This window comes from Acartia tonsa, chromosome 10 (assembly GCF_053477335.1).
Source record: "Acartia tonsa isolate MP-2025a chromosome 10, ASM5347733v1, whole genome shotgun sequence".
Classification (NCBI taxonomy): Eukaryota; Metazoa; Arthropoda; class Copepoda; order Calanoida; family Acartiidae; genus Acartia; species Acartia tonsa.
Window position 1 is genome coordinate 2,765,793 of NC_137269.1, and position 58,773 is coordinate 2,824,565.

General features: G+C 34.4%; 2 protein-coding genes across 2 annotated transcripts; both read right to left on the reverse strand.

Moving 5' to 3' along the window:
* Window positions 1-726: 726 nt before the first annotated feature.
* On the reverse strand, window positions 727-36,132 carry Syngr (synaptogyrin). The gene is made up of 9 exons (XM_080173207.1): window positions 35,639-36,132; window positions 29,593-29,664; window positions 28,163-28,242; window positions 27,861-27,946; window positions 20,470-20,547; window positions 17,140-17,201; window positions 16,213-16,375; window positions 1,532-1,595; window positions 727-877 (listed from the first exon to the last, which is right to left on the reverse strand). The coding sequence occupies exons 1-8, from the start codon at window positions 35,741-35,743 to the stop codon at window positions 1,561-1,563; spliced, it is 681 nt and encodes a 226-aa protein (XP_080029333.1). The 5' UTR covers window positions 35,744-36,132; the 3' UTR covers window positions 727-877; window positions 1,532-1,560.
* A 6,324-nt stretch (window positions 36,133-42,456) lies between these two features.
* Window positions 42,457-54,298, reverse strand: LOC145329174 (transmembrane protein 70 homolog, mitochondrial). Its single transcript, XM_080173208.1, has 9 exons — window positions 54,207-54,298; window positions 53,770-53,837; window positions 53,260-53,352; window positions 52,954-53,052; window positions 45,566-45,642; window positions 44,432-44,485; window positions 43,875-43,938; window positions 43,344-43,395; window positions 42,457-43,012 (listed from the first exon to the last, which is right to left on the reverse strand). Exons 1-9 carry the CDS (start codon window positions 54,279-54,281, stop codon window positions 42,836-42,838), a joined length of 759 nt encoding a protein of 252 aa, XP_080029334.1. The 5' UTR covers window positions 54,282-54,298; the 3' UTR covers window positions 42,457-42,835.
* Window positions 54,299-58,773: the final 4,475 nt, after the last annotated feature.

A 58,773-nucleotide genomic window follows, 5' to 3' on the forward strand; every position in this document is an offset into this window, starting at 1 on the left:
TGTTAAGCAACTTTCAGCAGTGATTTTCTTGGTAAAAAAAATTTAATTTTATTAAACTGAAAGATTAAAATTAATTATCTTGAAAATAAAACTATTTTAATTGTAGAACGAGTTTCGATTATGAATCATTAGATTTAATGACAATTTGTCTAAACATTTAGAAGTTTTCTCTCATAAAACCATAGAAAAAAATAAAGGGGGAGGTAGGTTTTCTAAAATTCCGTAAATGTGTGAGTTTTAGGGTTTAAAAACAGTAGTAGAACGATAATATTCACTCGGTAAATATGTGTATTCCTTATTGAAAAGAACTATAGAAATTTTGTTTATCAAAGTTAACATGAATTTTATCATTCTAATACTGTTTTCAAGCCTTGAAACTCACACCTTTACGGAAGTTTAGTTTAAGTTGCATTTATGAATCATTGGATTTAATGACAATTTGTCTAAACTTTTAAAAGTATTTGCACCAAAAAAAATTTCTAACTTCATTGCTGGAAAGTGCTTAACATCCCTTAAATTAGGGTTGGGCCGGACATCTGGCCAACGATCGATATCCGTCAATTTACCGGATATCCGGCCGGATAACCGGATATCAGGCATAAAAAATCAGCCGGATATCATGTGACCGGATATTTTAATATCCGGTATCCGGCCGGATATTGAAAATGGCCGGATATCCGGCCAGACCAGATATCCGGCCAGACCAGATATCCGGCCCAACCCTACCTTGAATGTATGTATATGTACAACACCCTTATTATTTTTTAATTATTATCTTTTAAATGATGTTAAAATGTATTTTATTTTTTTCCGCAGACTATTTGTTGACTTATTTGTATTGTTTTCCTTCTTATTAGATCTCATCTCAGTGTTCAATCTAAAAACAAATAATAAATTAACAAGGATTACAACAACTATAAGTAACGAAGCACAAAAAAATCACGGATGGGAGTACGGACAAATATCTAAATCATTTGTTAAAATCAAGAATCACGAAACCTTTCTCACGTATTTTTATGTTTTTTACTATTTATATTTTGTAGCATGAATCTTGAATAACAGTTTTCCGCGGATATTAAAATGTAAATTTATAAGATTCAATCCAGTTTGGTTGACTCCAAGAGGTCAAAGGCCTGGGATAACAAAACTGGTATTATTTTTTTTATTTTTATTTCAATAGTCATGGCAAATTGTCTATAATACGATGTTACAAATGTTTTTTCAGTATGACTGAGGACTGGTTTTAATCCAGCGAATAATAATCAGTTTGGAAGCCATACTGGAATGAATAATATACTCACTAGGGTTGGGCCGGATATCCGGCCATTTTCAATATCCGTCCGGATACCGGATATTTTAACTATCCAGAATCCGGATATCCGGCTGATTTTTAATTCCGGATATCCTATAATCCGATCGGATATCCGGTAATTTGCCGGAAATCGAACATTGGCCAAATATTCGGCATTAAAAATCAGCTGGATATCCGGTATCCGGCCTAAAAAGTATCCGGGCCAACCCTAATACTTACCCTAGTTTGGAGCGCAGCTTGTTCACTACTTAGTACTGAACGGTATCATAACCCCCAGCTCCACCTAATTAAAAATAAGAGCAGTTGTAAAAGGTATATTAGGGCCAGTCCGTCCATAACGGATAGCTCTTATCATTAAATTAGGCAAGTTAGAATTGTCCTATTATTCTCAAACTTGGCGTGGTGATAATTTAAATGATAAAATTGTAATATTTCCTTGATTTTTGGGATACTGATTCTAATAATAGATTACATGCACTTTATAGGCTGCTAGCGGCCAAACGGCTGAATGTATGTAATAAATATGCACGTTAAATGATATTAAATGGTAAAGCATTGGAAAGGTTTTTTGTCTTTAGTTAAAGATTTCAATAAATTTAGACTGGTCGAGTTCACCTTTTTAATGAATCTTCACATAGGTCCTGAAATGGTTTTAGGCTATTTCCCCCCCCCCCCCCCTCTTACTTTCCCTTTTGAATAGACAGCCCTTAGATGCCCGCTATTATTGATATAAAATATAAATGAGGTTTGAAGAAAAGGGGGGGGGGGGGTTAATGTAACCATCTCGTAATCAATGTATAAATGGCACTTTGAATTCGAATTTCGATCTATAATTCTGCATGAGTAATCCTTGGTAGGTCTATTTTCCCTAAATCGAACAAAAAGTTGGAAAAATAACGGCTAACAGCTGGCGGCTTAGCAGTTTAGCCATTTTTTGGGCTATTTTCAATGCAAATGATCACGAAACCTATCTCCACATAATACTATTTTCGGGTATAGTCCTTTCCATGACATCGCTCCATATGGGGCGATGATTTTAATTGATCGCCTCTTATGACATGGGGCGATGTAATGGCTCCTTGAAAGGGGCGATTTAATAGCCCCATATAACAAGAGGCGATGTTATGACTCCTTGAAAGGAGCGATTTAATAGCCCCTTGCCCTAAGAGGCGATTAAATGATCCTTTATCGCTCCTTTATCGCCCCTTCTAAAGAGGAGATGATATGTCCTCTTATCCCAAGGGGCTATTTAATTAAATATCGCCTCTTCATGGCCCCTTCACTATTATATATATCTTAGTCCCTTGATGGCCCCTACATCGCTCCTACATCGCCCCTTCATCGCTCCTCCATCGCTCCTTCTCCAAATTTATATTACATTGTACTTTGATGGCCCCTACATAGCCCCTCCATCGCTCCTACATCGCCCCTTCATCGCTCCTTCTTCAAATTTATATTACATTGTACTTTGATGGCCCCTACATCGCTCCTACATCGCCCCTCCATCGCTCCTACATCGCTCCTACATCGCCCCTTCATCGCTCCTTCTTCAAATTTATTACATTGTACTGTGATGGCCCCTACATCGCTCCTACATCGCTCCTTCATCGCTCCTACATCGCCCCTTCATCGCTCCTCCTCCAAATTTATATTACATTGCAACTTGATGGCCCCTACATTGCTGCTACATCGCTCCTTCATCGCTCCTACATCGCTCCTTCTACAAATTTATATTACATTGCAACTTGATGGCCCCTACATCGCTGCTACATCGCTCCTTCATCGCTCCTACATCGCTCCTACATCGCCCCTTCATCGCTCCTTCTCCAAATTTATATTAAATTGTACTGTGATGGCCCCTACATCGCTCCTACATCGCCCCTACATCGCTCCTACATCGCCCCTTCATCGCTCCTTCTACAAATTTATATTACATTGCAACTTGATGGCCCCTACATCGCTCCTTCATCGCTCCTACATCGCCCCTTCATCGCTCCTTCTCCAAATTTATATTAAATTGTACTGTGATGGCCCCTACATCGCTCCTACATCGCCCCTACATCGCTCCTACATCGCCCCTTCATGCTCCTTCTACAAATTTATATTACATTGCAACTTGATGGCCCCTACATCGCTGCTACATCGCTCCTTCATCGCTCCTACATCGCCCCTTCATCGCTCCTTCTCCAAATTTATATTAAATTGTACTGTGATGGCCCCTACATCGCTCCTACAACGCTCCTTCATCGCTCCTACATCGCCCCTTCATCGCTCCTTCTCCAAATTTATATTACATTGCAACTTGATGGCCCCTACATCGCTCCTACATCGCTCCTACATCGCTCCTCCATCGCCCCTTCATCGCTCCTTCTCCAAATTTATATTACATTGCAACTTGATGGCCCCTACATCGCTCCTACATCGCTCCTCCATCGCCCCATCGCCCCTTAATAGCCCCTTACCCTTATTTATATAAAAAAGCCCCTACATAGCCTCTCCATCGCCCCTTAATAGCTCCTTACCTTAATTTATATAACATAGCCTCTACATAGCCTCTCCATCGCCCCTTAATAGCCCCTTACCTTAATTTATATAACATAGCCCTACATAGCCTCTCCATCGCCCCTTAATAGCCCCTTACCTTAATTTATATAAAAAAAGCCCCTACATAGCCTCTCCATCGCCCCTTAATAGCTCCTTACCTTAATTTATATAACATAGCCCCTACATAGCCTCTCCATCGCCCCTTAATAGCCCCTTACCTTAATTTATATAACAAAGCCCCTACATAGCCTCTCCATCGCCCCTAATAGCCCCTTACCTTTATTTATATAACAAAGCTCCTACATAGCCTCTCCATCGCCCCTTAATAGTCCCTTACCTTAATTTATATAACATAGCCCCTACATAGCCTCTCCATCGCCCCTTAAAAGCCCATTACCTTAATTTATATAACATAGCCCCTACATAGCCTCTCCATTGCCCCTTACCTTAATTTATATAACATAGCCCCTACATAGCCTCTCCATCGCCCCTTAATAGCTCCTTACCTTAATTTATATAACATAGCCCCTACATAGCCTCTCCATCGCCCCTTAATAGCCCCTTACCTTAATTTATATAACATAGCCTCTACATAGCCTCTCCATCGCCCCTTAATAGCCCCTTACCTTAATTTATATAACATAGCCCTACATAGCCTCTCCATCGCCCCTTTATAGCCCCTTACCTTAATTTATATAGCATAGCCCCTACATAGCCTCTCCATCGCCCCTAAATAGCCCCTTACCCTAATTTATATAACATAGCCCCTACATAGCCTCTCCATCGCCCCTTAATAGCCTCTTACCTTAATTTAAATAATCCTTACCTTAATATATATAACATAGCCCCTACATAGCCTCTCCATCGCCCCTAAATAGCCCCTTACCCTAATTTATATAACATAGCCCCTACATAGCCTCTCCATCGCCCCTTAATAGCCTCTTACCTTAATTTATATAACATAGGCCCTACAAAGCATCTCCATCGCCCCTTAATAGCCCCTTACCTTAATTATATAACATAGCCCCTACATAGCCTCTCCATCGCCCCTTAATAGCCTCTTACCTTAATTTATATAACATAGCCCCTTCATAGCCTCTTCATCGCCCCTTACCTTAATTTATATAACATAGGCCCTTTATGGCTCCTGTACAGCCTCTGTAATTGTATTGCCCCTTCATTATAGAAGGTAGGGCATTAAGGTAAGGAAGGAATGTGACCCTCTACAGTTTTAAATTTAAGTTTTAAAAGGATGACAAGGATGACAACATTTATAAAGGCAAAGCTCTGAAACGGTAGAAAAAAGTTTAATGAACATTAATAATGTAGAGTGTCAGAACTGAATAGTCAGAAGTTCTGACTATTCAGAACATAAATTTAAAATTCGAAACAAAATTGTAAGTAAATTTATTGAGAAATTGCTTTCATGCAGGAAAATGCTTAAGGACATACTCACATTTTTTGGACTTGATTATAGATATGATTCGCTTATAACATTCTATTTTGTTGTCCTAGGAATCAGTATCCCAGAAATCAGATTAATCGGATAATTTTGATACATAAAAATTTGTTGTAAGTTAATAATTAGTATGCTTAAAATGGACGTACGGATATTCTGATAATGATTATAGACTTTCTAAATCGTACCTTTCTACTACAGGAATCACATGCCTAAATTAACGAAAATAGCTAACCGTTACGGACGTACGGACTGATCCTTAATATAGAAAAGCTTTGCTTTTAAAAGTTAAAAAGATTTTTTGAGGGGATGGGGTAATATTTTTCTTGGGGTGAATTTTCTGGGAGGGTGGAGATACCCTCCCTCGAAATAATTATAAACCCTCTATGAACTTAAAAGAAGCTTCACTGTAAAGGAGAACCATATAGGTTCAGCGGTTAGCTTTTCTACAGACAAAAAAAGATTACTACTTTATATAATAGGTTATGAAAAAGGAAAAAAAAAGCAAGATAACAAGGATAACAACATTCACAAAAGCAAAGCTCTAAAATCAGGAGGTCAAACATAAATTTTGTTAAAATTAGCGTAAATCTATAATACAAAGAAGAATGATGTCTGTCCATCCGTCTGTCTGTCTGTCTGTCCGTCTGTCAGTCCCTTAAGATCTCGGTAACCACTGAACCGATTATATTCTACTATTCAGGGAATATACCTACTGGTCCTGTGGTGGTTTTAGGCTATTTTCTTGGGGGGTGGGATACCCCCAACCCCCCCAAAAACAAAAAAATCCCCAGCCATTTTTTTTTTGCTGAAGATTTTCTTGGTCCTATTACGAATTTCGCCAAAAAATTTTTTTATCACCTCTTGGGGCAAAGCCCCTAGAGGCTAGGGGCGAATCTGCTAGTATAGAATATAGTAAAAGGGCATAATTTTATTTTTAGTATTTGATTATAATACTAAACCTTGTAAACCTTGTTGTCCTAAGAAACATTATTATACAAAAAAAATGGACGTACATACTTTCTAGTAATGAATATAGTATTGTACCCAACTGTTATAGAAATCATTCTGCAAAGTTTGAAATCGATAGGATATTTATAACATGTCTAAATTAAAGAAAATGTTGTCTAACCGTTTGGACGTACGGACAAACCAATCCTTACTATAGAAAAGTTTCGCATTTAAAAAGGAAAATTATAATGAAAATATAATGAATTAATAAAATAAATATAAATAATATAATAACATAATGAAATAAAGAAAAAAAAATAAACTAAGAGAATGAAATTTTTTAGTTAAATAGAATATTGAATAAGGATCATATAATGGACAAACAGACAAAGTAAGTTATAGAGCAGACTTTAAGAGAATATGCTATTACTCAAAGATTATCACGAAACCTAAGTCTTTTGAAGCATAATTGAGAGACAGACAAAATAATTTATAGACTGGATATACATATGTCATGGGAATATTCACTAAAAATCTCAACAGTCTATCTTTAACAATAGCAGAGAAAACCACATGCTTAACTTAATGAGAAGAGCAATGACGAAAGGACTAACCCTAATTGTAGAAAAGTTTCTCTTTTAACAAAAAAAAGTATTTTTTTTGGTCTGAAGCTTAAAAATTTCATAAACTGACTAAATTCTCCATTTAAGGGAAGCTTCACATAGGTCATGGGATGGTTTTTTGCTTTTTCATTTTCAGATTTAAGCCCCTAATTGGTTTTGGCTATTTTTCTGCCTCCTTACATTAAAAAGGGCGCAGCTGCAAGTGAATAAGAAAAGAGAAATATAAAAGAAGAATACATATTATCCTATTATATAAAGTAGTAAAACATAAACAAACGTTGGAGTGGACAAACCTAGGAATGGGACAATCGTCGGAGTGGACATTGCTTATGTAAAACGCAGGAGTGTCTTTTATTTTATTTATAAGATAAAAATCTTTCAAAACAAAAAAAAAATCTTGAATATCTTTTCTCACAGACTGAAATTTTAAAATCAGTCTGACAGTTTTCCAAAGTAGGTAAGTTCTATCGAAAGGCAAAGGTTTGAAACAGATAGAACATTCAATTAAACTAAAACATATTTTTTTCTCACATTGTTTGCAACTGTCAAATATGTTTTTTTATATGCCTAACCCCTGCAGGGGGCTTATTTGTATATTTATATCTTAACCTAACCTAACCTGTATAGAAATAACTAAACAAATGTTGTTGAAACCTAATTTTTAAGATATTATAGACACTTCTGCGTTTTACTTATATAATGTCCACTCCGACATTTGTCCGAAATATCCTGCGTTTGTCCACGTTAGTAAGGCTTTCTGTTCTGAAACTTAAGATCTCAATAACTACTAAACAGATTGGGCTTTCTATTTCAGGTAAGCTTAATATTTGTCTTGTAATGGCTTTAGGCTATTTTATTTTAAGTCGAGGGATGGTTTTAGGCTATTCTATTTTAAGTCCTGGGAAGGTTTTAGGCTTTTATTCATTCCCCTTTGAATACAGAGCCAATAGATGCTGGGGGCGTAGCCGCTAGTCGATATACAAAGTTTTTTTTGTCTGTAGCAAAGGATCTCGTTTGCTGCTAAACCGATATGATGTATGTCTGTCTGTCTATACCGTAGGATCTTGCTAACCGCTGAGTCCTGAGATGATTTTAAGATAGTTTATTTTTTTTCCTTATAATAAAATAACAGGATATTTGTCCATAAAAAGCGAAGCAATATCTTAATTTTTGTTGTTGGAACTGTTATTCAGTTGATTATACCAAGGATCTAAAGGAATAAGACAATGGCCGATAAATTTTTATCCATCCCTAATAACGATACACAAAATTGCAACACTACAACCAAAATATGACAAAAGTCCCCAAAGTTTTGAGCCAACGAATAAGAAAACTTCATTATAAAACTTTGGAGACTATTGTAAAAATTGCCTAATGTTTCCTTTCTCCCTGAGATTATACAGACTATCCTTAAACTAATATTTACATTAAAGTAACAGGATGTTTATCAGTATCAACTGAACCGATATGCTTCTCCTTTACATTGAAGCTTATTTTACTCGCAGGAAAAGTTTTCATTTTGGGGAGGGGACCAACACTTTCAGCCCCCGGAAGGTATTACTTCCCTTAAATTCTTAACCTTCCCCCTCCCCCCCCCCTCTCCACCACATCTATTCATTAAAGTACTCCTAGGGTCATCTATGGGATTAGCCGTTAGTGACTTAAAAATAATTCAAGTGCAATGATATATTTACCAAATTAATACGATAATTTTGTATACATTTTTTATGAAAAAAAATTATTTTGCCAAAGGCAGCCAAAAAATAAGCAGCAAATATTTCAAAATGCTCTGATAATCAGAGATCTACAGGGATAAGACGATTGTCGATAAAATGATATATATACATATATACAGTGTGTTTTTTTATGAGAACTTTTTTGAAAGCAATTTTACCTTACTTATAGTTATCAGAATTTAATGATAATGGCTTATTCTCTTCTTTTTTTATAACCTTTAATAGAAAAGCAAAAAATATTTCAGTTTTTATTCAAAAAGTACAGTAAATTAAAAAATTTAAAACTTAGGTGTCAACATCTAAAAATGGTTTTAGTGCATTTTTCTTATAATCTACCTTTGCAAGAATGGCTGCAAAACGCTTCAAAGTTGAGATATAGAGCTAAAAATTTATATAGATACTATTTGTGACATGTACTAGAACATTTTGAAATTTGAAGGCCATATCTCAACCAGGGAGGGAATACTGGCCCCCCAATGTACTCCCTCCATTCTTGGAAAGGGTAGAAGATTTGTGGAGATGCGATCCCCAATTTTCAAAATTCTTTGAACGTACGAATAAGACTTTTACAGAAATGCTTCGCATCTTGTCTCTCCACCTATGTTTAATATAAAGTTTACACCATATAAGAGTAGAATCTAAATATTTGATTGACGTGCCCCGGCAATTATCAAGCACAACTCAGGCACGAGACACAATTACTTTAGCTAGCCCCGAGGCACCTTTTGTATACTTTTATGCATTTATTGGCCTATCTTTACCAATATAATACCATATATGGGTAATGCTAGCCTAATCATGGTAAATTGTATGTGATTTATTAATATTTTTGCTTATTAAAACATTATGTTTATTGTTAAAGTAATCATGTAACCATTTAGTTCAAGTATGTATGCCTACAACCATAGTTTGATTTACGTCACAAGTTAACGTACAGACACTTTATTAAACAGACAAACGCTTAGATCCTTATTATTAGTTGATGTTATAGCTTGCACTTCTTAAAATATCTCAGTTATTTATTGACTCTCTAACCATCAAGTTCTTCTGGCTTTAAAGGTAATGACTTAGTTGTTTGGCATGCATTGTAGTTTAAATTTAGGACCCTCAGTACTTAGCATGAATTGAGCTTAGGCCTTATGTTAGAACTCTAACACTTAGCACAATTCAATGCTTAGGACTTGGGGCATTTTTCTGTCCTACACTACTTATGATTATTATCACTTATCCTGTAAATATTTTCATACTTAACTTATTCACTTGTAATGTAAATACACTTTATAAAAACCATCTTCCTTCTTGAGTGCTTAATATACTTATATAATACCGATCGAATATCATAACCAACCATTTATTCTCAGTTTAAAGCAATATAATACCTCGCGTGGGTCTTTTGTTGAGCTACCACCAGCTCAACCAAATTCGTATTATACTTGTGGGAATAGAGGGATAAGCATTCTAAATTGACGAGCCGACGATGAGAATGTCTGTGTGTATTGCAGTAAAAGTAGGATTTTTAGTAGTACTCATAGAAGAGCGATCTCCATACCATAATATTGGACAAGCGCCCCATTCGCACTACCATTTGAGCATAAGAAAAATGCGCTAAAACCATTTCTCGTATTCATTTGAATCCGGTGGATAGGAACCGGTTCTCATCCATATGAAAAAACTATGTCTAGCATCGTATTATATCCAGCTTTCTACGAATATAGATATGTACAATCATAAGATTAAACCCAGTTTCTTTAGCCGGTGCCTTCGGCACCTCGGGGCTAAAAAAACTAGTTTTAATCTCATAATTGTACTTTCTATATCCGCGGAAAGCCGTTTATAATACGATGCGAGAAATAACTATTTTAGATGTTGACACCCATGTTTTGAAATTTTGAATTTACTGTACTTTTTAAATAAAAACTGAAATATTTTTTTGCTTTTCTGTTAATGGTTATAAAAAACGAAGAGAATAAGCCATTAATCATTAAATTCTGATAACTATAAGTAGGGTAAAATTGCTTTCAAAAATGTTCTCATAAAAAAAAACACTGTATATATATGTATGTTTATATATTAATTATTCCCATTGATGATTCACAAAATTACCCCTTCTTTAGTTTAGAATTAGTGGTTGAAACATTTAGACACTCAACTTAATGAACTAAACAATCACAAAACAATAAAAAGTCCCCAAGGTTGTTAATCTAACGAATAAGAAAACGGTATTATAAAACTAGACAGCACTCTTGGATAAGCCAACTTATAACACTTTGGGAACTATCCCAATCCTCCCTGGCGAAATGACAATGAGATTTTTTGGTAAATTTGTGGCAAACTTTATTCTTAATAAATTAGCACTTGCCAAAATTATACTGGAGAGATATTTCATTGAAGAATAAATCTTTTTTTTTGCCCAAACTTTTCGTCAGCCAATAATAACAGATAAGTTAAACATTGTAAAAATAATATAGTAACTTAACTCGAGTTGTCAACGGCAGAAATTAGGTCCTGAGATGGTTTTAGGCCTGGAAAAGTTTATAACAATTTTATCTTTATTTCTTAAAATAAATTAACAGAATCTTTGTCTGTATGTATGAATGTCTGTCTGTACCGAAGGATCTTGCTAACCCCTGAACCAATATGGTTCTCCTTTACAGTGAAGATTCCTATAGGTCCTGAGATCGTTCTCCTTAATAGGGTAGCTTCTCATAGGTCCTGGGGAGGTTAATAACTATTTTATTTTAATCCTTATAATAAAGTAACAGGATCTTTGTCTGTATGTATGTCTGTCTGTACCTTGCTAACCACTAAACCGACATGGTTCTCCTTTACAGTGAAGCTTCCTATGGGTAATGAGATGGCTTTAGGCCATTTTATTTTTAATCCTTATAAAAAGTAACAGGATCATTGTCTGTATGTATCAAAGAAGATCGCTAACTGCAGAACCGATATGGTTCTCCTTTATAGGGTAGCTTCCAATAGATCCTGGGAAGGTGTATAACTGTTTTGAAGGAGGATATAAGGGGCTATTAAGGGGCGATGGAGAGGCTATATAGAGGCTATGTTATATAAATTAAGGTAAGGGGCTTTTAAGTGGCGATGGAGGGCTATTAAGGGGCGATGGAGGGCTATTAAGGGGCGATGGAGAGGCTATGTTATATAAATTAAGGTAAGGAGCTATTAAGGGGCGATGGAAAGGCTATGTAGCGGCTATGTTATATAAATTGGCTATTAAGGGGCGATGGAGAGGCTATATAGGGGCTATTTTATATAAATTAAGGTAAAGGACTATTAAGGGGCGATGGAGAGGCTATGTAGGGGCTATTTTATATAAATTAAGGTAAGGGGCTATTAAGGGGCGATGGAGAGGCTATTTAGGGGCTATGTTATATAAATTAAGGTAAGAGGCTATTATGGGGCGATGGAGAGGCTATGTAGGAGCTTTGTTATATAGATTAAGGTAAGGGGCTATTAAGGGGCGATGGAGAGGCTTTGTAGGGGCTATGTTATATAGATTAGGGTAAGGGGCTATTAAGGGGCGATGGAGAGGCTATATAGGGGCTATGTTATATAAATTAAGGTAAGAGGCTATTAAGGGGCGATTGAGAGGCTATGTAGGGGCTATGTTATATAAATTAAGGTAAGGGGCTATTAAGGGGCGATGGAGAGGCTATATAGGAGCTTTGTTATATAAATTTAGGTAAGGGGCTATTAAGGGGCGATGGAGAGGCTATGTAGGGGCAATGTTATATAATTAAATTAAGTGGCTATTAAGGGGCGATAGAGAGGCCATATAGGAGCTTTGTTATATAAATTAAGGTAAGGGGCTATTAAGGGGCGATGGAGGAGCGATGTAGGGGCCATCAAGTTACAATGTAATATAAATTTGGAGAAGGAGCGATGAAGGGGCGATGTAGGAGCGATGAAGGAGCGATGTAGGAGCGATGTAGGGGCCATCACAGTACAATTTAGGAGCTTTGTTATATAGATTAAGGTAAGGGGCTATTAAGGGGCGATGGAGAGGCTTTGTAGGGGCTATGTTATATAGATTAGGGTAAGGGGCTATTAAGGGGCGATGGAGAGGCTATATAGGGGCTATGTTATATAAATTAAGGTAAGAGGCTATTAAGGGGCGATTGAGAGGCTATGTAGGGGCTATGTTATATAAATTAAGGTAAGGGGCTATTAAGGGGCGATGGAGAGGCTATATAGGAGCTTTGTTATATAAATTTAGGTAAGGGGCTATTAAGGGGCGATGGAGAGGCTATGTAGGGGCAATGTTATATAATTAAATTAAGTGGCTATTAAGGGGCGATAGAGAGGCCATATAGGAGCTTTGTTATATAAATTAAGGTAAGGGGCTATTAAGGGGCGATGGAGGAGCGATGTAGGGGCCATCAAGTTACAATGTAATATAAATTTGGAGAAGGAGCAATGAAGGGGCGATGTAGGAGCGATGAAGGAGCGATGGAGGAGCGATGTTGGAGCGATGTAGGGGCCATCAAGTTGCAATGTAATATAAATTTGGAGAAGGAGCGATGAAGGGGCGATGTAGGAGCGATGAAGGAGCGATGTAGGAGCGATGTAGGGGCCATCACAGTACAATTTAATATAAATTTGGAGAAGGAGCGATGAAGGGGCGATGTAGGAGCGATGAAGGAGCGATGTAGCAGCGATGTAGGGGCCATCACAGTACAATTTAATATAAATTTGGAGAAGGAACAATGAAGGAGCGATGTAGGAGCGATGGAGGGGCGATGTAGGAGCGATGGAGGAGCGATGAAGGGGCCATCAAAGTACAATGTAATATAAATTTGGAGAAGGAGCGATGTAGGGGCCATCACAGTACAATTTAATATAAATTTGGAGAAGGAGCGATGTAGGAGCGATGGAGGGGCGATGTAGGAGCGATGAAGGAGCGATGTAGCAGCGATGTAGGGGCCATCAAGTTGCAATGTAATATAAATTTGGAGAAGGAGCGATGAAGGGGCGATGTAGGAGCGATGAAGGAGCGATGTAGGAGCGATGTAGGGGCCATCACAGTACAATTTAATATAAATTTGGAGAAGGAGCGATGAAGGAGCGATGTAGGAGCGATGGAGGGGCGATGTAGGAGCGATGAAGGAGCGATGTAGGAGCGATGTAGGGGCCATCACAGTACAATATAATATAAATTTGGAGAAAGAGCGATGAAGGAGCGATGTAGGAGCGATGAAGGGGCGATGTAGGAGCGATGTAGGGGCCATCAAAGTACAGTGTAATATAAATTTGGAGAAGGGGCGATGGAGGAGCGATGTAGGGGCCATCAAGTATGTTGTTATATAAATTAAGGTAAGGGACTACGGAGGGGCGATGGAGAGGCTATGAAGGAGCCATCATGGGGCTATAGCATAGCCTCTTATCATAAGAGGCGATATGAACGCCCCTTTAAAGGAGCTATTAAGAGGCCATGAAGGAGCTATAGCATAGCCTCTTATCATAAGGGGCGATATGAACGCTCCTTAAAAGGGGCTTTCACATCGCTCCATATGATGAGAGGCTATGCTATAGCTCCTTGAAGGAGCTATAGAAAATCATCGCTCCATATGGAGCGATGTCATGGAAAGGACTATACCCCTATTTTCTGCTCCAAAATGTTTTCAAACGGTTCTAGCCGGTAGTTGCTGGTACTAGAAATCTGAAAATGTTGTTTTTGTATCATTTCACATGATTTAAAGCAAAAACTTTTTTTTTCTTCAACTTTTTTGTTCGATTTAGGGAAAATAGACCTACCAAGGATTACTCATGCAGAATTTTAGATTAAAATTCGTATCCTAAGTGCCATTTATACATTGATTACGAGATGGTTGCATTAAAACCCCCCCTTATAAATTAGATTCTAATCTAGAAAAAAATCTAATAGAATCAATAAATAATTAAAATCACACAAATGCCCCCTAAGCACAGATAACCCCCCCCCCCCCACCACGCCCTTATTTCTAAAATAAATTAAACATAATGGGGGGAGGATAGTTTATTTTGCCTAGCGATGCAGTAACCCTGCTACCCAGTACTACCACCCCCCCCCCCCTTCATTTCAATTTATTTTAATAATAAAGGAGAAAGGGTATCAATGCTCAACATGGTTGATTGTGTGAAAGCGCCGATTAAACTTTAAGAATCATGCGAAAGTTTCAGAATAAATGTATTAACTTCTCCTACTACCTAATGTAGATCAACTTTAAAAAACGAAAATGAGAAACGAAATAAATTACAAGGGTGTTATATATTCAGCATATCTCCTGCTTTAGGGGGAAGGGGGAAAATGAAAATATGTAAGAGGGTCCTGAAAACATTTTTACCCCTTCTTGGGGGAGAAAAAACAAGAAAAACATGTGAGAGTGGGGGGAAAAAAAGAGAACTACAAAAATAATTTTCCATCTTTTCCCACTCCTAGGGGAAAAACCAGAGGAAAAAATGAAATATTTTGCAGCAGGGAAAAAAATATACCTACCTTTGCACTGAATATACTATACACCCCTGATAAATTAATCATGAACTTGAAAACATATTAGGGTCTAGAATTGTTGAAAATATTTTTCACTTTTGTGTTCTAGATTAAAGTGAATGAAATCTAAAAGGATAGTCTACCATTAGCAATTTATTCAGTGTTTTTAAAAGCGAAATTTTCTATAATTAGGGTAGATCCGTCCGTACGCCCATAACGGTTAGCTCTTTCTGCTGATATAGATGAGTTAGAATTGTCCCATCAATTTCAAATTCAATAATTGTTACATGAAAGTACGTAGGCTAAATCCTATAAATCAAAATATGTCCTTTTACTGTATCCTCAATTTTCGCAATTTTGCAATTTTATGTATAACTTTGTTTAGACTTGCAAATGTTCTACTTATTAAGTTACAAGAGATGTTTTTCGCTTGTCCTTCCTTCTGATTTTAGAGGATGTTATCATCCTTGTTTTTATGTAAGTTATATAATGTATGGCTTAATTTAACCATTTTTAACCTTAAATTACAGGATTTAATCATAATTAACTATCTTTGCTAATTTTCTAGTAAAAATATTTGCGCTTGTCATAAATGCGCCAAAAATAAAGTAGCTATAAAAAATTGGTTTACAATGCACACAACGTCTTAAAATGTGCGTTTTATTTATATGTTAGTTACCCTTTGTTAGTATTGTAGAAGCATAAAACGGCTAGATAGGAACATTTTCCCCTTCTTTTTACAATTAGTTAGGACCACTCGGTATTAATATTTCTGTTTAACCGATGCCTAATATCAATAAACTTGATTAGTTTTAGAAGAAAGAGTGTCATTTTTTTTGCGTAATTTCGTAAATTTGGGTGTTGGGTTGTAGTCAAATGCTCTTATTAGTCTAAGTGTTCTTAATTGTAATCAAATTTGCTGGATGTGTAAGTGCCATAGCTCCCAAAATGTATATATATATAATTGTCCATAATTAATAACAGTTTGACTTAATAAGAGCATTTGACTACAACCCAACACCCAACTTTACAAAATTACCCAGTTAATATTTGTAAATAAATATCATATGAAACTTGATATTTCGCGGAGAAAATTTTTATACCTTGTTGGGAAAATGGCGGTTCCGCCATACCGTCCTGTTGATACGCCTGGTATCCGCCGCCGTTTCCAGCCCCGCCGCCGATTGTGGCCTCGTCAATTCCGCCGCCAAAGGCAGATTCAAAGCCAGCCTTGTAGCGCTGATAGGCCAGAAATGCGAGAATAGCCTAAACAACAAAAGAAACAACATTAGTTTTCATGAAAAATAAAAATGAGTTTTGGGATTTAACTCCCCCCTCCTCAAGTGCCACTAGAGGCCTCTAGGGGGCGAAACCGCTAGTACAAATATAAAAATGTACACAGGGAATGATGAGTTGATGTAAAGTTTGAAAGTTGCTTGTTTGTTCCATCCAACCAAGCTTTAATAATATTACCCAAAGTTTTTAAGCCAATGAATGAAACAATGTGTATATAAAACTTTGGGTACCAGTATAATCAAATTGGACTTGATAAGGGGGCACCGTAGCTCTGTGGTAACGCACTGAGTTACGGTGATGAGAATTCGAGTTCAAACCCACTCGTGTTGCAATCACAACATGTTGTCTCAAATTCTCTAATGTGGATTCACGCAATCTCCCCCAGTTGCGTTGGAAGGGAGATTGTTAGGTAGTTTGGAAGCCTAATAATCATGTGTATAATAGCAACACATCCCTTAATTCCAGGCTCCTCTGAGGAGAGTGTCATTCATTACGGTGACTTAATCTGGAACACCTGCCATACTCAAAAATCGGCGAGGGTGAGGTAATAACGAGGAGCTCTCATGAGACAGCGTGTCAAGTCATACTTGAACGTGGAGCTTGAGCTGGCCCTGGTGGCTATACAAAAGTGTCTCAACATACTCCAGGAGTCTTAGATCCAAACTCTAAGAAACTATGGCTAATCAAAAAAAAAAAAAAAAAAAAAAAAAAAAATTGGACTTGATGAATGTTACCTCTAGAAAGATGGCGATGAATGAGAAGAAAATGGCGGCAACAATGTTGGAATGTCCGTATCCTAAACAAATAATGGATATAAAATACGTGGATATATTGACAGGGGAAAAGGGGGAGGTAGGTTGTGCTAAAATTCCGTAAAGGTGTGAGTTTTTAGGCTGAAAAACAGTAATATAACGATAATATTCATTCAATATGTGTAGGTATTCCTTATTGAATAGAACCAAAGTCAACAATTTTTATATATTTATATTTAGTGAATATCATCGTTCTACTACTGTTTTTAAGCCTTAAACCTCACTTATTAGTTCGTTTATCTAGCAGGAGGGGAGGGGAAGGGGTATCGTTATTGCCAGTTGGGAGTGTCAATTTCTTAGTGTACAAGAAAATCTGGTGCGACATCCAAGTAATAATATATCGATTTAAACAATATAAAGTAATTTTGTTAAAAGCACTTAAAAGCTAGGGGCACAGCCGATAGTCCTATTTTTTTGGCCTCAACTATAGATCTCGGATAAAGCCAGTCCGAATTGAATTAACTTTTCAGGGAAGCTTTATGTATGTGTTGGGGTGGTTTTAGGCTGTTTTCCTGACATCCAACCCTTTCCCTCCCCGTTAGACGCGAGGGACGAAGTAACTAGTAAAAGATCAACAATAAAAAAAAATTGAGGTAAAATAACTTTAAATATTTCAAAATACGTTTTGTAACTTTTTAATATCCGATTAAGACTGTATCAAATTTATAAAAATGTATGTTGAATAAACGTGGATATTATGACAGGGAAATATTGTCGTCACTTTAACATGATAAAATGCAACTCGTTCAATTAATTCGTTCATCCAGTAGGTGGGGTGGGGATGGGGTAAAGGGGTAAGAGGGTGAAATAGTTATTTTAGCCCGCTACAAGTTTTACTTTATTAGAGAACTTGAAAATCTGGCGTAAGATCCAAGCATTAATAAATCTATTTTCATTAAACCAATAATTCGCTGAACTCAGAATATACAAATATTTGTTTATTTATTTAAATTTAAACTTTTAAAACTTAAATAGGGTTTTGCTAAAGTTAAGTTAATGGAATAAATTATTAATTTCTTTGTATACAACAACTTTATTTTTTTTTTAAATATTATTGAAAATGTAATTCTTAAATGAATTGTTTCATAAGAATTTATAATATTTTTATAACTTAAAAGGTTTGTTGTATTTCTATTACATAATACCTATAATGCTTAATATTTTTTAAAAAAGGACAAAAAGCAATTCAAATAGTTTAGAATAACAAAAATCCGCGAGCAGTGACATTATGAAAAAGAATAATAGGAACAGGTTAAATCATTTTATTTTATAGTTTTCATTTTGTGCGCAAATCTAACTTAGGAATGTAATGGGATAAGACAATAGCTGATAAATTTATGTACATCCTCAATGATGAAACATAAAATTACACCTCCTGATGATTATAAGAGGGGGGGGGGGGAGTTTTGACACATTTGCGTAAACAATGAATATAGGCTTTATCTTTGGACTGAGAGGATAGGTTATTAAAGATAAAATCATTCTTATACGATGAATTTCCCCAAGTTTTAAGATTTTTTGGATAGGTCTCCAGGTTTAGGAGCTGCAGGCCTCAAGGTTCAGGAGCTGCAGGCCTCCAGGTTCAGAAGCTGCAGGCCACCAATTGGTCTCTGGACAGGTAAAAATAATTTTTTTTTTTTTGAAGATTTAGAGGTCAACTTATAAAACATAATATCCACTTTTTATTGTTATTTACATGTTTGAAGAAAAAATATGCATATTCTTTTTTATAAGTTGACCTCTATCTCTTGAAAAAAATATTTTAATTCATATTTTTACCTGTCCAGAGACCACCTGGAGGCCTATCCAAAAAATCTTAAAACTTGGGAAAATTCATCATATAAGAATGATTTTTATCTTTAATAGCCTATCCTCTCAGTTCAAAGATAAAGTCTATATTCACTGTTTACGCAAATGTGTCAAAACTTCCCCCCCTCTTAGTTGTTATAACGAATGGACACTCAACTTAATGAGCCAATTAATCAAAATTCATTAAAGTCCCCAATGTTGTTAAGAAAACGTTACTTAAAACATTGGGGGCTAATGTTTCTCTCTCACTAGAAGAAAATATAACTTTTAGGGTTAACATTCAAAAAGGGGGGAAGACAGCTTAAATAATATCTTATAGCTTAGGGATATTGTTAAGTTAACCATTAACCAACACAAAGTTTAATTGTTTACATTTACTTAAGATAATTGTAACAATATACACGTAAACAATGCACTTTTTAGTTAGAAATTAGTTATTTACTAAAATTAATTTTAAGAAGCAGCATACATGCATTCGTTGGCTCTTGTCCTCCTTATGGAGGGCAACATAAGTAAAACCAGGGTTGGCATTTAAAAAACCACTTGGTTTAAACCAAAAAACCAAGCTTAAAAAACCAAAAAACCAAGTTGGGGATGGTTTTTAAAAAAATATTTATACAAAGGCCTATCATTCAAGTTATATCTTTTTAGAATGTAAATAATACAGTAAATAAGTGTCAAAAACCTAAATACCTGATATAAATTCTTTTAATAGTTTAAATCTTGTACTTTGGTGATTATATCTAATAGCATACAACAGTAGACACAGTGAAATAGAGACATACAAATATATAAAATATACAGATAATTAACTTTATACTAAATTAGAATACTATAATTTGGATATTATTAAAAAAATACAAAAAAACTGGTCTAAACCAAAAAAAACAAAGTGGTTTGTTCTTTTTTTTTTTTAAAAACCTGTTTTTTTACCAACCCTGAGTGAAACCCAACTTTTGTCCTCCTTATGAAGAGCCACCCTCCTCTCAAGAAGGGTCCAACCACTAAAAAGGAGGAAAGGGCTACCTAGCGCAACTAAGGAGCTAAAAAAAACTGCATGTATGGTAGCAAGGCTAATCTCTAATTCACTATGTCCGTAACGCTTAGGGGAAATGAGGTTTACTCATCTGCTATAAAACCTAGAACGGTTTATCACGCTCATAATTTTTTTTCCCAGGGTCAACTAAGTTTAGGGATCTTACGGGATAAGACGATGGACGATTTATGACACTGTATTACACTTCTTATTCTACTAACAATTAATCATTAAATCATTAAAATCATTGGTGAACACTACTTGTTAATATCAACCAACCAAGATTTTATGAAAGTTCCCAGAGTTTTTAAGCAAAAATAGGCGATGACGGTATTCATAGAAAACTAGGGGTACCCATAATATTTTTAGTCCAATACCATCTCCCTCCCTGATCTAAAAAACCTCACCTGCTGCTGGCTCGTCTGCTTTAGTCCACTGCGAGGCCATCACACAAAAAGCCAAAAAGTAGAAAAATGCCCATAATCCTAAAAAACAACATTAAAAAGATTCTTATTTGTTTGTACATTGTATTACAAAACAAGGATGACAACAACTATAAAAGCTAAGCTGGTATCGATTATAGAGTTGGTACACTTTTTAAATCGCGCCAACCTGTCACAGGAATCATCTTGCCAAGTTATAAATCGATAGGACAATTCTGACAAAGTCAACGATAAGGCTATTCGTTAGTGACGAACCACCATAATTATTAAAACTAGTGATGGGAATCCGGATCCGGAATCCGAATCCGGAATCCGGAATCTGCCCAATTTTCGGCCAATTTTGGAATCCGAATCCGGAATCCGTTTTTTATAGCGGATTCCGGATTCTAAATTGGTAGGCTAAAATTACCTTCTTGAGTTTTTTCTTACAACTCCCTCTTTTTGAAGGCAAAGATCGGCTATACTCAAAAAACGCCTATCTCAGAAAACGCCTATCTCAGAAAACGCCTATCTCAAAAAACGCCTATCTCAAAAAACGCCCATCTCAAAAAACGCCCATCTCAAAAAACGCCCATCTCAGAAAACGCCTATCTCAAAAAAACGCCTTTTTCATAAAATGCCTACTACATTTTTAAAAATTATCTTGCAGTGAAACATCTCAGTCAAAGAAGGTATTGTGAATATTGTACAATATGTACATTATAAATCTTTTTATTGAAATATCTATCCCTGAAGTATAAAGTCACTCTTTTACATTCCTTAGGCACTTCATTACAACTAAATAACAAAAACTTTTACCTATTAAATTCATGTTTTAAGTTTCTTTATTTCATATATCTACTGCAAACCACCAAGTTTACTTTTCAGTTATTACAATAAGATGAACAACTATGAGCTCTATTAAAACATACTTCTTATTTATTTTCTTTATTATTTGACCTAATATCTTGAATTAACAGAATATCAGGTTAAAATGTTGTAAATATGACTAAACCTAGTAAATTTGTCAAGAGATATTCATAAAGATGTTGTGGAATTTTGGATGAGTGAATTTAAAAATAGGGTTGTGAAATTTGGGTAGGGTGTAAGGAAGGGATAAATAGTTTGGAAAACACAAAATTTTATTCTAGTTTTTATTATGCTTAAAAGAAATTTTAGATTCATGTTATATAATTATTAACATACACAAATAATATACAAAATATTTATTGAGTATGATATGCATTAAACTTATCAGAATTATATAGCTGTTCCTCAAAATAAAAAATTAGTTTAGAATAATTATTATAAATCATAAAGCAATTTAACAACCTACATATTTGATGAACTTTGGGGGAAAAATAGGGTAAGGTTATTTTAATGTCTTATCCCTATATTCCTTCTTATTTTTACCAGATTAAAAAATGATGTACTTTTAAATAAGCTTAAAAAATTAAACCCTTTCCTCCAATGAGTTCTCCCTACAATAATTTTCTCCCACTTATTTAAACTGTCCCTATTCTTTTAATATAGCAGCTACTCTTTAGTTTACCATTTTATCCATCTTTGTACATAGTTTATTAACTGGTTTATTTGGTACCTGTTTATTTGTGTTTTAGATAAGAGATCATAAATGACAAGTATTTTATTATTCTATTGAATACTATTTATAAATTAGGCTTTATTTTTTAAAAATGTAGTGGGCATTTTATGAAAAAGGCGTTTTTTGAGATAGGCGTTTTCTGAGATGGGCGTTTTTTGATATAGGCGTTTTCTGAGATGGGCGTTTTTTGAGATAGGCGTTTTCTGAGATAGGCGTTTTTTGAGATGACCCCAAAGATCACCCCCCCCCCAACACACCACCCCCCCCCCTATTTCTTCCCACATAAACAACGAAGTTGAAATACCAGCTGATAACACAGAGCTCTCATTGTCAAGCCAGGGATCACATGATAAGCTATTCAATTCCAAGACCTCAGATGACATAAAAATATACACACTCCCGTTAGAAAATACCAAGCACATTTTTAGGACATACGTAGCACTAAATTTTTTTTCTACATAACAAATTTTAATAATTACTAATGTGATGTAAATGTTTTAGTTATGCTGGAAGTCAACACTTTAAACAAATCAAGGCTTCAACCAAGTAACATAGTGATATATTAACGAAAAAAGCTATCCCTCTGTGATGGACGGCCTTTTAAAATACTGCTGGAATCCGGAATCCGAATCCGGAATCCGCCAAAAATAAGAATCCGGAATCCGCAAGAATCCGTCACTTTTTTTGACGGATTCCTTCAGAATCCAGAATCCGAATCCGGCCCAAAAATTTGACGGATTCCCATCCCTAATTAAAACACAAATAACATGAAACAAACTATAATATTTTTGGATTTTTATGTTAAAATACAGAAAATTATTCAACATTACACAGATTGTTATGTTTTTAAAGTTCAGTTGATGTTTGATGTTTTTAAAATGATTTTTATTTCATGTAAAAAAAAAATCATTCACAAAATAAGTAAATAAACAAACATTTAACTAATGAGTACAAGTTATTATTATAGTTATAACACAATGGGACAAAATCATGATAAGTTAGAAGAGTTTAAAATGAATAATGTTTATGAGATTATCAGCAACACAATGTTACAACATAATAATATACAGGCAAACTATAATTGTGAGTTTGATCTTGTGTAACATAATATGATAAGGGGGGGGGGAAGTTTGTACAGTTATAGGAAATGAAATTCAGTACCAAATTTTGCTCTGGCCGTTTGGGCTTGTTTTTATAGTTATCAACCTAATTCTTTTTGTAAGCGCTCTTATATGATTGGATCTACCTGTAAAACTTTAAAACTTGAATTTTGGGACTTTCAATTAAAGGGGCTAGTGGAGCAAAAGACCCCCTAACACTAAAATTTTAAGTTCTGAGCCTATTTTTAGAGATATTGTGAGGATTTTTTTTAATGAAAACACTTTTTAACAAAACCGAACTAAGTAGCCAATACATATTTCATTTTGGGACTTTCCTTCTAGGGGCTAGTGGAGCAAAAGGCCCCCCAAACAATAAAATTTTAAGTTCTGAGCCTATTTTCAGAGATATTGAGATGATTTTTTTTATGAAAACTTTTTTCACAAAACCAAACTAAGTAGCCATTACAAATTTCATTTTGTGACTTTCCCTTAAAGGGGCTAGTGGAGCAAAAGACCCCCAAACACTAAAATTTTAAATTCTGAGCCTATTTTCAGAGATATTGAGACGATTTTTTTAATGAAAACACTTTTTAACAAAACCGAACTAAGTAGCCAATACAAATTTCATTTTGGGACTTTCCTTCTAGGGGCTAGTGGAGCAAAAGGCCCCCCAAACACTAAAATTTTAAGTTCTGAGCCTATTTTTAGAGATATTGAGATGATTTTTTAAAATGAAAATATTTTTAACCAAACCGAACTAAGTAGCCAATACAAATTTCATTTTGGGACTTTCCTTCTAGGGGCCAGTGGAGCAAAAGACCCCCAAACACTAAAATTTTAAGTTCTGAGCCTATTTTTTGAGATATGAGATGATTTCTTTAATGAAAACATTTTTAACAAAACCGAATTAAGGAACCATTACAGATTTTATTTTGGGACTTTCCTTCTAGGGACTAGTGGAGCAAAAGGCCCCCCAAACACTGAAATTTTAAGTTCTGAGCCTATTTTTTGAGATATGAGATGATTTTTTTAATGAAAACATTTTTAACAGAACTGAATTAAGGAACCATTACAGATTTTATTTTGGGACTTTCCTTCTAGGGACTAGTGGAGCAAAAGGCCCCCCAAACACTGAAATTTTAAGGTGTGAGCCTATTTTTAGAGATATTGAGACGATTTTTTTTTAATAAAAATATTTTTAAAGAAGCCAAACTAAGTAGCCATTACATATTTCATTTTGGGACTTCCCTTCTAGGGACTAGTGGAGCAAAAGGCCCCCAAACACTAAAATTTTAAGTTCTGAGCCTATTTTTAGAAATATTGAGATTATTTTTTTAAATAAAAATATTTTTAACAAAACCGAACTAAGTAGCCATTGCAAATTTTATTTTTGGACTTTCCTTCTAGGGACTAGTGGAGCAAAAGACCCCCAAACACTAAAATTTTAAGTTCTGAGCTTATTTTTAAAGATATTATGGCTGATTTTTTTAATGAAATTTTTTTTCAAATAACTGAAATACATAATCAGAAGATAAAATTTTAGTGTTTGGGGGTCTTTTGCTCCACTAGCCCCTGGAAGGAAAGTTCCAAAATGAAATTTGTATTGGCTACTTAGTTCGGTTTTGTTAAAAATGTTTTCATTAAAAAAATCATCTCAATATCTCTGAAAGTAGGCTCAGAACTTAAAATTTTAGTGTTTTGGGGTCTTTTGCTCCCCTATTCCCTAGAAGGAAAGTCCCAAAATGAAATTTGTAATGGCGACTTAGTTCGGTTTTGTTAAAAATGCTTTTATTAAAAAAAATCGTCTCAATATCTCTAAAAATAGGCTCAGAACTTAAAATTTCAGTGTTTGGGGGGCCTTTTGCTCCACTAGCCCATAGAAGGAAAGTCCCAAAATGAAATTTGTATTGGCTACTTAGTTCGGTTTTGTTAAAAATGTTTTAATTAAAAAAATCGTCTCAATATCTCTGAAAATAGGCTCAGAACTAAAAATTTTAGTGTTTGGGGGTCTTTTGCTCAACTAGCCCCTAGAAGGAAAGTCCCAAAATGAAATTTGTAATGGCTACTTATTTCGGTTTGGTTAAAAATATTTTCATATTAAAATATCATCTCAATATCTCCGAAAATAGGCTAAGAACTTGAAATTTTAGTGTTTGGGGGTCTTTTGCTCAACTAGCCCCTAGAAGGAAAGTCCCAAAATGAAATCTGTACTGGCTACTTAGTTCGGTTTTGTTAAAAATATTTTCATTTTAAAAAATCGTCACAATATCTCTAAAAATAGGCTCAGAACTTAAAATTTTAGTGTTTGGGGGGCCTTTTGCTCCACTAGCCCCTAGAAGGAAAGTCCCAAAATGAAATTTGTATTGGCTACTTAGTTCGGTTTTGTTAAAAAGTGTTTTCATTAAAAAACTCGTCTCAATATCTCTGAAAATAGGCTCAGAACTTAAAATTTTAGTGTTAGGGGGTCTTTTGCTCCACTAGCCCCTTTAAGGGAAAGTCACAAAATGAAATTTGTAATGGCTACTTAGTTCGGTTTTGTGAAAAAAGTTTTCATAAAAAAAATAATCTCAATATCTCTGAAAATAGGCTCAGAACTTAAAATTTTAGTGTTTGGGGGGCCTTTTGCTCCACTAGCCCCTAGAAGGAAAGTCCCAAAATGAAATTTGTAATTGCTAATTAGTTCGGTTTTGTGAAAAAAGTTTGCATTAAAAATATCGTCTCAATATCTCTGAAAATAGGCTCAGAACTTAAAATTTTAGTGTTTGGGGGGCCTTTTGCTCCACTAGCCCCTAGAAGGAAAGTCCCAAAATGAAATTTGTATTGGCTATTTAGTTCGGTTTTGTTAAAAAGTGTTTTCATTAAAAAAATCGTCTCAATATCTCAGAAAATAGACTAAGAACTTAAAATTTTAGAGTTTGGGGGTCTTTTGCTCCACTAGCCCCTTTAGGGGAAACTCCCAAAATTCAATTTTTAAAGTTTTACAGGTAGATCCAATCATATGAGAGCGATTACAAAAAGAATTAGGTTGATAACTATAAAAACAAGCCCAAACGGCCAGGGCAAAATTTGGTACTGAATTTCATTTCCTATAACTGTACAAACTTCCCCCCCCCCCCCTTAACAGATGATAAAAGTTTTCCTTATTTAGTTTTGTTTAGAAAGATAAATTTAACTATTGTCACTTTTTACACTTTATACATGATCCACATAGACCAATATCAATGCTTCTCTTTTGCTGATTTCTTCCGCAGGATACCATGACTTGAAAGTGTCAAGGATGACCACGAATCGTCGACAGCAAGACGAAAAAGTTTCAATAAAGAAACCCCTTTATCCATGATGGCTGATGCCTGGTATAGATAAGACCATGAGGAGATTCATACTGAAAAATCAGGAGTTATGTCAAGAACAAAATAGTAATCTCCAAGCTAATTTGTTTTAAAGTTCCAAGATTTACCCATGGTGTTTGTAGATTTTGTGGGGGTGCAGTAGTGCATGATATCATATGACACGCTAACCGTTCTAACTGGGTGGAGTTGTCTCTGGTAAAGGAAAGGTGGGGGTGATGGATATGGGGGTAGGGAGAACAAATAATTCCCCTATCTTCTTTAAAGGATTTGGAAAACATATACAATATACACAAAAAAATTGTATATAAATTAAAGCTAGCTTTCACTGAAAGGTTTTAATGTGTGGAAATTTCTTCTTGATGGTATTGATTGTTTTCACTACTCGTTCAATGGGTTCTTACACATTATTTCAACCCATATTAGCTATAAGTTGACTTAATAAGAGAGACTGAAAAAATTCAGTCCCTAACGGGAACTATATAAATTAGGAAGACGTCCACACAGCATCAGAGTTGCGACATAACTGAGAACCACCATAATTATTGATAAGCTTCGCTTATAACAATAAAAAATTATTGTTTATACCATCGAAATTAAAGACAATTCTCCACAGAAAGGTAAATGAAAATTATTCTTGTTTTATTGACAACTATTTTAAATACAATACAATACATGTTATTTCAGTGTGTCTCTCAACAGGTTTTAATCGAGCGGAAGTAAATCGGATTGAGGATAATACTAGAAAAAATCTACTTCAACAACATGAATCTACAGATGCAAAATTTCACAACTTAGAAGCACAATAGTCTTTCTCCTCAAGGAGCAAAATTTCTGTCTCCCTCTACATTATTTTTTTAAGGTGTTAAATAGACTTAAACAAGGCTTTTGACCGTATACAACTAGTATATTTATTTTGTAATTTCTGCTTAATACTGTAATGCTCAGGAATCTAAAGGGATAAGACAATGAACGATAAATTTATGTACATCCCGATCCCCAATGATAATAAACAAAATTACCCCTATATCTGTAGATTACAATTAGTAGGTAGTTGAAATGTTTGGACACTCAACTTAATGAAACAACCAATCAAGATTCATTAAACGTCCCCAAGTTAATAAGCCAATAAGAATACGTTATTACAAAACTTTGGGGACTAGTATAATAAACATCCCAATGTCTCCTCTCTCCCTGTTAATGGTGAATGCTATAATTGTTCTTGCCTTAATCCTCTCTTAAATCACTTAGATTCCCCCTCAAACGTTTGAAACTACTTATTTTATCCTACTTAAAAAAGCTTGGATGCCCTTGGTAAAAGTTTACCTGAAAAGCACATATCAGCCCACAGGAAATGTTTCTTGGATTTAATGCTTGACATCTGATCGTAGAAAAATTCCCAAACAGTAAATCTAAATTTAGAATATTTATACTTATATAAAAACTTTTTGTAACACGACTTCTTGTAAAGACAATTAAGGTAAAAATTTAGGAAAAAAGAGGGGGTGTTCTAATGTATTTAAATTTTTAGGAAGTAAAATTAGGAGTTTATGATAAGTTTGGGGAGGAAACACCCCTCCCCCCACCCTGCCTTGGAATTCTATGACGCTACGCTACTCTGTACCTACCCTATAGCTGCAAGGAAGGCCATGACAGCGACAGTGTTGCCGAGGTTGCAGGCTGTGCTCGAGTCATTCATTATGCACACCTAAATTAGGACAATCATGAGTTTGAATCAAATTATGTAGGTACTAGGTAACCCTGCAGGGATAGAGCACCCTGCAGGGATTTGGCAAAAAAACTGAACTTCCTCCATATATTCATTTTTAAATAAAGGGGATGGTTTGCATTAACTATTGGTATTTTGAGGGAAAATAACAAATTAATTATAATACTAGGGGGAAAATATATAATCCATTTTCTTATCCCTTAAGATCCCTGCAAATATAGCGACATGTTAAATTACCTATAAAAGGACACCCAAGCTTTTATTAAAGGGGGTAAAATAAGAGGTTACAAAAGTTTAAAGGGGGTAATCTAATAAATTATTAAACTTTTGAAGGGGTAAATTGAAGGATTTCAAAGTTTAAGGGAGGGTTAACACCCCTTTACCTCCTCTCCCGGCACCCCTTTTGACGTTTATTAACAGGGACACAGCGTTTCGAATCCGCATTGATTGTATGCGGATCCGGATCCTTGACAATAAAATAAAATCACCGACCAGGGTTATACGAAAAGGGAAGGGGAGATTATATACAATGTGAGAGAGAAGAGTGTGGGAGTGAATCAGCTGATCTTAACAAGGTTACCAGATATTTCAAAATTTGTAAGTGACTATTATATATAAAGGGAGAGGTCATTTTCTAGTAAATCCCGTAAAGGTGTGTGTTATAAGGCCTAAAAATAGTAGTAGAACGATAAGGTGCTCTAGATATATGTATTCCCTATTGAATAGAACAATAGGGAAATTTTTTTTTTTTTTTTGATAACCGTACCTGGATTATCTAAAAAAAATACGAAATTTCTATCAAACGCTTTGTTTGGCTCAAACTGACAAAAATTAAAAAAAAATATAATTATAATAATAATGTTTTCTATAGGTACAAGGTAAAAGTTAAGAACAATCTATACCATTAAACAAAGGAAGAAGTCATTCTTTTCAGGTTGATTTATTATAATTATATTTTTTTTTATTTGTGTCAGTTTGAGCCAAACAAAGCGTTTGATAGAAATTTCAGATATTCCAGGTACGGTTATCAAAAAAAAAAAAAAAAATTTCTTCCCTATCGTTCTATTCAATAGGAAATACAAATATATAGAGCACCTTATCGTTCTACTACTATTTTTAGGCCTTATAACACACACCTTTACGGGATTTACTAGAAAATGACCTCTCCCTTTAGGTAGATTTTTCCATAAATTTATACCCCAGGATCCGGATCCGCATTTTTTTGCGGATCCGGATCCTTGGGACTCAAAAATGCGGATCCTTGCGGATCCGGATCCGCAACACTGCAGGGACATTTTGAATAGCTCCAAATATGGAAAGCATACTTACTTCTTTGGATTGTGTATGATCAAATTGCCATCCCTCACTGGAGATACAGCTAAACACTATGATAGCAGATATCTAAACAACAAATTGTTACGAGTTAGCTAAATGGATTTAGGATATAAGTGGATATATTGACAAAGGGAGAACTTGATTCAATTATTGGTCTGTTCGTCCATTCATCCTGTAGGAGGAGGGGGATTCTTTATTTTAACTGTACAGAAGGGGTCTTGTTAATCATAATGTATTGTCTTATCCCTTAATATCCCTGCTTTCTTGTCTAGCCTAATTCAATGATATACCAGGGATAAGACAACAACTTATAATTTGCCAACTTATAACAACCCTAATTATACATAAAATTCTGTAGATAAAAATTAGTGTTTGAAACGTTTGGACACTCAACTAAATGAACCAACCAATCAAAATTCAATAAAAGTCTCCAAAGTTTAAAGCCAACAAATAAGAAAATGGTATTACAAAACTTTTGGGGACTAGTGTAATAAACATCCCAATGTGCCCTTCCTCCCTGATGACATACCCTCTAGACAGAGATGAATGAATGTAACTTGTTGAGAAATCATGTGAGGAGAGGGACAGAACACATGGTTTTGGCACACTTATACACACATACACACACACACACACAGACACACACACACACACCAGCAAGGAAGGGAACATTGGACTAAAAATTTAATTGATGCCCAAAGTTTTAAACAACTGGCCCAAAATTGGTTTGATTTATTATTCGTTGGTTCTTAGTAGAGTTCAAACTTTTCAGCCAACAATTCAAATCTTCAAAAGGGCTAATTTTGATTAGCATCATTGGGAATGTATAACACTTTATCCTTTATTGCCCTATCCCTTTAGACCCCAACACCCTCACACATACACACACACACACACAAACACAGTCTCACAGACACTTAAACAAACTTTTATTTGAGTAATACAACTGGTGCATTATTTGCCAAATGTACCACTTTTCTGCACTACCTCTCCGATTTTGTTAATACTCTATATTTTGGTCCGTTGGGTCATTCAAGGATGCTGGATGGCCAAAAAAAAGTTTCAGAGTCCCTGGATGTCTAGATATCTAGCTATCTATGAAGGTAGGTAACAAAAATGTAAAAAACACCCATTTTTTCACAATTTTAAAAATTAATTTTTTCATCAATCTTACATCCAATCTATACATTTTATACACCAAAATGATCGTTTATTCATGTAAAAAGCGCACATAATGCTATTTGGGCCAAAACTCTAATCTTACAGGGTGTCCAACAAAAAGTGTATTTTGGATATCTAGCGTAATACCCAAAATACCTGTCCGAAAAAAATCATTTTTTTTGGCTTAAATCCTGTGTTTTATCTGTGTGCATATGTGGTATATAACGGTTTGGACCACCCGGGACTATAAGGTTGTCAAATTTCACTTTGGGACACCCTGTAAATGTGATTTTTGCGTCTGTAGAGCTAAAACTTGGTCCAAATTGGCTATTTTTTTCAAATTACTCTAATATGTGTCTTAGTATGTTTGGCCATAGTGTTTTCTGACCAGATCAATATTTTCATATTTTTTGGACACCCTGTATTTTCAAAAAAAGAGAAAAAAAAATTTTGTTTTTTTTTTAAATTTTTTTTCTATTTTTAAGTTACTTAAAACTGTCATATAGATACAGATTTTGACTAATAACAATAATATTTGCCTATTTTAAAATTTTTTACACTTTTGGGACACTCTGTGCATGTTTTTGAAAAATGATGGTTTTTGCCCATTTTTGGGGGGAAGGAGTCGTTTTAGGGCCATAGACTATTTCTTCATTTTTGTAGAACTTTTCAAGACACATCATATGTTATTTATGCAAAAAACCGCAAAAACCGAACCGTTTTGCCGTTAATCACCGCCAAAGGCAAAATTATTTTACGTTTTTGCCGTTCCGGAGGTTGTAATGGGCATTTGTGGTAAGAAAACGTTGATTTATCAAGATCCCTCTTAAATACTTTTATTTAGGTAATTTAATTTTCTAAATTTCATATTAAGTAAAATTTTTTGAGCAGCTAACCGTTTTTCGTCGAGATGGATTTCAATTGTTAAAACAAGAAAATTAAGTGAATATAACATAAATAATTGCTATAACATAAGTGATAAAAGAAACATAAATCATGTGCATTTGAAATTCCTTTTAACAAAAATCGGTTGGATATACAAAAAAATTTACTTCACATGAAATTTAGTAAATTAAAATGCCTAAATAAAGGTATTTCACAGTTATCTTGATAAATCAACGTCTTCTTACCACAAATGCCCATTAGAACCTCGGGAACGGCAAAAAACGTAAAAAATTCTGCCTTTGGCGGTGATTAACGGCAAAACGGTTCGGTTTTTGCGGTTTTTGCATAAATAACAAATGATGTGTCTTGAAAAGTTCTACAAAAATGAAGAAATAGTCTATGGCCTTAAAACGACTCCTTCCCCCCAAAAATGGGCAAAAACCATCATTTTTCAAAAACATGCACAGGGTGTCCCAAAAGTGTAAAAAATTTTAAAATAGGCAAATATTATTGTTATTAGTCAAAATCTGTATCTATATGACAGTTTTAAGTAACTTAAAAATAGAAAAAAAATAAAAAAAAAACAAAAATTTTTTTTCTCTTTTTTTGAAAATACAGGGTGTCCAAAAAATATGAAAATATTGATCTGGTCAGAAAACACTATGGCCAAACATACTAAGACACATATTAGAGTAATTTGAAAAAAATAGCCAATTTGGACCAAGTTTTAGCTCTACAGACGCAAAAATCACATTTACAGGGTGTCCCAAAGTGAAATTTGACAACCTTATAGTCCCGGGTGGTCCGAACCGTTATATACCACATATGCACACAGATAAAACACAGGATTTAAGCCAAAAAAAATGATTTTTTTCAGACAGGTATTTTGGGTATTACGCTAGATATCCAAAATACACTTTTTGTTGGACACCCTGTAAGATTAGAGTTTTGGCCCAAATAGCATTATGTGCGCTTTTTACATGAATAAACGATCATTTTGGTGTATAAAATGTATAGATTGGATGTAAGATTGATGAAAAAATTAATTTTTAAAATTGTGAAAAAATGGGTGTTTTTTACATTTTTGTTACCTACCTTCATAGATAGCTAGATATCTAGACATCCAGGGACTCTGAAACTTTTTTTTGGCCATCCAGCATCCTTGAATGACCCAACGGACCAAAATATAGAGTATTAACAAAATCGGAGAGGTAGTGCAGAAAAGTGGTACATTTGGCAAATAATGCACCAACTAGGACAACAATTCCCTTAAAGGGGGTAAATTTATACATATTATTGGAGCTTAAAATCATAGTGCTTTATTCAGAGAGAGAGGTGACAATGGGCTGCTTATTACACTAGTCCCCAAAGTTTTAAAGTACCGTTTTCTTATTCGTTTATCTAACAACTTTGGGGGACTTTAGTGAATTTTGATTGGTTGGTTAATTAATTGAGTGTTCAAACGTTTCAAAAACTACCTAATTTTAATCTACAGAAGGGAAATCTTGTGTATTATCATTGGGAATTTATCGGCCATTGTCTTATCCTTTTAGATTCCTTATCTATGTTGGTGATTATAGCTCTTATTATGATCCACAAATCATATTAGTGCCTTGTTATAAGAATACTAATCTCATAATTTTCTGGTGACCCCACAAAACTCACCACCAAAAATGTACAATTTGTACTCGAACAAGGATGACAGCATTCATAAGTAGCGAAGCACAAATAAAATCATGAATGGGAATACGGACAAGGAGATTTAAAAGAGTATTGAATCACGAAACCTTTCTCATGATTTTTTAAATCTTTTTAGCATGACTGAGAGACTGACGGACAAAGTAAATTACAAATTACTGGATGCTCATTGGTATAGGGAATCTGAAAAAGAATCAGCCGTCTATCTTGAATAGCAGAAGAGAAAATCATATACGGCGTTACACTTAACAGATGGAGAGACAAAGTAGATTATAGAGAAGCTTCGCTACTAAAAATCATTGTTCTATCAATAAGCATGGGGGTGGGGGACTAATATTTTTTTTCCGTATACCTAACCCCTGCTTCAAATAAAATATACATCAATATGTCCTAATTTTAGCTTTAGATCGATATTGTAAAGTAAGATTATGTTCACACTTCTGCCGCAGACCATATGATAACAAGGATAACAAAACTCATAAAATCGAAGCTCAAAACATTCCAGTATGGCTTCGAAATTGATTACCTAATATGCGTTATTAATATAAACTATTAAAATTGTTTAATGATTCAGAATAAAAGTACAAAATCTGTATACCATTCTATTTATAGCTCATTTAACAAACTATAGTGTAAACAAACCAACTGTCAAATCTTTTAATTTACCAGTTGGAGCTAAATCAACCCCCCCCCCCCTCAAACACACACAAAGACCCTCTCTCCAAGAAAGTGTTGCTAACATTAAGCGTGTAAATTCTGCCGTTCAATATCCATGGGGGGCTCCACTTACCAAATCTTACATAGCAATGAAATAAACCTACATTTTATAATGGTTGGGTTGGGGACAGGAACGTCCAAGCTTTTTTTTTATTTAAGGGGAATACAAAATCAGGGGTTTCAAAGGTTTGAGTTGGTAAAGTAAACCCCCTTTTACAAACCCCTTTAGGGGGGGGGGATTAATTTGAAGACGAAGGAAATTTAGTAATCCAACTATAATTCCCTATATCTAACTAACTATTCCCTACTTAAGACAGCTCTGTAAATAAACCAATACTTGCCAAAACTCAGGGACCTCAAGGGATAAGATAAAGGGCGAAATATTTATGTACACTACAAATGATGGAGAAAACTAGCCTTTCTGTAGATTAAAACTGAAAAATTATACACTATTAGATTTAAACCAACTAATCACAATTCAATAAAAGTACCCAAAGTTTTCAACCAACAAATGAGATAACTTATAAATCTTAATATAAAGGAATAATTTACAATGCAATGCCCCCTCCCTCCCTGCAAAATATACTTTGACAATACTCTTAATATAATCGATCAGGCTAGGTGACAAATTTTCTAATTTCTAAAACTACTCCCCACAAAATAGTTACAAACCTTCTCAGAACCCATGAGAAGCTTCACTGTCAAGGAGAACTATATCATTCTAGCGTTTAAAGAGATCCTACGGTACAGACACAGATCCTGTTACTTTTATATAAGGATTTTAATCAAAAATAAGAAAAGAAGGTATGAAAATTGTTTCTAGGAACTTGACATTAGTTTTTTATAATGTATGTACAAATCCTTAATATAAAGCTATCAGCTAGATAATATTAAATAATGTGTTGATTTATTGATTCTATAATAACCAGAGGCATCTTGGTATCAGACTTTCAGGTCTTAGGAATTAGTTTAGGAAGCCTTAGAATTAGTTTTAAAGTACGGCTTATATCAATATGAAATAATACGGGTTGTTTGTTTGTCGTGTCCAATGAAATTTAAGTTTAAGATGACATGGATAGAATGTTTCATGTGGGATGCTCTGATTTGGTCCTTAGCAGGTTTTAAACTATTTCGTGATCTATTTTTATTCTTACAGTTACAGTAGTTTAAAACAAGCATTACAATTTCCATCAATAGAGTAAAACACTAGAGGGAGAAAGGGTTAAATAACTGTATCTCCCAATCGCAACCATCTTGTGCAACCTTTCTATTGGGTCATTGAAAATCAACCAATAGTGTCGCTTATATTAACAGGGCCAATTAGCAGAATAGCAGAAGAAGGTCGTTGAAAAAGGAAGGGAGGTAGTTGTCTGTATATACATCTATACTATATATCTGTTCTTACATCTACGATTGTAGAAATGCTACACTTTCTAAATTGTTCCTATCTTTTACTGGAATCATCACAACAATTCTAACATGATTAATTGACGAAAGAATAAGAGCTACCTTCTATCCGTTGCGAACAGGCAAACCGATCCTTACTGTAGAAATTCTTCGCTTTGAAAAAAAAACTTACACAAGAACATATTCTGAGGATAATTGTTGGGCGTTTCACAAACTCCAGAGGGTCTGTGGGGGCTCCGGCCTTCACGGCTCCCAAGCCTAACCCAGCCGTGTCCATCTTTTGTCTTTGATATTTAGCGCGCTTTTTAACCTTCAACTAGATGTTTCCCGCCTTTTCTGTTGTTGATTTTTGGCGCGTTTTTTCTCTCGAACGTTTTGTTTTAACTTTCGCGCCCTTTTCTCTCTTTATCAACTGTTGTAATGAATTAATCTTGAAAGTTGCAGAATATGGCAGAATTATCACGTATTATAAATGGAGAGCTGAATATTGTGAAATAACAATCAGCCTCCGTAATGACTGAGAGTAAAAGTCACACTGGTTCAATCACTGTTATTTGGACTCTTTTTCTATTCCCTCAATTCTTCAACTCACATTTTCTCTTCTCTCTCACTTTCTCTCAGCTGCAAAACGTCCTCTCTGATATAATATTATGTGCCGTATTTTCTGGAAGAAAAATCATGTCTATAGATAATATGCGTTTTGTAGATTAATATTTAACCTAGAACAAAGGTTAATCAATACAGAATAAGAAAAGTTATTTATCGCATAAGACAGCTTTCCGCGGATATTAAAATGAAAAATTATAAGATTAAAACCAGTTTTGTGAATTTTGTTTAAATATTCTTGGAAAATTCTCTGTAATACGATAGATACTATACGTGATTTTCTAGTATGACTGAGAAACGTTTCTGATCCAGCGGATATTAATCTGATTCAAAGTCATACTGAAAAATTCATTATGAACATTGAATTCTACTCTGCTTCACTTTTAAGTATTCCAAGAAACCAAATACCAAGGTACTCAACTTGAGAATTATCAACTTTTTCTGATTTGTATAAAAGTAACAGGATGTTGTATAATTGTAGGTATCTGTCTCTGTGTATGAACCTAAAGATCCTTATAACTACTGGACCGATACAGTTTTACTTTAGTGAAGCTTCTTAAAGGTCACGGAAAGTTTCTTAGATATTTTGAATGGAGGTACATCCAGTCCACACTTCTGAGGTAAATAAAGCCATAGAAAATTTGGATCTACTGCAGTTCACGGTAAAATATTGCTGGTAACGAATATTGCCAAAAATCTATGAATTTTAGAGGCTGCTAGCTGCCAAACGGCTAAACGTACAGATCATACCCGCACACCATTTTAAGCGGTATAAGAAGGCCTACAAATAATCTGGAATAGCCAAGATCCAATGATGCACAGGGAAAGTTTCACTGAAGAAAAAACGCGTAAAATAGGCCTTTTTCACGCATTTCTCTGTACTGCAAGATAATTATGCATTTTTGATTTATGGCTATTACAGATTATTTGTAGGCCTTCTTATGCCGCTTAAAACAGTGTACGGGCATGATCTGTACGTTTAGCCGTTTGGCAGATAGCAGCCTTTAAAATTCATAGATTTTTGGCAATATTCGTTACCAGCAATATTTTACCGTAAACTGCAGTAGATCCGAAATTTTTTTCAAAAAAATAAAAAAAAATTGATAGTCAAGGGGATGTGGGCAATATCACCCCTACCTCATTTAAAGTGTCCCTAGAGGTAATTAGGGGGCAAACTGATAGTATTGAGACTCAACTGTTGATTCACGTGTGTTTAAATCAAAATCTCACATTTATAACATGCTTTATATATCAAAACATACACACTATATCTAAATTTGTGATAAAAACTAAATTTATTAATAGCTGATTTTATCTAAAACTGCATAATATATGTAAACATATGTATAGCCGGCTAAGTTTAGCATAAAAAGCTACATTTAGTTTCATAATCAAGAATTTGGTACCTTATTATAATACTAGCGACTTTGCCCCTAGCCTCTAGGGGCTTTGGCCGAATAGTTATTTTTAAAAAAATTAAGTACTACCAGAGAACCCACAAGAAAATAGCCTAAAACCACCACAGGACCAGTAGGTATATTCCCTGAAGAGTAGAATCCGATCGGTTCAGTGGTTACCGAGAACGGACAGACAGACAGACGGACGGACAGACAGACAGAGATAGACAAGTGTCTGTTTGTTAACTTGGAAAGCTGAATTGACTGTGCTTTCCTATGATGCTCTTTATTAGTCCTATGTAGATTTTGTTCTATACTTTAGAAGGCCCCTTCCTTGGGAGATTTTTATATTAAAACGTGATCGTAGTTTTTTTTATTGTATAACAATTAATGTAAAAGAATATAGGAAGCATGAGCTATATGTAACTCTGCCCAAAGGACGTGGAGCCTGGCCCGATTTTTATCGTGTCTTTGAAATCAGCTAATAGTGTCCGAATAATAAAATCCCTAAAAGAACAGAAATCAATTTGCTAGCAGACAAAAAAGGTCTAAACCACTTGGGCCAGGTAGTTGTTTGGATTATACATCTATACTTATACATTTAATGTATAACAGATCTCCCATGAACGCATGATTATATATTATTGGTAACAAAATTTGAGAAATTTCGAAATAAAAGGAACTTTAATGACATACAGTTGCTTTAATTTATCATAGTAACACTTGTGTATCATTTATTATTTATAAAAGCGAAGCTTTACTATAATTAGGGTCGGTCCGTCCGTCCGTCCGTAAGGGATAGCTTTTTTCGTTAATTTAGGCATGTTAGAATTGTCCTATCGATTTCAAATTTTGCATGGTGATTCCTTTAGTAGTTAGGTACGATTTAGAAAGCGTAGCAACTCTATAATAATTACCAAAATGTCCGTGCGTCCATTTTAAACATGTTGATTTTTTTACTTTTTTAACAACAAATTTTTATGTGATCTAATCTCCCGATTGATCTCATCTTTGGTATATTGATTCCTGGGACAACACGTATACTGTAATACTGACGCAACTCTATAATCAAATCCTAAAAATGTAAGTATGTCTATAAACATTATCCTGTATCAAGCAGTTTTTCAATAAATTTACTTACAATTTTGCTTCGACTCTTGTACATTAATATACTGATTATTCAGTTCTGACACTATGTAAGTGTTAATGTCCGTTTGTCCTACCGTTTCAGTGCTTCGCTTTTGTAGATATTGTCATCCTTGTTTCCTCATATTTTTATACTGTGAGGTGGTAGGCGAATCCCCCCCCCCCACCCCTCGTCAACACACACCTTCCTAATTAAATCGTCCATTATAATGTATTATTTTTAAAAGAAAACAAAGGGGAGGTTGCATTTTTTCAAGGAGCGATTTATTTCTCTTAGGAGGTTTGAGTTTGTACACTCCCCCCAAAATAGTTTAAAACATTTCCTGGACCTAAAAGAAGCTCCATTGTAAAGGGGAACCATATCAATTCAGCAGTTAGCGAGATCCTTTGGTACAGACATCCTGTTACTTCTATATAAGGATTTAAACGTGAATTGCTATGCTTAAGAACATAGCATGTGTTAAATATAAAATATTTAAAAATGGAAAATTAGGTGCGGTTACTAAATATAAACATACTAGCGGCTACGCCCCCTAGAAGCCTCTAGGGGCACTTAAAGTAGGAGGTTGAAAAGTCGACCTCATCCCAATTTAAATTTTAGTTTCAAAAGAGTAAAAAAAAATATTTTTATTTTTTTTGGGGGGGGGGGGAGGCCCGGGAGGGGGTTGAAGACACCCTCCCCAAAAATAGTTTAAAACCTTCCCAGGACCTATAAGAAGCTTCACTGTAAAGGAGAACAATATTGGTTCATCGGTCAGCGAGATCCTTCGGGACAGACAAAAAAAGCTTACTACTTTATAATAAGGGTATGTGTATCGCAGGGATCTTAAGGGATAAGACAATGGATAAAAATTGATATTCCTATCGTAAACCCCTTATGATGATTGACAAAATTAATCCTTCTGTAAAATTAAAGGGGGGGGGGGGGTTAATGCAACCATCTCGTAATCAATGATTAAATGGCACTTAGAATTCGAATTTCAATCTGAAATTTTTAATGAGTAATCCTTTTTGCCGTTTTTTGCCTATTTTCATCATTAATTACGTAAGAATCAACTTTTTAAAACATATTTTTGGTTTAATTCATGTTAAAAGATAGCAATAACCATTTTTTATATTTCTAGTACCAACAGCTACCGGCTATAACTGTTTGATAAGGTTTTTGAGCCACAAAATGTATTATGTGGAAATAGGTTTCGTGACTAATTTGCTTTTAAGATATCCAAAAAATAGCAAAACGGCTGAGCCGCCAGCCGTTACTTTTCCAACTTTTTGTTCGATTTAGGGAAAATAGACCTACCAAGGATTATTCATGCAAAATTTCAGATCGAAATTCGAACTTTATGTGCCATTAAATTATTGATTACGAGATGGTTGCATTAAACCCCTCCCCCCTCATTGGAAAAATTTTTGGAACCAACCAATCCCAATTCAATTACTCTTAGTTTATAAGCCAACGAATGAGATAATATATTCATAAAAATTTTAAGAGTACCAGTATAATTTACATTCCAGTATAGTTCCCCATCCCCCGAAGAAATAAAACAAATAAATGCTAGATATATCTTAGGAATGAAGGAGCAGTAATTGTAAATCCTTAAAAATTAATCTACAAAATGCCAGAGGACAAATTCTGTGTTGTATAAAAATTCGCTAATACTTTGTCCAACGGTGTATCTATCTATCTATCCATCCTTTCGTCCATGGTTCTCTCACAGGGAGGGAGGGGATATTGGGCTGTTTAATAGTTTATTATACTAGTCCACAAAATATTAATGTTTTCTTTTTCGTTGGCTTAACAACTTTGGGGGATTTGATTAAAGTTTATAAAGTTGATTGTCCGAACGTTTCAACCACTAATTGTGACCTTCATAAGGGTTAGGATGTACATAAATTCATAGGCCATTGTCTTATCCCTTTACATGCCTGGTTCTCTCATGTGCTCACAATTCCAATGCAAGGATAAGGGAAAAAGTATTTGTATCATAAAAATCCTTACTGTAAAATTAACAGGATCTGTGTGTCTCGGACTGTCTGAACCGATATGGTTTTCCTATACAATGTAGCTTCTCACAAGACCTGGGAAGGTTTATAACTATTTTGGGGGAACATCCCACCACCCTCCCATGAGTAATGAGGCATCTAGGGGCGTAGCCGCTAGTGTTGGATAATATAATATCTAGGGAGGGGGGGGGGGGGGGACTATGATTACACCCAAATATTTATTATCACGTTTCCTCAGAGGTTAGTTGAAAACTTTTGTTAAATCTTGTCTTTGTCCAAAACATTTCAACCAATCATCTTAATCTATAGAAGAAGTAATTTTGGTTACGATCATTGGAAACGAACACTAATAAATCTTCCATTGTCTTTCCTCTCCTTTATTTATCTTTTTATTCCTGGTCCCCTTATGGTCTATTTGACAAGAAAAAAAAATCAATACTCTGCTGTTACGTAACGACCTCTGAATTTTCATTCAACTTTCTCTCTCATCATAATCATTCCTTAAAAATTCTCTTTTATTATATTCTAACTAGCGGTTACGCCCCTAGAGGCCTCTAGTGGCACTTTAAATGTTTTTTTTTTATTTCAAATATATTATTTGAGAAATAATTGTCTATGTTGCGTTCAGATCTCAACGCAATTTAAAAAAAAAATTTTATTTCTCTTGGGAGGGAAGTAGTACCCTCCCCAAAATAGTCATAAACCTTCCTGGGACCTATGAGAAGCTACCTTGTTAAAGAGAACCCGATCAGTTCAGCGGTTAGCGAGATCCTTTGGTACAAACACACAGACATACATACAGGCAGCCTGGTACTTTATTATAAGGATGGTATAAAAAGTAATATGCTTTATTAACATTTAAACCAGTAGAGGTTGTTTGTCTCAATAAATTGTTCCCAAAGTTTGATAAATCATTATTGATTTGCGTAAAACTTTAGTTGGTGTCCAAACTTTTCAACCAATACATAATTTGATCTACAGAAAGGGCATTTTAATCATTACAGGTCCATTGAATTATCCCCTATGATCCCTGGGAAAACTATCTGTGGTAATAGAAAGATTGAAAGGGTGGAATGTTGTACTGTGGGGGTGGGGGGGGGGGGTATATAAAATGGAGGCCACTTGTTGCTTCCCACACGTGACCAGGAAGTAAGGATTACTCAAGTTGACCAAAAATTGAAAGTTTCAAACACAAGACAAAAGGGGGCGGTAGGTTGTGCTAAAATTCTGTAAAGTTTTGAGGCTTAAAAACAATAGTAGAACGATAATATTCACTAATTATGCATGTATTCCTAAATGAATAGAAAGATAGACAAATATTTATTTATATTTAGTGAATATTATCGTTCTTCTACTGTTTTTAAGCCTTAAAACTCACACCTTTACGGAATTTTAGCACAACCTACCTCCTCTTAGTGCTTTCCCTTAAAGTACCTAACGAACGGTGCTCACATGTACCCAAAAGAACCTGGTCTTTAGCAACAATTCAAACCAGAAAATCTGCCCTCCCCAACCCTTCTTAACAATCAATTCCAAAATAAGAGGTTGGGGCTTCTGTGCTCGACTATGCACTTGGCGGGAAACCACCGGTAAAATTGACAGGTAGAACAGAATGATTCAATGATAATTGAAGAGAAAACAAGGATAATAATTTCAATATAACAGTAAGTCCCGATGGAGAATTGACTCGAAAAAGATATCTCACACCCCAAAATTTATCTTTTTTAAGCAAAAAAAAGAAGGTATGGAAAGGTACTACTCCACCCCCATCTTGGTGGGACGAATCCCCGTAAGACTTAGCGACGCCAATAGTTAGGAACATTTTCATTTTTACAAATCTGAAATTGTAAGTTCTTTTTAAAAAACAAGAGAGGACAAAGAACAAAGTTCTTCTACATTTCATTTATTTCAAATTTATTATCAAATTAGGAAGAAGATTCTTTGTTAAAACAAAAATTAACGAGTTATATACTTTAGAAGATTTGGATTGTGGAAAGAAAACAGTTGCAGGTTTCGTCGTATTTTCACACTAGCATTTGATAGATTATTTTAGGTTAGGTAATTGTTAATTGTCCCGCAGGCTTAGGAAATAGGCCCCGCTGGGGCTAAAATATGAGAAAAGCTTCTGTGAAAATACGACGAAACCCGCTACTTAGTTTTCTTTCCATGATCCGAAAATTTTCTAATAACTAGAAGGTATGAAATCTATTTAAATTTCAATGTTTTGTTTTAGAATCTTCTTTCTTGGTTAAATCATCTGGATTGAGCTCAAAATTTGTTTTGTTGTTATTCTGTTGTTGGTTTGAAATGTCGTCGTTGTATCCCATAATCTTTCCAAAATGAGTTGGGTCTCTGAACTGGTCCATGTCTACAAAGAGGGCATGACCCTTGGCCTGGTGGACACATACACAATTCATTTGCAAAGTCAAGCGGGTGAATGCGGAGGGGGTGGGGGGAGGGGGTGATACCTTAGATACTAGGGATCTAAATGAAGCAAAAAAAACAAGATTCATAAAAGTACCCACGGTTATGCCAACGAATATGGAAACGTTATTATAAGACTTTGGGGACCAGTCTGGGTACGTGAAGCAAATGCAAAACTTGTATAATTAAGGCTAAAGTGTAAAAAAAGAATGTTTTAAAAGGTACTACTAGAGACTACGTCCCTAACATATAGGAGCTCTGCCGCTGAATAAATTATAAATTTATGAGTATGAATTGTGCCTTGAATGTAGTGAACATGCCGGGAATATCGGGAACCTTCACATCTCTCACCCTGTAAATATAAAACGCTATTATTAATCATGTTATGAAACATTCTAGTTATGTTAAAGCGCTGGAAGACACTAAGTTATATTATGCTTTCTCATTAGTTGGCTTAAAATTTAAGGGACTTTAATTTAAACTTGATTGGTTGATTCAAATTAAACTAGCACTGAACAAACTTTAACAAAAATTTAAGTTGTTGGTTGAAAAATTTGAACTCTGCTAGTTGGAACCACCCAATCATGATTTTATAATGCTTTACCATAATTAGACTTGGTTTGTCCGCACGTCCGTACGTCACAAAAAAAGCATTTGTAGTTTATTTGGACTTTAAGAATTGTCCTACCTATTTAAAACTTGACAAGATGTTTCCTGTAAAAGCTAGGTACAATTTAGAAAGCGTAGCAACTCCATAATCATAAATATTAGTTTTTATGACCATCTGATGTTATGGATGAAGTCATCGTTGTAAATTCAAATTTTACTTACTTGAATTCAATCTTTTTTGGCCTAATAAAAATGTTGTAAACAACAGCTGTATATTTGTCTTCAACCTTTCATGATATGCGGTCTTAAATATAAAGGATGGACGAATTAAATATTTTTACAATTTGGGGCATATAAAAGGATTAAATAATTTACATGATTTTTAAAAACAAAACTGGGTTTTTGTTGGGGTCAAAGAACTAATTTTCAACTTTTAAAGTAAAATAAATATCAAAGGAGGGGGGGGGGGGGGGGGGTCAGAACTGGCGATTTTATTATGGCTGTACAGAACTAAAATCAAGTTCCTAACCTGAGTAAAAAATATTCATATATGAATAGTTATTTCTTGCTTTCCGCAAATATAAAAATGTACAATTAAAAGAAGGAACGGACTGAAAAAAATGGTTTTACTCTTATGATTGTACATTTTTATATTTGTAGAAAACTGGATTATATAATACGATGCTAGACATTTTTTGAATATGGTTGAGAACCGGTTCTAATCCACCGGATTTTCATCGGTTTCTAAGCGATACGGGAAATAATGTTAAGACCACATTCCTGGTTGTAATAAAGTTTTGTCACATACTTTTTGCTTATTGAGTGAATCAGTACTATTAGGATCATAAAAATAACATGTTAGGTATTTAATTGAACTAAAAATATCACTAAAATATCCACCTGTGTAATAGAGAATAACCCGCGATCGTTGTTAAACACGTAGCACATTCGCTCGTCGCCAGGGATGTGGTGGTTTCGAATATTGGATCAAAACCACGTCATTACTAAAGACGTTTAAAATGGTTCATACTGCTACTGCTGCTATGTCAAATGTGTAACATTAATAGTTAGAGTAGGGAAAAAATGTCTTGGCCCAAAACAGGCTCAACTCGTTACCATGAACAGTTATGATTTTCGGACAAGGGTCGTGCAATCAAAGAGTTTGTTGTCTGTTACTCCGGGTGTTTGGACAGAAAAAGAGAGATTGGCTCCCCTTAGTTATCCTTTGTTCTTGAACCTGACGTTAAAGTCACTGTAATAAACAGGAAATTAACGAAGTATATTAAAAATATAAATAACAACTATAGGGGACAGGCCAGCTGTCATTGATTTAAAAACGACAGTCAAGTTTGGGTTCGATTTTTAAAATGTAACAAACATGACAAATGTTCCCCAAATATAATACCTAACCTTTTTTATTCTTAAATATCTAGCAGTAGGATTTTGTATAGTATCATAATTAGGGATGGGAATCCGTCGAATTTTTGGGCCGGATTCGGATTCCGGATTCTGAAGGAATCCGTCAAAAAAAGTGACGGATTCTTGCGGATTCCGGATTCGGATTCCGGATTCTAGCAGTATTTTAAAAGGCCGTCCGTCACAGAGGGATAGCTTTTTTCATTAATTTAACACTATGTTACTTGGTTGAAGCCTTGATTTGTTTAAAGTGTTAAAGTGTTAAACATTTACATCACATTAGTAATTATTAAAATTTGTTATGTACAAAAAAATTTAAGAGGGAGTTGTAAGAAAAAACTCAAGACGGTAATTTTAGCCTACCAATTTAGAATCCGGAATCCGCTATAAAAAACGGATTCCGGATCCGGATTCGGATTCCAAAATAGGCCGAAAATTGGGCGGATTCCGGATTCCGGATACGGATTCCTATCACTAATCATAATGTTATTATTTTCCTGGGGTGACAAAGGTAAAGAAGGAGAGAAAAGCTCCAGAGGCGATCATCACACCAAGATTTGTTGATCCAGCATAACTAAGAACAAAAGATATGGTTAATCATTTTTTTTTACAAAATATAGAAGTTATTTGAGATATTATTCAGAGATAGTATGTGGGTTTCCTATAAATAACGATAATAGTTACTCATATACATACATGCAGTACTTTTCAGCTCCTCAGTTCCACTAGGTGGCCCCTCTCCTCCTTATAGAAAAATATCCTCTTATAGGTCTGCATTTAGGTGTTAAAAAAATTTTTTGGCGCTACCCGCCAAAAAATCACTAAAAACAATTTTTGACGCTTCGCGCCATAGTAACACTAATACAATGGTAATTAATTTTTATTAGAATTAGATATTATGCTGAAGACAGTCAAAGAATCCCCTTCTTAACAATCTTAAAGCAATTTTATAGTTTTTTTTGTGAAAAAGAAATATTTACAATTTTTTTTAAAAACTGAATTTTGATCAATTTGATTGGTTAATTAAAATAATTGATATTTTTTACTTATTATTACTTAGGTAGTTATTTTTTAGACTTCAAGAAATATTTTTGTATAATGAATATTAAAGGGGGACGTAACTGAAGCTTTTTTGATGCAGGGGGGGGGGCGGGGGGGGGGGGGGTTCTCAGGAACCACTTGATGAACCGTGTAAATTTTTTGGACTTAAGCTTTTATGGGTATGAACATCTTATGGTTTCAAAGTCTTCTAGTTTTGTAGTTACCCCCCTGCCGCCAACCACTAGGCCTCCCGGGATCAAAAAAAAACCATAAAAATGAACCTAACCTTTATTTTCTCAGAAACCATTTAATCAATAAAGATGATTTCTTAAACTTTAGCTTTTATGCTTATAAACTAACTTTTAGTATAGAAGTCACCCCACCTGCGCCAACCCCTAGCCCTCCGGGGCTCAAAAAACCCTAAAAATTGACCTAACCTTATTTTTTTCAGAAACTATTTAATCAAGAGAGATGATTTCTTAAACTTAAGCTTTTATGCTTATAAACTAACTTATAGTTTAGAAGTCACTCCCCTGCCACAAACCCCTAGCCCTCCGGGGCTCAAATAACCCTACAAATGAACTTCATTTTCTCAGAAACCATTTGATCAATAGAGTTGATTTCTTAAACTTATGCTTTTATGCTTATAACTTACTTTTAGTTTAGAAGTCACCCCCCTGCCGCCAACCCTTAGCCCTCAGGGGCTCAAAAACCCTAAAAATGAACCTAACTTTAATTTTCTCAGAAACTATTTGATCAAAAGAGATGATTTCTTAAACTTAAGCTTTTATGCTTATAAACTACCTTATAGTTTAGAAGTCACCCCACTGCCGCCAACCCCTAGCCCTGCGGGGCTCCAAAAAAACCCTAAAAATAACCTAACCTTAATTTTAAAAATCAGCATGTTTTAAATGGACATTTGGACTTTCTGTTAATGATTATAGAGTAGCTACGTTTTTAAATTGTACCTAAATGCTATACAAATTATCATGCAAAGTTTAAAATCAATAGGACAATTATAATATGTCTAAATTAACGAAAAAAAGCTAACCCTCACAGACCAAACCTTATTAAAGAAAAGCTTTGCTTTAACAAAATTTTTAATTAACAAAATATAGAGTCCCAACTCTTTTTCCCATAACAGCTGAAGTCCAAAATATCTGCATTTAATAATGCGGTTCCTGAGAAAACTGAGGTTAGGTTATTCCTCTGAAAGCCTACTAAAAAAAATTTACTAGAAATTTAAGCTAAAGTATATTTTTTAAGGGGTTTTTGAGCCCAGGGTGGCTATGGGGTGGGTGACTTCTAAAATAAAATTAAGTTCATAACCATATTTCTGCCAAACAAAGTAGTTTATACACATAAAAATTTATCTCTATTGATCAAATGGTTTCTGAGAAATTAAGGTTAGGTTCATTTTTAGGGTTTTTGAGCCCCGGAGGGCTAAGGGTTGGCGGCAGGGGGTAGACTTCTAAACTAAAAGTTAATTTATCAGCATAAAAGCTTAAGTTTAAGAAATCATATCTATTGATCAAATGGTTTCTGAGAAAATTAAGGTTAGGTTCAATTTAGGGTTTTTTGAGCCCTGGAGGGCAGAGATGGGAAAAAACCAGGTTTTTTTTAAAAAGATCAAACCAGTGTGGTTTATTTGGTTTAAACCGGTTTTTATTGGTTTTTATTAATAAAAACCAGGTTTTTTTTGTTTTTTTTAATAATTGTTTTGGTTTTTTTAATAATATCCAAATTAAAGTATTCTAATTTAGTATAAAGGGGTAGTTTCACGAAATGCATTTGAACTTAATTTAGTGAACCGCATATTTTATCCTGGTTAAATGGTTAAACTACATTTATATAGCATATATTTGAAAAAATTTCAATTTTCTACCACATAGTTTTAGAAATATCAAGACTTGAAAATCGTCTTTTTAAATTGCATATATCACAAAAAGACAATTTTCAGGTCTTGATATTTTAAAAACTACGTGGTAGAAAATTGAATTTATTTCAAATATATGCTATTCAAATGTAGATTACCCCATTAACTAAGAAAAAATATGCGGTTCACTAAATTAAGTTCAAATGCATTTCGTGAAACTACAACTTTAGTATAAAGATTTAAACTATTAAAAGAATTTTGAATTAGGTATTTATGTTTTTGACTGTATTTTTTACATTATAAAAAGACTAGCGACTAGGCCCCTAGAGGCCTCTAGGGGCACTTGAGGAGGAGAGAGTTGAATTTAATAATTGAATTTTATATTTTGTATTTTTTTTGGGGGGATGGGTTGTTTCCCCCCCCTCATTTTCAAATTTAGTTAAAAAGTTTTAAAATTTTTTTTTTTCGGAGGGGGGGTTGGGGGTGTCTCACCCCCAAAGAAAATAGTTATAAACCTTCCCGGGACCTATGAGAAGCTACCCTGTTAAGGAGAACCCAATCGGTTCAGCGGTTAGCGAGATCCTTTGGTACAAACATACAAACACACATACAAACATCCTGTTACTTTATTATAAGGATATAACTGGAAAGATAGGCCTTTGTATTAAAAAAACCATTTAAACCATCCCACCTTGGTTTTTTCTGGTTTTTTTAGCTTTTTTTTTTTGGTTTAAACCACTTGATTAAAACCACGTGGTTTTTATTTTGCCATCCCTGCTGGAGGGCTAGGGATTGGCGGCAGGGAGGTGACCAACTAAACTAGAAGTTAATTTATTTGCATTATAGCTTAAGTTTAAGCAATAATCTCTCTTGATTAAATAATTTCCGAAAAAAATAAGGTTAGGTCAATTTTTAGGGTTTTTGAGCCCCAAAGGGCTAGGGGTCGGAGGCAGGCTGGTGACTTCTAAACTATAAGTTAGTTTGTAAGCATAAAAGTTTCAGTTTAAACTTTAAGAAATCTGAGAATCTGAGAAAATAAAGGTTAGGTTCATTTATGGTTTTTTTTGATCCCCGGAGGGCTAGGTGTTGGCGGCAGGGGGGTAGCTTTGCTTTAACAAAATTCTTAATTCACAAAGTATAGAGTCCCAACTCTTTTTTTCCCATAACACCTGAAGTCCAAAATATCTGCACATTTAATAATGCTCTGAAATAAAATTTAGTTTATAACCATATATCTGCCAAACAAAGTAGTTTATACACATAAAAAATCCTCTCCATTGATCAAATCAAAAGGTTAGGTTCATTTTTAGGGTTTTTGAGCCCCGGAGGGCTAAGGGTTGGCGGCAGGGGGGTGACTTCTAAACCAAAAGTTAGTTTATAACCATGAAAGCTTAAGTTTGAAAAATCATCTCTATTGATCAAATGGTTTCTGAGAAAATTAAGGTTAGGTTCATTTTTAGGATTTTTTTGGAGCCCCGCAGGGCTAGGGGTTGGCGGCAGTGGGGTGACTTCTAAACTAGAAGTTAGTTTATTTGCTTTATAGATTAAGTTTAAGCAATTATCTCTATTGATCAAATGGTTTCTGAGAAAATTAAGGTTAGGTTCATTTTTAGGGTTTTTTTTGGAGCCCCGGAGGGCTAGGGGTTGGCAGCAGTGGGGTGACTTCTAAACTAGAAGTTAGTTTATTAGCTTTTTAGATTAAGTTTAAGCAATTATCTCTATTGATCAAATGGCAGGGGTGTATATTCTGCACAAGATTTATTTTTTTTCCCCTGCTACAAAATTTTTTATTTTTCTTCCCCCCCTAGTTTTTTTCTCACCAAGTAGGGGGAAAATGGTAAAATATTTTAAAACTCTATATTTTATTTATTTTATCCCTCCTAAAATGGAAAAAATGTTTTCAGTTTTCTTAATTTTTTCATTTTTTTTCCCTCCAACCACTTATTTTTTATTTCCCCCCCCCCCCCCCTGAGCAGGGGATCCCATGTAGAATATACACCCCTGACAAATGGTTTCTGAGAAAATTAAGGTTAGGTTCAATTTAGGGTTTTTTGAGCCCTGGAGAGCTAGGGGAGTGACCTATAAACTATAAGTTAGTTTATAAGCATAAAAGCTTAAGTTTAAGAAATCATCTCTATTGATCAAATAGTTTCTGAGAAAATAAAGGTTAGGTTCATTTTATAGGTTTTTTTTTGATCCCCGGAGGGCTAGGGGTTGGCGGCAGGGGGGTGACTTCTAGACCAAAATTTAGTTTATAACCATAAAAGCTTAAGTTTAAGAAATCATCTCAATTGGTCGAATGGTTTCTGAGAAAATAAAGGTTAGGTTAATTATTAGGGTTTTTTTAGTCCCTTAGGGCTAGTGGTTGGCGGCATGGGAGTAACTTTTAAACTAGAAGTTAGTTTATAACCATAAGAGCTTAAGTTTAAGAAATCATCTCTATTGGTCAAATGGTTTCTGAGAAAAATAAGGTTAGGTCAATTTCTAGGGTTTTTTGAGCCCCGGAGGGCAAGGGGTTGGCGCAGGTGGGGTGACTTCTATACTAAAAGTTAGTTTATAAGCATAAAAGCTTAAGTTTAAGAAATCATCTCTATTGATTAAATGGTTTCTGAGAAAATAAAGGTTAGGTTCATTTTTATGGGTTTTTTTTGATCCCGGGAGGCCTAGTGGTTGGCGGCAGGGGGGTAACTACAAAACTAGAAGAAGACTTTAAAACCATAAGATGATCATACCCATAAAAGCTTGAGTCCAAAAAATTTACACGGTTCATCAAGTGGTTCCTGAGAACCCCCCCCCCCCCCCCCTGCATCAAAAAAGCTTCAGTTACGTCCCCCTTTTACTCATATTAGCAACTATTGAAGCTTCATGAAGAAATATGTAAAAAAAAAATCGTAAAAAGTTAGCTTTTTTTGTGTAACACAAGAGAGAAAAAATACATGATGTCAAGTTCTTATTTCTGTATACAAACTTTAAATGAAGATAGCTAGACTTTGAATAAAGGTAATAACACAAAATCAAAAGTTTTTTTTGAAAATTAGGTTATTGTTGTTTATATCTGTAAAAAGGGGGGAGGCGGATGTGCTACCTAAAAATACTGAGACTCGAACTGGGCGCACCTGACGCTATATTCTTTAACACAAACTTTGTTTGCATATAAGAAATATTTACATAGACGTTGATTTTGCTAAATTATTCCTATCCTAACTAAAATTATAATAAATTATAGATTTTTTAAAAATAGGGTAGCTTCGCTCCTCCAAAATAGCCAGACGTGCTTACCAAATGCACATTAGAAGTTAACAGAAGCAAATTTAAGTTATTTCCGAGCTTAAGCAAAAAAATACATCATTTCTCCAAATACAAGCCTAGATATTGAAGTTTACTTTTGTCTAAAGGTCGCAATGTGTAGTATAGAGAACTAAAATCAAAGAGGTTGCTCCTCTTTTTTGGAGGTTGGCCCCTCCTTTTTAATGTGGTGGCTCCTCCTTTTCAAGGTTATAACACCTTAAAATAGAACATAATTCTAATTTATAATACAAATTAGAACGATGTCTGTCTGTTTGTTTGTAGAGAAGGATCTCGCTAACCGCTGAACCGATCGGTTATTCCTTTACAGGGTAGCTTCTCATAGGCCCCGGGAAGGTTTATAACTATTTTCTTGGGGCGTAGGACACCCCCACCCCCCCCCCCCAAAAATAGTGGGGTCGACTACCCCCCCCCCCCAAAAAAAAAATTTCCTTTAAATCTAAAATACGAAAAATTAGTTTGATCTAACCGCTTCGGGCAAAGCCTCTAGAGGCTAGGGGCGAAGCCGCTAGTTATTTGATAAAGAATCATAATATAAAGACCTAAAATAAGAGGTTGCTCCTCTTTTTTAGAGGTTGGCCCCTCATTTTAGGGGGGTGGCCCCTCCTTTTTAATGGAGTGGCCCCACCTTTTCAGGGTTAAAACACCTCAAAATAGAACATAATTCTGATTATTTAATAAAGAATCATAATATAAAGAACTAAAATAAGAGGTTGTTCCTCTTTTTTAGAGGTTGGCCCCTCATTTTAGGGGGGTGGCCCCTCCTTTTTATGGGATTGCTCCACCTTTTTAGGGGAGTTGCCCCTCCTTTTTAATGGGGTGGCCCCTCGTTTTCAGGGTTATAACACCTTAAAATAGAACATAATTCTGATTATTTAATTAGGAATCATAAAAAGAACTAAAATAAGAGGTTGCTCCTCTTTTTTAGAGGTTGGGCCCTCATTTTAGGGGGGTGGCCCCTCCTTTTTTGGGGATGGCCCCTCTTTTTTGGGGGGTGGCCCCTCCTTTTTGGGGTTGGCCCCTCCTTTTACTAGGGTGGCCCTTCATAAGGAGGAGAAAAGTTGGGTTCCAGTTGGGTTCCAAGAACCCAACTACTGCATGTATGCTCATATAATATGTGTTTCATAAAATTAAAAAAGTTTTTTCATACAATTGTGATTGGTCCGTAGGTCAGTCCATTAATGATAGCTCTGATCGTCCTATCGATTAATCAATTTGTATGATGATTCCTGAAACAAGTTCGTTAGCAACTCCGTAATCTAAACTAGGCAACAAAAAGTCCATTTTAAAGATATTTTATCATAAAGGGGGGTTGTAGGTTGTGCTAAAATTCCATACAGGTGTGAGTTTTAAGGCTTAAAATTAAAAACAGTAGTAGAACGATAAAATTTATGTAAACTTAAAATTTTTTTGTGTCTAAAGTACTTTTCAATAAGGAATACACATTTAGTGAATATTATCGTTCTACTTCTGTTTTTAAGCCTTAAAACTCAGACCTTTACGAAATTTTAGCACAACCAACCTCCCCCTTTTTAATGTAACTTGGGTAGTTGTCCTAATTAATGTTTATGGAAATAGTGAATATAAGAATGATTAAGCACTCTGCGAAGAACTCAATTAAGGTAAAATACAAATACCTAGGTATTTATTCATTATACTTACTTGTACAACATTGTTTGGCAGGATAACCCAATGACGCTGGTTGTCAGGGAAAATGTTTTCACCAGTTTTATTTGAGTTGATAAAATTCCAGAATAAATCTCCTTTAGTTATTAACAATTCAAATCATAGAAAATAATGTAAGTTGTTTTTTGTATTAAGTAAACCATGAAAACATCGCCCTCATTATCGTTTAAAATCAACATTACTACAAAATATTTTCTCTATTAAAATCATCAATATCTTTAAATCTTTGAGAGCTAAAATATGGCCGAACTGAAATGTTTCTTGAAACTTGAATTTTAAATTTCCTGTTCGTGTTTGTCACTAGAAGCCAGCTTATGGCAGAACCTGGCCACAAATCCTGTTTGATCTGGCACAGCAATACCTCCAGACCACTTGTCCTGGGATTATCCATATAATAAATAGGTATATTGCGATAGAAAGGTGAAAGGTAAAAATGTTATTGTAAACAAGATTAAGTTTAATGAAAACGTATTCATTTGTGAACTAAAAATTTAAATATTTCTGTACTTTCGTCTTCAAACAAACAAACAAACCCAGTTTCCATCCCAAACAAATGAAAATCTGATAAAAATGCGTGAGATAAGCAAATTTTCAAACAGATAGAGAATCCGTTTTCGGATGTAACATGCACATCTATTCAACATGGGAATGTGTATAATGTAGGGAGAGGAGGCAGGCCTTTAATTTAGGTTTCCATGGAGTGTTGACACTCCCCTAGACCCTTTCTGCACGCTTAGGGATGAATCAACTAATATTTTGAGAATTAATTTTCTAATGTTTTATTATATTAATTCCTGTAAAATATTTGTGGTTGGTGCTACTTTTGTTAGGATACTGCTAGGGACATGGCTAGAGGACACCTGAAATAAAGGTTAATATTTAATATTATTTCAAAAATTAGGTTAAGATGCCAAATTCACTTTCTTTCGATTTGACAGAAATAGGTTTACAAAAATTAATGCTTTTTTAAAAATAAAATAAATCATTGAAATCTTTCCGTGTTGGGAAACGAACCCCAACACTTCTAGAAGATTATTTTCTGTTACTGTAATGAGAGACAAAAAGCTAAGATACGCAAATTTCAAATTGGCAGACATACATATACCTACTACTTTGCAATAGAGCAGGAGACTTTTTAAACATTTTGGTGGATTTACGTATAAACTTGTATGATGTCATTATTTTGATAGATCCATAATATGGCAAAATATAGATTTTTAAAAATACACCTGCAATTGATTTAGACAAGATTGTGATAGGAGACTTCCATGTCTAATGTGCCTGAGCAGCAGTGTACCAGCCATATTTCCTGATTTAGAGTCCTCTGAAAATTATAGTCGTTTATATTTAATTAGATACCTATAAAGTTCAAATTAATATCAAGTTAACAGTATGGGGATCTTAAGGGATTAGACAATATATGTATGTTACATACTAGCTAAAAATAGTTGATAGAAGCGAACAAATAATTAAAACTAGCTATACCAAACAACTATGATTTAATAATAGTATCCATACGTTTAAAGAAAGCTGACGAAAGTATATTTAAAACTTTTAAACAATCAGCAGCACATTATACAAATTTGGATTCGAATTCTGCTCGGATTTATGACGAACTTACATTTTTGAAAAGGAATAGTTGCATAAGGCGCATTTCAGAAAAATAATGTTTCAAGCAATGGTTATTAATATACCATGAAACATTAATTTTAAATTTTGTATTACAATAAATAACAAGCAATTAGACATCACTAAATTAGTCGTCATGCTTTTATTGTGGAAAAAAGCAGATATATAAATTAATTAGATATATCACAAAAATACGATTTTACAGTCTTATTATTTTAAAAACTACGTGGTAGAAAATTGACATTCTTTCAAATATATGCCATAAATATGTAGTTTAAACCATTGACCAGGAAAAAATATTCGGTTCACTAAATTAAATTCAAATGCATTTCGTGCAACTACCCCTTTTGAATTAAATAGAAAATAATAGGTAGGTAATAAATGAGCCTTTGAAGTTAATATGATTTTGATTTAATGTAAATAGAAAATATTATATTAAATATTAAAAACGAATTTTAAAACAAGAAATCATTAGAGTTATACAATTGTCGCTTGAAAATTTGACAAATAACTTAAAATAAAATTGATCTCCATTTTTATAAATAGTTGTGTGATGTTTATGTAATTGTATAAAATTTAACGCGGCATTCGCACGAGTTACTTGATACACTTTCTTCTCTTTATTTTTATTCCCTTCTTTATCTAAATTCTAGGGGATAATTCTAATTTTTTCAGGGAGGAAAGTTGGTGCACAAATAGCATTAAACCATCCCAAGCCTTATATGAAACAATTCATAAGTTTTAAACCATCCAAGGACCCAAAAGACAAACAAACGTCATTACTTTTTTTGTGAGATATTTTTTTTTATCTATTTGTATTTTACCATTCAGTTAGATGCTTTACCCTTGTAGACTCGTAAGATAGACGGAAAATAGCTTAAAACCTCCCAGAAGCTTCTTTGTAAAATACAACCCATTTAGATAATCTTTTGTGAGATCTTTAACATCAGTAGAATCCTTACTAGTTTTGATTTTGAGCAATAATTTGATTATTTTGAGGGGAAAATAGTCAACGTAGTTTTAGTTCACTATACAACTTTTATTTCTTTACAGAAGCGTCGCATGAAAAATAAAATACGCACTTAAAATAATTTAATTTAAATGATCTTTTTTGAAGTAAAATTAAGACACGGTATGGTAGGGTTATTTCATAGATGGAAATATTTTTACTTTTCATTTTACAAGTTCCCAAAAGTGTTGTTTTTAAGTTTAAAACAATATATTTTTCAAATTGAAAAGTCATTATTTTTGTTATGGTCTCCTGTTCAAGACATATTTCTTTAATTTCTCAAATAAAAGGTTTTGTGTTTTTAATTCGCTCGTCGTCGAGTCTAAGCCTAGGCCTAGAAGAATAGATAGACGGACAAATTTGGTATAGGACAATCAATTGATTTACATCCTTTATGATGATAAACAAAATTACCATTTTTTATTTGACGCAGCTAGTTTTTACTAAACCAATCATGATTAACCAGAATATTTGCTTTTTTCTTAAATATTTCCTGTAATTGTAGGATATCTTTGTATGTGTCTGTTTATATACGTACTTAAGGATCTATCTTTACAAGGAATTTTGATATAGGCCCTTTGAGGCAGGTTTTAAACTATATTATTGGATAATTGAATGCTTTTTAGATTATTTATGATTGGTCCTTCCGTAATGGATTGTTCTTATCCTTATTTTAGAGTAACAGGATCTGTATCTAGCTGTGTGTTGTGTACCGAAGGATATCACATTAACCGCTGAACAGATATACATGGTTCTCCTTTGAATTGTAGCTTTTCCTAGGTCCTGGGAAGGTTTATAAGTATCTTGGGAGAGGTTACCACCATCATCCTAATAGAAATTAAATCGCACTTAACCCCCTCCCCCCTCCTAATTTTATACTTTTTCTTTTTGAAACTAAAAAAAGGTTCTTAGAAGTTTGTTTGTAATTTATGAATGCTAAACTTGCCCCCACCCCTCTTCCAAAAAAAAGCTTGGATGTCCTGGTTTAATATGTAAAGCTTTGCATATTTATGGATGTTGTCATAAATATCTCTAAATGAAGATATTAACTTCAAACAAAGAATTCCATCACTCCTATATGGATGGTACAATGGTGTGTGTATTTATATTTAGACATCTAAATATTGTCCTATTTGAACATTAATAATACTATTTTAGAGATGTTTAGAAAAATTTTTGTTATGAAAATTCTTTGAATTAAGAAAGCCTACTATAATTTTAAGGTCTTTATCTAAAAAGTAAAAATTAGACAGTTTTTATTTATATATTATTTAAACAAGGCAAGCTTCAGGCTTTAAAATGCGACATCTAGTATTTAAAATTTTCACTGTATTTGTGTAAAATGTAGAATTTAAAAAAAGTTGAGTAAAAACGACAAAACTATGAATCAATAAAATTCACATTATCTTTTTTTTGGCGGATCATTTTAACACCAAAATGCACTAGTAAAGACATTTTTTGGGAGCGAAGCTACAAAAGTTCGTGCCCCTATGTCTTTCTTTGTTATTCTTTAATTTTTAAAAGGCTTTTTTTATTACTGGACATAATTGTTTTTTTAGGTTATTTATTTATAGGACTAAAATGTTATATTGACCGAAATCTTTGAACGTTTTTATTTTCAAATCCTATGATTTAAAGTGATAAGGTTATTATGTCTGAAGGTATGCTAAACATCTCATTAAATATTCAATTGACAATCAGAAACAATTTTAACGCTTTTTTTGTGTTTAAATTATATACAATTTTGTATAACTTTTTGCTCCGCCTAAAAATGTATTCTAGTGACGTGTCTAGACGGCGCTGTTTTTTGTTACTTTACGCTTTTTGTTGTCTATAAATTCTATGGTACACGGCATACACACACAACTCTTTTTAGTATACAAACACACACACACAAATACACACATTTTTATATTAAAGTAACAGGATGTTTGTCTGTGAGTACCGAATGATCTCACTAACCGCTGTACTGATATGATTCTCCATTACAGTGTAGCTTCTCATAGTTCATGGAAAGGTTTAAAACTAATTTTGTGGGAGGATTCCTTCCAACCACCAACCTCCCAAGAAAAAAAATTCCCCCCCCCCCCCCCGATTTTTTATTTTATTTCTTTTTAAAACTAAAATTAAGAATATGGAAGAGACGTTCCCCCCTTCCTCTCCCAGAGAGCCTGTAGGGGCTTAAATAATTTGTTTGTTCATTAAGATCCCGCAAAAACAATGATACAACGCGTGAGTTCTTCATTTTTATGCATGTCCCATTTTTGATAGAGAACTTCCGGCTATAAGTGAGTTAAAGTCATATTTTGCTTCCTTCACCCTTTTTAAAAGCGAAGCTTTTCTATAATTAGGGTCGGTCCGTCCGTCCGTCACGGATAGCTTTTTTCATTAATTTAGGCATGTTAGAATTGTCCTACCGATTTCAAATTTGCATGGTGATTCCTTTAGTAGTTAGGTACGATTTAGAAAGCGTAGCAACTCTATAATTATTACCAAAATGTCCGTACGTCCATTTTAAACATGTTGATTTTTTGATTTTTTTGGCAAAAAATTTTTATGTGAACTCATCATCTGATTGATCTGATTTTTGGTATATTGATTCCTGGGACAACAAAGTATAATGTAAGAAGCGAAGCAACTCTATAATCAAGTCCTAAAAATGTAAGTATGTCCATAAACATTGTCCTGAATCAAGCAGTTTTTTTCAACAAATTTACTTACATTTTTGCTTTGACCCCTATATATTTATATTATAATTATTCAGTTCTGACACTATACAACCGTTAATGTCCGTTTTTTCTACCGTTTCAGTGCTTCGCTTTTATGGAAGTTGTCATCCTTGTTTTACTAACCTTTGTTTAGGGTAAAGCGGGGCGATCTCGGTTTTGAGGTGAAGTCGGTATTTTTTTGACCACCTTCATTAAATGACATTTTTCTCCATGTTCTAATCGACTGACAGAAAAAAAACATAAAATCAAATTTGTTCCTTATTAAATTGCCTACAAAAAAGTATAAAATCAAATTTTTGTGAGATGAATTTTTAGGGTACTTATTGGGTCTTAAAGTCGGACGACAAAAATTTTTTTTTCGATTTTTTTGCTTCGGTCGGAAAAACGGTAAGTTGGACAAAAACTGGTAAGAGCTAGAGCTTAGACGTC

Coding starts and splice junctions, on each gene's coding strand:
- Syngr (XM_080173207.1), bottom strand. CDS start 35,743: ATGGACACGGCTGGGTTAGGCTTGGGAGCCGTGAAGGCCGGAGCCCCC. Junction 28,243..29,592: donor ATCATACACAATCCAAAGAA/GTAAGTATGCTT, acceptor GTCCTAATTTAG/GTGTGCATAATGAATGACTC. Junction 27,947..28,162: donor GCCTTCCTTGCAGCTATAGG/GTAGGTACAGAG, acceptor TTCTAAATTTAG/ATTTACTGTTTGGGAATTTT.
- LOC145329174 (XM_080173208.1), bottom strand. CDS start 54,281: ATGGCTGGTACACTGCTGCTCAGGCACATTAGACATGGAAGTCTCCTA. Junction 53,053..53,259: donor AGTGACAAACACGAACAGGA/AATTTAAAATTC, acceptor ATAACTAAAGGA/GATTTATTCTGGAATTTTAT. Junction 43,396..43,874: donor CCAAAAAAGATTGAATTCAA/GTAAGTAAAATT, acceptor TTATATTTACAG/GGTGAGAGATGTGAAGGTTC.